This window comes from Urtica dioica, chromosome 7 (genome assembly GCF_054948205.1).
Source record: "Urtica dioica subsp. dioica isolate 48M chromosome 7, U.dioica_male_clone48M_v1_H2, whole genome shotgun sequence".
NCBI classification, from domain to species: Eukaryota; Viridiplantae; Streptophyta; class Magnoliopsida; order Rosales; family Urticaceae; genus Urtica; species Urtica dioica.
In genome coordinates, this window is record NC_142762.1 from 22,052,477 (window position 1) to 22,124,124 (window position 71,648).

The 71,648-nt window shown below is 38.5% G+C and overlaps 5 protein-coding genes across 7 annotated transcripts in view; 3 read left to right on the plus strand and 2 right to left on the minus strand.

Annotated features, from left to right (window-relative positions):
• Positions 1-8,693: 8,693 nt before the first annotated feature.
• LOC149390409 (cytochrome P450 714C2-like) lies at positions 8,694-11,408 on the plus strand. Its single transcript, XM_089621369.1, has 5 exons — positions 8,694-9,117; positions 9,470-9,696; positions 9,800-10,041; positions 10,110-10,485; positions 10,633-11,408. Exons 1-5 carry the CDS (start codon positions 8,799-8,801, stop codon positions 11,056-11,058), a joined length of 1,590 nt encoding a protein of 529 aa, XP_089477495.1. The 5' UTR covers positions 8,694-8,798; the 3' UTR covers positions 11,059-11,408.
• Positions 11,409-12,042: 634 nt separating this feature from the next.
• LOC149390410 (cytochrome P450 714C2-like) lies at positions 12,043-13,875 on the plus strand. Its single transcript, XM_089621087.1, has 5 exons — positions 12,043-12,319; positions 12,403-12,629; positions 12,697-12,938; positions 13,016-13,370; positions 13,450-13,875. The coding sequence occupies exons 1-5, from the start codon at positions 12,043-12,045 to the stop codon at positions 13,873-13,875; spliced, it is 1,527 nt and encodes a 508-aa protein (XP_089477213.1).
• A 210-nt stretch (positions 13,876-14,085) lies between these two features.
• LOC149390411 (Cox19 family protein (CHCH motif)) lies at positions 14,086-15,406 on the minus strand. 2 transcript variants are annotated; one of them, XM_089620637.1, is made up of 4 exons: positions 15,295-15,406; positions 14,556-14,691; positions 14,412-14,488; positions 14,086-14,326 (listed from the first exon to the last, which is right to left on the minus strand). In XM_089620637.1, the coding sequence occupies exons 2-4, from the start codon at positions 14,650-14,652 to the stop codon at positions 14,279-14,281; spliced, it is 222 nt and encodes a 73-aa protein (XP_089476763.1). In that variant the 5' UTR covers positions 14,653-14,691; positions 15,295-15,406; the 3' UTR covers positions 14,086-14,278. The 2 variants fall into 2 exon arrangements, with proteins under 2 accessions (XP_089476763.1, XP_089476764.1); XM_089620638.1 differs by having other exon boundaries at positions 15,230-15,406.
• Positions 15,407-55,708: 40,302 nt separating this feature from the next.
• On the plus strand, positions 55,709-60,866 carry LOC149390412 (RNA-binding (RRM/RBD/RNP motifs) family protein). Of its 2 annotated transcripts, none has more exons than XM_089619100.1 (11): positions 55,709-56,069; positions 56,884-57,446; positions 57,529-57,618; positions 57,735-57,974; positions 58,569-58,790; positions 58,904-59,201; positions 59,283-59,623; positions 59,710-59,914; positions 59,989-60,065; positions 60,154-60,246; positions 60,476-60,866. In XM_089619100.1, exons 1-10 carry the CDS (start codon positions 55,790-55,792, stop codon positions 60,244-60,246), a joined length of 2,409 nt encoding a protein of 802 aa, XP_089475226.1. In that variant the 5' UTR covers positions 55,709-55,789; the 3' UTR covers positions 60,476-60,866. The 2 variants fall into 2 exon arrangements, with proteins under 2 accessions (XP_089475226.1, XP_089475227.1); XM_089619101.1 differs by having other exon boundaries at positions 59,710-59,911.
• A 10,068-nt stretch (positions 60,867-70,934) lies between these two features.
• The window catches only part of LOC149390413 (uncharacterized), a 3,565-nt gene continuing 2,851 nt past the window's right edge, over positions 70,935-71,648 (minus strand). The window contains exon 9 of the mRNA XM_089618595.1: positions 70,935-71,302. The gene's annotated coding sequence lies outside the window, so the exon portion shown is untranslated. The remainder of the gene's footprint in view (positions 71,303-71,648) is intronic.

A 71,648-nucleotide genomic window follows, 5' to 3' on the forward strand; every position in this document is an offset into this window, starting at 1 on the left:
TTATGGGGAATTCAACAGAAAGAGAACGAATCCTTGAAGGATTTCATGATCCGTTACAAGGACGTGCTTTCAAAAATCTCTAATGTATGTCACGAATCTGCCATAACCTCTCTCTAAGGAACGGGTTAAGGCACGACTCGAAGCTGAAACTAGAGATGACTGTTAACCGTTCCCTCACGTTGAAAGATGCGATTCACAAAGCCGCAAATTATGCGAAAGCCGAAGAGGAATTCGCTTCCTACGAGAGGCAACGCGTAGCTGAGAAGAAACCGTCCTCTAACACTTGGATAAGACCTGTAAATGCTGGGGGAAACCCTCGCAGGGTCAACCCCCACGACGCTACACCTCATGCCAGAAAGCTACACACCCCTCCTAACTACGCCTTCAACGTCGATGAAGACATTAAGGAGGGAGGCCCCCTGGCAAAAAAATGGACGCGGGACCCCAATGCATATTGCAGTTTCCATAAAGCTAACGGCCACGACACGGTTAATTGTGAAACCATGCACAAGGCTCTAGCAGAAAAATACGCAAAAGGGGAACTAAAAGACGTTGATCTAGGACCCCTGCCAAAAAGAAGGTCTTCAACAACAACAACAGAGGAAGGGGCAACCCCTCCCCCAAGAGATCGAGACCTGTTGAGGAATGGGAACCAAGTTCCCCACCGACCGTCACAAAACATAGAGTTGACTTCATAATGGACGGCTCGAAGTTTTGTAATGGAACGGTCAACTCAATTAAAACACATCAACGTCAGTTAAACAACCAGACCACCAGAATCAGACCAGAACAAGACGTTCAAATCTCTTTCTCCAAAAAAGAAGCCATAGAGACAACCGATCCGCACGACGACACACTCATAATCACGATTGACGTGTCTAACTGTGAGGTCGCGAGAGTCCTAATCGATGGAGGCAGCTCTGTAGATCTTATCTTCAACGATACCCTGGCTAGGATGGGAGTCAGCGAAGACGAGATCGAAAAAGAACAAACCCAATTGACGGGTTTCAATGGGTCAACTACTCCATCTTTAGGAACGATCAGGTTGCCCTTAAAAACAAGTGGAATCAATAAAATAGTGGAATTCCAAGTTTTAGACTATCTCTCCCCCAACAATATTATCTTGGGAAGACCATGGATACATAGGATGAGGGATGTGCCTTCAACCTTTCACCAATGTATCTGCTTCCCTACGCCTGAGGGGATAAAAGAGATCCAAGGTAATCAGGCGACCTCCCGCAGTTTTTATCTCACTAGCCACAAGCATTGAGCTAAAGCGATTAAAGAAGAGAAATAGCAATTAATGAACGTGGAGTCGGCCGAGAGAGTTTCTACACTAGAAGAACCCGACTCCCTTGATGCGATGAGTACCGAGATAACAGTCCAAGTACAGCTCGATGGCTCCGATCCTTCCAAGTTTGTCGGAATTGGAACCAAGCTTAAAGGTGGTATTAGCTAGGTGAGAGCTGATTTGTTTCTTAAAAAGAAGCAAGTCCACCTTCGCCTGGTCGACCGAAGATATGCCAGGAATTAGCATCGATGTTACGTCTCACCAGCTTAACGTCGATCCTAGTTTTAAACCTATAAAACAAAAAAGACGAAAGCTCAGTCCCGACAGGGCACGAGTTGTCAACGACGAAGTCGAAAGACTGCTCATTGCAGATTCAATCCGCGAAGTAAAATACCCGGACTGGCTGGCAAACACTGTCGTCGTAAAGAAAAAGAATGGAAAATGACGGGTATGCGTTGATTTCACCGATCTGAATAAAGCATGCCCCAAGGACAGCTTCCCGTTGCCTCATATCGACCAGCTAGTCGAAGCAACCGCGGGACATAAGATCCTGTCGTTCATGGACACATTCTCAGGATACAACCAAATCCTGATGCATCCAGACGACCAAGAAAAGACAGCTTTCATCACCGACCGAGGCACGTATTGCTACAAGGTCATGCCCTTTGGACTAAAAAACGCTGGCGCCACCTACCAAAGGCTAGTCAACGAAATGTTCAAAGAGAAGATAGGGAAAACGATGGAAGTTTATATCGACGACATACTCGTAAAATCCCTAAGGGAAAACAACCACATAGGACATTTGGAGGAATGTTTCGAGGTATTGAAAAAATATCAAATGAAACTCAATCCCACCAAATGTTCATTCGGAGTCTCATCCGGTAAATTCCTTGGATATTTAGTTACCCAACGAGGAATTGAGGCTAACCCGGATCAATTACACGCCTTGTGAGAAATGCCTTCACCCTGTAATAGCCGTGAAGTTCAGAGGTTGACGGAACGCATCGCTGCCCTCAACCGTTTCATCTCTCAGTCTATCGGCTCCTTAAAGGAAACAAAAAGCTCGAATGAGATGACAAGTGCGAAGAGGCGTTCAAAAGATTGAAAGAGTATCTATCGACGCCCCCGATCTTGGAAAAACCCGTTGCGGGGGAGCCGCTCTACCTGTACGTCGCAGTATCCCAAGCGGCCGTTAGTGGAGTACTCGTCAGAGAAGAGCAAGGGGACCAACGACCGATCTTCTATACAAGCAAGTCGTTGGTCGACGCTGAAACTCGATATCCTATTATGAAAAAGTTGGCCTTGGCCGTCGTTTCCGCCGTACGAAAACTTCGGCCATACTTCCAATCTCACACCATAATAGTAATGACATCGCATCCGCTCAAAAGTTTCCTACACAGCCCCAATCAATTGGGAAGGTTAACTAAGTGGGCCGTTGAACTGAGCGAATACGATATTGAGTACCGAATGAAGACATCCGCGAAATCGCAAGTTTTGGCGGACTTCATCATCGAACTTCCAAGGGAAAGCCCCGCCATAGCCGAAATCGAAGGCACCTGGACACTTAAAGTGGATGGGGCATCGTCAAAGCAAGGGGTAGGAGTAGGAATACACCTGACCTCCCCTCACGGGTGAGACTATAGAACAATCATTCAGGCTCGACTTTGTCGCATCAAACAACGAAGCCGAGTACGAAGCACTAATCGCCGGACTTAGGTTGGCCGCTGTAGTCGGATCAAAGAAAATAGAAGCTTTCTGCGACTCTCAACTCGTAGCAAACCAATACTCCGGGGAATACGAGACTAGGGATGAGTGAATGGAAGCTTACCTAAAAATCGTAAAAGAACTAACTAAACACTTCGAAGAATTCTCCCTGACAAGGATCCCTCGAGGCGAGAATACTTCGACCGACGCATTGGTTGCCTTGGCATCTACCTCGGATCCGGACCTCAAAAGGGTCATACCAGTCGAAACAATCAAACAACCTTTTATTGCCACGACCGTCACCGCAGTCATAACAATAGAAGGGGGGATTGGAGAGATGAAATTTTGCATTACATCACGACTGATATGGTCCCATCCGATAAGATGGCAAAATGCAAACTCGTGCTGAGAAGCGAGAGATTTTGCATCATAGATGGAAGCCTGTTTAAAAGAAGCTTCGGAGGACCCTACCTTAAGTGCGTCGGGATGGAGGAGTTTAAACGAATCCTGGAAGACGTGCACGAAGGATAATGCGGAAATCACGCAGGTGGACGAGCGCTCGCCATCAAAATAAAGAGGCAAGGCTACTTTTGGCCAACCATGTTGGCAGATTGCGAGGCGCACTCACGCCACTGCAACCAATGCCAACGCCATGCCCCTAACATAAAAAGACCCGCGGAAGAGTTTTCCTCTATCTCGGTGCCATAATGGACATCGTGGGACCAATGTCGGTCGCCTCTGGCGGACTAAGATTTCTATTAATCTTAACATATTATTTTTCAAAATGGGTGGAAGCAGGCGCCTTCGTCCTAATAAAGGACGTCGATGTCACAACATTCATCTGGAAAAATATAATCTGTCGACATGGAACTCCCCACGAGATCATAACGGACAATGGGTCACAGTTCATATCAAAATAATTCAGAAACTTTTGCTTCCACAATAACATGGAATTGAGGATGTCAATACCACGATATCCTCAAGGGAATGGACACGCAGAAGCTACAAATAAGACCATAGTAGATTCCATAAGGAAAAGGCTCGATACGAAAAAAGGACAGTTGGCAGAAGTGCTGCCATGCGTGCTCTGGGCTTACCGAACTAGTCCGCGAAGGCCGACAGGGGAAACACCATTTTCCTTGGTCCATGGAGTCGAATCAGTCATCCCAATCGAGCACCAAGTGCAGACCCTTAGGGTAGTGCATGCGCCGGAGGATGAATTCAAAAATAACGAATCGCTATGCGATGCCTTGGACCTCGTAGAAGAAAAGCGAGACTTAGCCCTGATACGTCTATCCCACTATAGGCAATCCATTGCCAGATTCTATAATAAAGGTGTTAACGAAAGAAGATTTGATGAAGGAGATTTGGTACTCCGAAAGATCTTCCAAAACACCGCTAACGCCGGGAAACTAGGGGCTAACTGGGAAGGCCCATACAGGGTCACCAAGGTTGTGCGTCCCAGAGTCTATGAACTCGAAACTCTGGATGGTGTCCCGACTTTGAGATCATGGAACGTCTCGAACCTAAAGAAATACTATTGTTGAAAGCAATAAGAATCGAACTACGACCGACCTGATCCCCGTATAAGGGTACGTAGGCAGCCCTTAAAAAGGTGAAGTCTCCTTACAACGAAAACATGCATTTCTCCTAGGACTCCGGACTCCGGACCAAGCTCGCAATGTATTCCATCACGACTCAGGTGAGGTCCGAAACCTCCCCTCGACATTCCACGTAACACCCTATCGCGAGGTCGCCCCCTTAATAAAGTTGACCTCGCCCATTTCGTCCCAAGTGAAACATCTGTAGATCTCGGCCATCTAAAAGACTTGACTATGAAAGGGTGATTACTCAAGCCTGAGTGAAACATTTTAGACGTCAGTCGACCTAAAAGACTTAGCAAAAATCACAATGCTCCTGCTAAGAGAAACATTTTAGATTTTTACAATCTAAATGACTTAGTGAATTATAAAGATACGACAAGATCATCTGACCTCGCCCTAAATTTGTAAGGGAAACATTTTAGACACTGACAATCTAAAAGACTTAACTAAATTTAGGGGAATCTTAAAGTCAGTTCGGACCGCAATCAAGTGTCAGTTCAAAGTATTCTACAAGCACAGTTGGGCGATCTGAATGACTTGGCAATTTTGCGAACAATCACACATGTACGAGTTTTGGACAAAATAATATAAAAATAAATAGTAAGAATAAAACAAAGCATAATAAAGGTAGGGGTACCGAAGCCCCCTATAATTGTTCAAAATACTAAAAAAGTTTCGCCCAAAACAAGCGGGCCCAAAAACGAAACGACAGAATAAAAATAACTAAATAGTTGAAAAATCATAAATTTCTTGAAAAAGAAGGCGGGCTCGGACTCAGGACTAGCCGGGAGAATCTTGCTCAGTTCGCTCCAAGTTTGGAACCTCGCCTCCAGTACGCTCCGGGGTCGGAGTGAAGGGTTGATCCTCACTCCGACCCCGGAGCGTACTGGAGGATCAACCCTTCACGTCGAGATCAACGCCTTGCTCATGGGCCACGACCATCAAACCCAGAACCATCCGAACGAAGTTCGGACACATCTGAGGAATGGTCGGTCCCAAGACCTCGACATAATAAAAAAGAAGAGTGGGGATCGGGAACCGGAGTCCGTACTGGTCTAACCAAACTTCGTATATACAACATCGATCGTCAAGAATGGTCTTCACCGTCGCATATGGGGGAGGAAGAATAAGCCCAATCTCGGGTGAAATCTGATATTTTTGGCGGAAAAGGGCAAGATCGGAACTCTTGACAGACGATGGCAAGCATATATCGTCAACGTTCGAAGGGTTGGACCCCGATGGAGGTATTTCCGAAGATGACATCTTTGGTTTATGAGAAAGGTGTTTGAAGAAATTCAAAAGATTTGAAGATGTTAAAGGTTGCAGAGCGAACTGAAAGAAAGACCTTGAGTTCGTTTAACGAACTGAAGCGAAGTCAAAGAAAATATGGAGGTCTTTGGAGTTCGATAGTCGAACTGAGGGAACTTAAAGCCGAAGTCGTAAAAAGAGTTTAAAACTTTAGAGAGAAAAATAATCTTTTATGCGAAGAGAGAGAAAGTAAAAGTTACCTTTTTATGCCGAGTTCGCTGGAGGTTATAAGTAAGAAAGAAGTCTTTTCGAATTTCCCTTATTTATAAGGGCTTTTATATAAAACCGAATTCCGAGAAAAGAGTAATGATTACGAATAAAATAATATTGATTAAATTCTAACCGCTTTCCCGACCCTTCGACTGCGCCTTGCGTGGACGAACGACAGCGTGCCACGTGTCCGAAGTAATCGCTGAAATCCCTGATTTTCAGTAACCCTAAACGATTTCGCTCCAATATTTAAAAAAATTCAGAATATTTTCAAAATATTCGGGGGCTAACTGTGGGGGTTAAAAATCTACTTTCGAAAATATTATTTTATATTGGGCTTCAGTTCGGACCAAGCCCACTATCCTCTTAACAGGTTAGTCCGCACACCAGTCTTGGGCCCGGTTCGATTTCAACAGGTCGGCCCAAGTCTAGCTATATTCCAGATCGGCCCAAGCCCAATCACGTCTTCTTCCTGACCGGGAGAATCGGTCAGTCAAAGAGAAGCCGTGCCGCGAAGACCGGATCCAGGACGACTTTACCCCGACGATGCGAAACGAATCAAGAAACACGTGTCTTCAATAAAGAAGTCCTGCCTCGTCTATAAATAGAGGATCAGATGACGATTCGCCGAAAGAGTTTTTTAGTTTTTATTATCGGATTTATTAATTGAGTATTGCTGCTTTCAGTGCCGAGTTCGCCTGTGAGACTTCGTCACTTCGTTCTATTGTAATTCATTTTCATGATCAATAAAGCTTATTAATAATTTCCCTTTATTACAGCCTTTTGTCCTTAAATAGTTTCTTATACGACGTCTTCTGAAACCCCGACAAAATATATATCATATACTAGCACTTTAATATTTGTAATTGTTGATCGATCCAAAAATCGACATCAACAGTTTCCTTTCTAAAAATTCTTCGGTAAAGGATTCAGAAGTCTGTTCGGCTATATCAACATTTTCGGAAAATGAGACGTGTTGAGACTCGGTAGGATTAGGGTTTCGATCTCCTTTATCTACTGAAGAGTCCGAAAAATCCGAAGAACTAGAATCCAGACTAGAATCCCCTCTGGATAGTTGAATTTTTTCCCGAATATTAGACGAAACAACTTCCCCTCGGCTTAGTTCATTAATATCCAAAGCCAAGGAACCCATAAAGGAATCAGGAAGCAGATGACATGGTTTGTCCTACAGGATTTGAGAGGACGAGTTAACCCTTTAATTTTGATGCACTCGGAACTTTCCCCTAAAGCAATCGACTTTTCAAATAAACAATATACATATAGTAACTTACCGAATGATGAAATGCCGAATGCTTCCAGACAAAGAACGTCAACTGCTTCAGAGAGAAAATCCCAAAGATATTTCGTGCATTTTTAAGAAATTATGAAAAGTAAACCAAAGGTGATTTCAAATTTACTTATATATACATAACTATCAAGAAATACGAATCGACACAGAATTCGAATCGACGCAAATGAAGCGTCTTGAAGAAGCATCAGAAATCAACGATGAGAATCACTTGATGATTCAATAAATTAATTGATCCAACGATCAATTTCAAACCAACAATTCACCAAAGGAATTTTTGAAATGAGGTGATAAGAGCGCCAACATATTATGCGCATTTTTGAAATTCAAAACTTAGAAACTTTACAGTTTCCGCGTTCACTTCAAAATCGATACTTCCGAATAAATAAAGTTTCTCAATCATTCAAGAACGCTAAGAAACTGGGGGGCAGTGTTATAGTCGGAATTCTAATAACACCGAACAGACTAAATAAAATACCGATCAAAGGTATTTTAAACATGAGAAACGCAATGAAGCATAAGCTAAGCTTCAATGCCGATTAAGTCTAATAAAAGCTTCTCGGCACAATAACAGACGTCACAATAACGCTTACTTGGCCACATAAGCACAAAAGAAACCGCAAAATAACTAAATGGAAGTTATTTTGTAGTTACTAAATAACTGATATAGAACGTGGGTCTGATCAACCTACGAAGGATATATAAAAGGGGGGGAAGAGAAGACAAGGAGGAGGGACTTCGATAGAAAAACAATACTCTTATTGAAAAAACTTCTTGTATTGAGATTCGTCTAGTATAAGAAAAATCCGGTCTTTGTAATCAATTTGTTACAGGTTATACAATCATCGAGACAATTGTTGAATCTATTTTTAGACATCAACATATATGATATTTTTTTAGCTCTAGTTGCAACTGAGAGAGAGAGAGAGAGAGAGAGAGAGATCAAAGTCGAGCCATTTAATTTCCTAAAAAAAAATTCTAACACGACTTAGATGAATTAGACTTTATTGGAAAAACACTATAGCTATCAATTAGGGCGGGTAACACAAAAACTACCTAAATTCTATAAATTTAACTCTATATTTAGGGGTTTTGAGCCGATTAGGCTGTTCTAAGAAAAGGCCGGGCCAAACTAGACTCGATAAAGAGCCTGGTTTGGGCTTGGGTATAGGGCCTCAACAAACCGGCCAGGGCTTGCTCGGATTTCTTCTAGAAGGCCAATTCATAAACCGTAATTAAGAAAATTAATTACATTAGCTACATATATAAAGTTATAAACAACCGTTTACCAGTAGTGAAAGTCGAACCATTTTCAAGTGAGACTCGAAAGAAGTTAATTTCAACAGTCGTCGCGGTCAGCAACAAAGGAGAAATGGAAACGGAGTTAGGAAGAAGAGCAGCAAAGATCATACTATCCATTTTCGCCGGTGGGATTTTTATATTTTTTCTGCATGTGTACCACACTATAGTCTTAACACCCAAAAGACTGAGATCAAAGCTGGAGAAGCAAGGGATTCGAGGTCCTTATCCTTCTCTTCTACTTGGAAACGCCGCTGAAATCAAGAAGATTCAACTCGAGGCCCGCTCTAAAGCTGCAACCCCAAACGACAACCCCGACACCGTCGTTTCGATCGCTCACGATTGGCCTTCCACTGTGCTCTCTCATCTCATCAGATGGAAACAAGAATATGGTACTTCCGAGTCTATGTCTTTCGTGTTATGAATGTTTTGTCTGCTTTGTTTCTTGTTTTATTATTTATTTATTTAGTCATCGAGGAAGTGAGATATAGCGAGCCTTACCAGCCGTAGGACCACATTCTTTAATTCATGAGGTGAAAATGACATAACCAAATGAAGTTTTGTTATATAGTTCAGTGCCTTTTGAGTTTAGACTACGTTGAAAGGGTAGAAAAAGTTGAATTTGGTTCTGCATTAGAGTTTTTTTCTGGATTGGTTAAGGATGTCTAAAATCTGTTTGGTTCGGTTTTCAGATTCGTTACACTTGAGGGAAAACAAAAGTTGATATTGTGTTTATGTTTGCAGGACCGAATTTCGTATACGGGATGGGAAGCCTACAATTTTTGTGCATTACAGATGTAGAGTTGGTAAAGGAAGTTAGTATTTTCACATCCTTGAGTTTGGGCAGACCTTCGTATATGTCAAAGGAACATGGACCGCTTTTTGGTCAAGGCATTATTTCATCGAGTGGTCCGATCTGGGCACATCAAAAGAAGATCATCGCCCCTGAATTCTACCTTGATAAGGTCAAGGTAAAATCTCGAATAAAGTCTGAGTCTTGCTTTAGATTGTGACAAAAAAAAAAATCCATTTTCCAACCTTTTAGATATTTTACTGAAAATGATTTCTTTCAAGGGTATGGTAAACTTGATGGTGGAATCTACAACTTCCATTGTACGGTCTTGGGAGAGCAAAATCGAGAGCGCGGGAAGAGTTGCAGAGATCGAAGTGAGCGAGCAAATGAGAAGCTTGTCTGGGGATATAATCTCGAGAGCCTGTTTCGGAAGCAGCTATTCGCAAGGGGAACAGATATTCTTAAAGCTGAGAGCTCTTCAAAGCATGATGTCCAAGAGACCCATCGGGATTCCGGGCTCAAGGTACTACTACTTTTACAACCACCACCTCTAATATTCGTTAGTTATTCAACTCCTTAACGGTGCTTTAGGTTCGTCCCTTCCAAAACTAACATGGAGATACGGAAACTGGAGAAGAAGATCAACGAGATGATCTTGTCGGTGGTGAAGCAGCGAAGCAGCGAGGCTTCCGGGGAGAAAGACCTTCTTCAGATGATACTTGAGGGTGCGAGAGCGTGCGAGGGCGAGGAAAATGCGTCGCTGGGTCTGACTCAAGACAAGTTCATCGTCGATAATTGCAAGAGTATTTACTTCGCCGGCCACGAGACGACCGCCATCACCGCATCTTGGGTGTTGATGTTCATGGCCATGCATCCCGATTGGCAAGCTCGCGTTCGACAAGAAGTCCGTGGAATCTGCGGAGGCGATGGCGTCGCAGATGCTGATATGCTTCGGGGCATGAAAGTAGTATGTGAATTCTACTAATTATCTAATCCATAGAAATGATTACATTTTTATCTCATCTCTTTCTGCGATTTCAAAAGCATATATGAAATGTACATGCTTGATTACATGAACTAAAGTAATGGTTTCTTTCTTGTTTTTGGTGCGTAGCTGACCACGGTGATTCAAGAGACATTACGGCTTTACCCACCGGGAATGTTCTCCTCAAGGAAAGCGTTGGAGGACATTCGGCTCAAAAGCATCGTGGTTCCCAAAGGAATGCACGTCCAAATCCCGATCTCGATATTGCACCAAGACACCGCTCTGTGGGGCCCCGATGCTGCCGAGTTCAAGCCGGAGAGGTTCGAGAACGGAATCATCGGAGCTTGCAAGCTTCCTCAGGCATACATTCCCTTTGGAGTCGGTCCGCGCATTTGTCTGGGCCAAAACTTGGCCATGACGGAGCTCAAAGTGGTCTTGTCGCTCCTTCTCTCCAAGTTTTCTTTTTCTATCTCGCCCACTTACCGACACTCTGCGGCTTTCAAAATGGTTATTGAGCCTGAGTTCGGAGTCAATCTCCTTGTGGAAAGGATATGATGACCATGACTCAGCTCTACCTTCCAAAGATTCATCATCAAAAGGGATATGCATGAAATAGCTGGATCTATTTTGGTATCGAGATATATTCCATATGTGGTCGAATTAGTTTCAATGGATGGGTATTTCAAATAAGGAATAAAGAGAGACAGTTTTGCATTCCATATTATTCTCTCTACATATGCTATTATGATATACCAAGCCCATAGTTGATATTGCAACATGAAAACATAATATACACTATTACTCTTACTATGATATATTAGCACGCCCTTTGCCCCTGTAAATTTTCTAAGTAATTTGTAACAACAAAAAAAAAAAAAAAAAAAAAAAAAAAAAAAAAAAAAAAAAAAAAACTGAAGTGATTTATTGTGAAACAACGTTAGAAAATAATTTTGTTAGATTATAAAATTTTAAAAAAATGTTTGAGGCTATGTACAAGTACTTATGTACGAGAAGGAGAGAAAATAGTTAATTATCATTTATATCAATGTAATAAAATATTTTAATAGGAAATCTGGACGCGTGAATAACAGAATAAAATATTTATGTGTTTCCACATAAATTAATAAGAATATTTATATTTAAAAAGTTTATGTCCATCCGCATAAATTAATAAGATTATTTATATTAACAAAAAATTCAGGGGTTGCGATGAGCATAGTTGATATAGGGGCAACAAATTTCTGATTAGAATTGGGTACGGTTGATGGAAAAATGAGTAAAATATATACTCTGAAATCAGTATTATAATACCGCGTGACAGGCAAGATGAAAACAAAATGAAAATAATCCGAAATCAAAATGTCTTAAGTTGCATCAGATTGTGTTTATTTTATATATATATATATATATATATATATATATATATATATATAATGCACGTGTTTACGAAACCGGTCTGTGCTGATCCAGATCCAATTAAGACTGTGAAGACACATTTCCTATGAACAATCGTTGAAGTTAGCAAAAACAACGGCAAAGATGTTAGTATCTATATTTGCCGGTGTGTGTTCTATATTTTTAGTGTACATGTACAACATACTAGTTTTGACACCGAAAAGGCAAAGATCAAAGCTGAAGAAGCAAGGGATTCGAGGTCCTTCTCCTTGGTTTCTTCTAGGAAACATCACTGAGATGAAGAGGATTCAAACTGAGGTCCAGTCCAGAAGCGACAACTTCCACAGCGGCGTCGTTTCGATTGCTCACGATTGGCATTTAAGTCTCCTCTCTTATCTCATTCGATGGCGAAATGAATACGGTACTTGTTCTACGTTTCAACAAGTATGAGACTATTTTATCAAAATGAATACTCATTATTATTTTATGTCTGTGAATGTGCAGGACTGAATTTCGTATACGCCATGGGAAACACGCTGTTTTTGTGCATTACCGATGTGGAGGTTGTGAAGGAAGTTAGTATGTTGACATCCTTGAGTTTAGGCAGGCCTTTGTACGTGGCCAAGGACCACGGGCCACTTATGGGGACTGGCATTATTTCATCAAACGGCTCGATTTGGGCGCATCAAAAGAAGATCATCGCTCCCCAACTCTACCTCGACAAGGTCAAGGTAAAATTATGGCATTTGTGCAATTTAGTGGACTAAAAACGTAAACTAGCTGGGCTAGTTTGTGTAGGGTATGGTGAAATTGATGGTGGAATCCACGACCTCGATGCTAAGATCATGGGAGACCAAAATCCAAAGCGAGGGAGGAGTGGTGGAGATTGAAGTGAAGGAGCAACTGAGAAGCTTATCCGGAGATATAATCTCAAGAGCATGTTTCGGAAGCAGCTATTCACAAGGGGAACACATATTCACAAAGCTCAAAACTCTTCAAAACTTGGTGTCTAAGAGGACCATTGGCATTCCTGCCTCAAGGTTACTATCTCAACACTAATAGTGCATTCCTTATCTTTGTTTACACAGTTTCGACACTACATTTTTATTTTCCTTAGATTTTTCCCTACCAAGAACAACATCGATATATGGAAACTAGAAAAGGAAATCCACCAGATGATCGTGACGGTTATTAAGAAACGTATAGAGGCCGGTGATGAGAATGACCTCCTTCAGATGATACTCGACAACAGCGTAGACGACCCTTCTTTGGGTACCACTCGAGAAAAGTTCATTGTGGATAACTGCAAGAATATATACTTTGCCGGCCTCGAGACCACTGCGATAACATCAGCTTGGGTTTTGATGCTGTTGGCCGCGTATCCCAGCTGGCAAACTCGTGTTCGCAAAGAAGTTCAAGGAGTTTCCGGGGATGGCATTGCAGATCCCGATGCGCTTCGGAGCATGAAAATGGTATGTTAATACCAATGTCTTCATTGATAATTTTGACAAGTGCAAACGTTAACAGTCGTCTTTTTTTTTTGGAAAATAGCTGACGATGGTGATTCAAGAGACGTTGCGCCTTTACCCATCTGGACAGTTCATCACAAGGGAAGCGTTGGAAGATATTAAGCTCAAGAGCGTCCTAGTCCCTAAAGGAGTGCACATTCGAATCCCGGTCTCGATGTTGCACCAAGACACTGCTCTCTGGGGTCCCGATGCTCACGAGTTCAATCCGGAACGGTTCGAGAACGGGATTCTTGGCGCTTGCAAGCTTCCTCAGGCCTACGTTCCCTTCGGAATAGGGCAACGCATATGTGTCGGCCAGCATTTGGCCATGACAGAGCTGAAAGTGATTTTGTCGCTCCTTCTCTCCAAGTTTTCCTTTTCTCTCTCGCAAAACTATAGACACTCCCCGGCATCCAGGCTGGTTATTGAACCTGAATATGGAGTCAATCTTCTTATTGAAAGGCTATGAGCTTGCTGTCCCTTACAAACAAAATTGTTTCTTCTTCTGTAGTGATGAAAGATGTTACAAATTATGTTCACATGACAAATCTCTGCATTGTTTATTCTGCACTTGTATTCAGAGCGTGTTTAAATTGGTTTGGTCTGAACATCACGCTTCCTTTAATTTTCAATATATTTCTGCCAATAAAATTTGTGGCTACTACACAATATGCCAATGTTTGGGCTTAAGGTACTCATCTCATATTATTTTCATTCAACTAATAAAGAAAAAAAATCGACTTATACAACCACTTTTGTACTCTTTTAAAGGTACATTATTGATTTAATTATTTTTATCGCGAATGCAAGAGCGTACTAGAGTGAAGCAAATGAAAGGTTTCGTCTGATGTCCAAATTCTCAAAACTGAGTTTCACGAGAAGAGAGAGCGAGTCTTGTTGCGTTCTAGCCGAGCTTCTCTCTATCAAGAAATCAGAGCAAGCAATAAGTTCACAGTCACGCCAAAAATGATAACCAAAGCAAGAGCGAGCATGTTAGGATGTTACCTCTTTTTTCTTGCATTCTTTGTAAACATCAAAATGCTCTTGACACTTGCTCTTGTCTGAGCTATAATGTTCCAGACCTGCAACGTATCAAACAGCAATGAGATCTAAAGAGTAACATTTCAGTTTTAGACTGATATTCCATACACTTGAGTGAAGCGGTGTATTCAGGGTAGCAACGAGAGTCGGAGAATCTAGCGGAGCTTTGATACGGCGCTGTTGAATCTTTTGGCAACGAAGCCATGGCCAACGAATGGCTTGGTCAATTGCTACAATTATAGTGCTGAAACACATACCCCAAATTATTAGAAGGATTTGGTCAGTAATTAATTAGATATGTGCTTGCTATTTTTTTAATTTTTATTCTTAAACAATAACAAGAAATTTATAAGACTTCCTCAGACATTTTGAAAACATAATCCATGCCTTCATATAATCAAGAATGAACATGTATCTCGTTCCTCTCTACCACGGATTTTCCCTTTCCATTTCAAATAAATTATGTTTCCAAACTTATATTATTGCTGAGTGATTGGATAGTAATCTTGCGAACCAAACGCAGGTATGTGTATATATATCCCCAATTCCGAAGTACACATTAAGTTCAGATACGCACGCAAAACTGAAATTTTTGACTTTACTGAAACATCGACAATCATTCAGACAAAAAGCTGAAGACAATCGTTATTCATTTAAAGTTATGGGAAAAACAAAACGCTGCTTCGTACTCAAACAAGCAGAGGAAACAAGTAATTGCGTAAAAAGCCGCTGATTTTATTTGAGAAGATCACAGGTCAGGAGGAGGAAGATCATAGACACACCTCTATTGAATTCGAAGATCCAGATGCTAAAAAAATGAAAGAGGGAAAGAAGAAGAAAAACCCACCCAAGGCACAAAGATTAGAGCTTGCCGTGTGTTGGACCAAAAGACACACTTTGATCATTAGTCGTCGATTTTGTGGCACGATTCCGGTGCCCTAGTTTCGAGGACCATTTTTTTTTTTGGAAAATTATAGCAATAAATTTAGTATTTTTAGATTATAATATTTTTAAAATATGCAATTAAAAACTTTTCAAAATTAAAATTACTAAGAGATTTGCTAATAACTAGTCTATTGTAAGTTAAAATTATAGGCAATTTATTAACTTATTTAAAACAATAACAAACATTTAATTGGGTTTCAAAAAATATCTTTATCCTACAATAACAACTCTTTGATGAACAATTGCAAGAATGGCAATGAGTATTTGAACTTAAACCCCGTAATTCTCTCTTTGAACTCTCAAAAGAGCAAGATTTATCTCTCCGTCTATGAATTCCACATATATCTCCTCTAAAAGCGCCATTTACAAACTCTTGAGGTACCTTGACGTGAAGCCACCGCTATCGAGGCTACACATGTCGTGCGCAAACCTCAAGATGGACGCGAATCTGCGATCGAACTTCGAGAAAGAACCGTCTCCGATGCCGACGAAGTCATGAAAAATTTCCCTTCCTTGAATTACTTCCGGTTGAAAAACATTGTCCTCATGGCATGTCGATATCTGAGAAGGGAAAAGATTTCGGATAAATGTTGAAGATATATTCGGGATTTTGAATTTGAAGAGATCTTCATTGTTAGAGCTTCATAGGAGGAGGAATCGAGCGTCGAAGAAATTGTGGTCGTCGAGGAAATTGTGGTCGTCAATGATTCAAATGCGAGAATGGAGGACCGACCAGAGATGTCACCGTTGCCGACACTCCGATTGAAATTCTCCACTCTTGATTTGGACCAAGGGATGTATATTTTCTTTTCTTCAGATTTTCAACAACGCCGCCAACGAATATTCCACCATAACCACTGCGCCACATCAATGAAGCCCTAGCTTTCGTCGTCAAGCGCGCCAGATTTATGTACGACTTTATCACTCCGACAACGAGGTCTTTACGAATTCGTCTGCGAGCCTCGAGAAGCAATAGCCGAGCCAAACTCGTCAAAAACAAACTCTACAAGCGTTGCGTCAATTACCTTCCTAGAAAGCGAATCGAAAGACATAGTCGGGCCTCATGACGACGCTTTATTCGTAAGATTAGATGTGTGGAACTACGAGGTGGCAAGAATACTGATCGATAACAGAAGCTCTTTGGACGTCATTTTCAGAAGTACATTTGAAAAGAATGAACATCGACGAATCCGCTTTTGAGATGGAATCAACCGACCTGACGGGATTCAATGAAGCCTTAACACTCACGATGGGAACGATAGAGCTACCCATCCAAGCTTAGGGAATAAATAAGCTCATCTTCCTCGGTTGTGCCTGACCGTATAACATGATCCTGGGAAGACCGTGGATACACAACATGAAGTTCGTTCCCTTGACCTACCATCAATGTATCTGCTTCCCAACACCTGGCGGAGTTCAAGAAATAAAAGGCAGCCAAGAGTCCACGCAAATTCACTACATGAACAGCCAAAAAATGAAAGCCGACTAAGTAATTGCTGATCAATAACAATTAATGACCATCGGATCAACCAAAGGAAATGAAACACCGGAAAATGACGAAGCAGAACATCTCGACAAAAAGGACTCTCTCAAAGTTGTGATGGTGCATGTTCAGTTCGACGGAACTGACCCCGAAAAATGCGTCGGAATCGGTGCAGAGCTCAAAGGTAGCCTCCGACGGGAGCTAATAAGTTTCCTAAAAATAAACAAATCCACATTTTCCTAGACCACAGAGGACATGCCGGGTATCAGCATCGACATCGCATTGCACCATCTCAAAATCGACCCGAGTTTTAAGCCAGTAAAGCAAAAAAGGTGCAAGCTTGGCCCCGAACGAAGCTAAAGTCATCAACGATAAAGTCGAAAGGCTCCTTAGTGTTAGACCCATCCACGAGGTAAAATACCCTAACTGGCTTGTCAACACTGTCGTCGTCAAGAAGAAGAACGAGAAATGGAGAGTTTGTATTGATTTCACCGACCTTAACAAAGTCTGCCCTAAAGACAGCTTCTCCTTACCTCACATTGATCAGCTCGTCGAGGCAACAGCGGGACACAAAATGCTCTCATTTATGGATGTCCTCTCATGATATAACCAAATCCTGATGCATCCTAACGATCAAGAAAAGATCGCATTCATAATAGACCGAGGAACATACTGTTACAAGGTAATGCCTTTCGGGCTAAAGAATGCAGGAGTAACCTACCAGCGACTGGTAAACGAAATGTTCATGGAAAAAATAGGAAAAGCTATGGAGGTTTACATCGACAACATGTTAGTAAACTCTCTACACGAGACCGACCACATATGGCATTTGGAAGAATGTTTCACGATAATTAACAAGTATCAAATGAAACTCAATCCAGCTAAATGTTCGTTCGGCATGTCTTCTTAGAAATTCGTCGGGTATTTGGTGACCCAAAAAGGGATTGAAGCGAACCCGAACCAATTATATGCCCTACAAGAAATGCCATCCCCTAGGAACAGACGCGAGGTGCAAAGATTAACCGACAGAATAGTTGCATTTAATCGGTATCATCTCAAGATCGACAGATTCTACCAACTCCTTAAAGAAATCAGAATGGAGTGAAGAATGCGAAAATGCATTTAAAGAATTAAAAAATTACCTGGCTACTCCGCCAATACTTACAAAACCAGTCAAGGGAGAGCCACTTTTTCTCTACATCGTTGTTTCCCACGCGGCAGTAAGCGGAGTACTAGTGAGGGAAGACCTCGGAAATCAGCGACCTGTATTTTACGTAAGCAGATCGCTAGTCGACGCAACAGCACGCTACCCTGCTATGTAAAAGTTAGCATTGAGAGTGGTCATGATAGATTGCAAATTGAGACCCTACTTCTAATCTCATACCATAGTTGTAATGACTACACAACCACTCAGGTCATTCCTTCATAGTCCTAACCAGTCGGGAAGATTGACAAAATGGACCGTCGAACTTAGAGAGTACGACATCGAATATCGGACCAGGACCTGTGCTATATCTCAAGTCTTGGCCAATTTCCTAGTCGAAATCCCTAAATAAGACTTCGAATCACATCTTCGAATAGGATATGGTCTTTGAAAGTCGACAGAGCATCGTCAAAACAAGGCGACGGGGTAGGGATTCACCAAAACTTACCCCACATAAAGAAATAATCAAATAGTCTTTTAGACTCGACTTCGCCGTATCAAACAACGAAGTCAAGTGCGAAGCGCTCATTACCGGACTACAACTAGCGAGAACTGTCGACGCAAGACGAGTGCAAGCCTTTTGCGATTTGCAACTCGTAGCTAGCCAATTTTCAAGATAGTATGAAGCACGAGACAATCGAATGGAAGCTTATCATAAAGTCGTCAAGAGCTTAGCAAACCAGTTTAAACTCACCGGAATCCCTAGAGGAGAAAAACACCTCTGTCGACGCCATCGCCGCTCTAGCGTCCACTTCGCATCCCGACCTTAAAAGAATCATACCGGTGGAAACAATAGAACAACCTTCCATAGCCATCATTGTTAACGCAAAAATGACTATAGAAGGGGGGATTGGGGAGATAAAATCTTCAACTGCATAATTAGCAACACAACCCCGATCGATAAGCAATCAGGACGCAAACTCAAACTGAAAAATGCGAGATTCTGCGTCATGGATGACTTTTTTTCAAAAGATGTTTTTCGAGCCCATACCTCTGATGCGTCAAAAGAGCCGAGTCTCAACAAATCATCGTCGACGTGCAAGGATGGAAATGTGAAAGTCACGAGGGAGGATGATCTCTCGCCATAAAAATAAAAAGAGAATGGTATTTCTGGCCCATAATGCTCGCCGACTACGATAATCACTCGAGGCATTGCGACCAATACCAACGACACGCCCCTAAGATAGACAGCCCGCAAAAGAGTTGTTGTCAATCACGGCCCCGTATCCCTTTATGAATTGGTCCATGGATATCGTGGGTCCTATGCATGTCGCCCCAGGCGGACTGCACTTCCTTTTGATCTTGACCGACTATTTCTCAAAATGGGTCGAAGTAGGATCCTTTTTCCTGGTAAAAGACTCCGACGTGCAGTCTTTTATTTGGAAAAACATCAAATATCGCCACAGAACGTCGCGAGAAATCATAGCAGATAACGGGGCAACTCCATTTTGTTGTGAGTTACCAGGAGTCAATAGATATGACACAATCCTATGTTGGAATCGATCTAGGGTTTGAGAAAATAATTAACGCTTCGTTAAGCGGCGGAATTTTAAAAATTTTCTTTTACAAGTAAAACAGTTTTTACTAACCTAGACAAGAGCAAGTACATGTAATTAAAAACCAATATGAGTTATGAAGTTCACTAACCTTTCTTGAAGCTTGAACCTTGTAGAAGCTTTTGGAAAGTTGCAACGCTCGTCTCCCCTCGCAGCACGTCTCTCTTTCTTTCCTCGGCACCTCGAGCAACCACGAAAGTTTCTATCACTAAATCACTCGAAAAGAAGGAATCAGTGAGTGGGCACTTTTAAACACTACGACTTAAGAACGAGTCTCAAAGTCGCAGAGCTAAAGACTAGGTCGAGTGAGGACCTAGGTGCCAAGACAAGAAAAATCGAAAATAGAAACTAGAAAGAGAGAGAAGAGGGGCGGCCAACAATGTCTAGAGAGAGAGTCTCTCAATCTCTAACTTATGTTGAATGAATAGAATGAGAGGAATGAGGGTCCTATTTATAGGAGAATGGTTGGCCTTGGAAAGAAGTAGTTTCCTCTTATTTTCCAAGCCTTTATGAGGAAATCTTATTTCCTCTTTTTCCCTTGCTTTGCACGTCCAACATGTGCTTCAATAAGCCTTGGATTTGTTTCCTCATTTAGTTTGTCTCTCTCTTTCCCTTGTGTTGGCCGAACTTATGCTTTCCTTATAGAGGAAATTTGTTTCCTCTTTTTCTTTTGGCAAGTATCTTGATACATGCACAAAATAATTTCTCTTTCCCTTGGGTATTTGGGCGCCCATTTCACATCTAGAAGGAGCTTCTAGAAGCTTCTTCATTTGTTCATGACAACATGTGAAAGGCCCATTAAGAATTTTCAATAAAATTCTTATGAAATGAAATTAATTCACAAGGCCCAATTAATCATATTATGGCCGAGTGACATTAAGTCATCAAATGAACTTGTCAAAATTTATTGACATCCATTTCATCCTTATGTCTCAAAAGACAAAAATACCCTTTCGACAATTTTCGTTCTTGTTTTGACTTAGCTTCCAGTTTAACTATTCCTATCGATGTGATTCGTGACAGTGACCTCATGGACCCAAATGAACAAAGCTTGAGCTAAACACTTGGACTAAAAAGTTCACAAACCTTTTCCAAGTTTAGCTTAATGCCAACTGACTCCACTAAAGAGCTGACACTGAAAATCTCTCGGTTCAAATGAATTTATTTTCTACTCAAGAATTCGACCTAATTATGATGAGCGGATCCACTGAATATTATCTATGTTTACCCTTCATGAATGTCATCAGCTAGTCGGGATTTACTAAATTACCATTTTACCCTTCTAGCTGTTATTTCCTCAACTCCTTTGTTGCTTGTGAATAAGTTAGAAACAATGTATTGACGAGGAGCTAACAAGTCACATTGTTTCATCCAAAAGAGTCAGGACTCAATTTGGACACTGGCCAGTTCATTTATTCACACTCCAAGGAACAAAGCATGAGGTGACATACATTGTATTTCAGCAATCTTGTACATGAATTCCATATCTATGAGAACTTCACAAAGTTACTCATGACATACTCACAACTTAGTACTTCACCAATAGGCCCTGTTCGGAATCACATAGTGAGTCCGAACTCTGACTTTCTCAAATGAGAATACTAAGGTGTGAAATGGCATGTCTCATTTCAGGATTAAGGTAAGCATGATGCAATTCATACATAGTGACTTCGAGACATAAGAGGTTAAATGGTTTGTTCTTATATTGTCTCTAGAAGTGCACTGGTCAATTCAGTATCTTCGGAAGATACCTAGAAGAACTATAGAGTCTCCAACTCTCAATGCCTCATAACCAGACATCATATATTCTTCTAACAATCATACTGAGGTCAATAGTCCTTTGACCCTAAGATTGCGAATATATCGTTTTAAGCAAACTACGAAGAGTTTGTTCATGCAAATCTACATTTGTCTCTTCGTAAGTTGTTAAGTTTGTTTATGGACTAAAAGACTATGGTTTTATCATAAAGCTTCAGACAATGAAGATTGAATGAAAGTTTCAACTTTATTAATGAATGAATAGGCAATTACAAGCAAGAGTCTTCATGAGACTTTATTACATCAAATGTTCAAAATAAAGATTACAACTCTTCTTGTGGGCACCATTGACAACAAACTCCCACTTGACTCAAAGAAGATGTGTGTAGTCTTTCATGCCTAATCCCTCACGATGTTGGTTGAAGACCTTGTTCGCTAGGGCCTTGGTGAATGGATCTGCTAGGTTGTCCACCGTTGAGATCTTCTTCACTTCCACGTCTCCGCGCTGCACGATCTCTCGAATCAAATGGTATTTCCTCTCAATATGCTTAGAGCGCTTATGGCTTCTAGGTTCCTTTGAGTTAGCGACAGCCCCACTATTATCACAATAAAGGGTCATGGGCTCGTCGACGTTTGGAACAACTTCCAAATACTTAAGGAATTTTCTAAGCCATACAGCCTCTTTGGATGCTTCACAAGCAGCCACATATTCTGCTTCCATTGTGGAGTCAGCAATGCAAGATTGCTTAATACTTCTCCACACAACAGCTCCACCATTAAGGATGAACACAGATCCCGAAGTGGATTTCCTGGAATCCTTATCCGCTTGAAAATCGGAGTCGGTATATCCCGTCATAGTCAGGTCAGTACCTGAGTATGTGAGCATCAAGTTCCTAGTTCTTCGAAGATACTTAAGAACATGCTTAACAGCAATCCAGTGCTCGGGTCCAAGGTTGGATTGGAAACGACTAACTACGCCAACGGCGAAACAGATGTCAGGTCTAGTGCAAAGCATAGCATACATAAGGCTTCCTACGGCAGAGGCGTAAGGAATTTTCCTCATGTCTTCAATCTCTTGTGCAGTCTTGGGAGACTGGTCCTTAGAGAGTGAAACTCCATGCCTAAAGGGTGTTTTACCCCTCTTGCAGTCTTGCATCGAGAAGCGATCCATCACCTTATCAATATAAGATGCTTGAGAGAGCGACAGGGTCCGGTTTTTCCTATCTCGAAAGATTTGGATTCCCAGAATGTACGCGGCTTCTCCTAGATCCTTCATATCGAATTGCTTTGCTAGCCAGACCTTAACCTCAGATAACTTACCCACGTCATTACCAATGAGTAGTATATCATCGACATATAGTACCAGAAACACAACTTTGCCTTCATGTATTAACTTGTAAACACAAGGCTCATCTATTGACTGTTCAAAGCCGAAGCTCTTTACAGTTTCATCGAATCTAATATTCCATGACCTAGATGCTTGCTTTAGTCCATAAATGGATTTAAGCAACTCACAAACCTTGGTCTCTTGACCTTTATCCACGAAACCGTCTGGTTGAGCCATGTAAATGCGCTCGTCAAGATTGCCATTCAGAAAGGCTGTCTTGACATCCATTTGCCAGATCTCATAGTCGAGAGCTGCAGCTATGGATAGGAGTATGCGGATGGATTTAAGCATCGCGACTGGCGAGAAGGTTTCTTCATAGTCAATCCCTTCTTGTTGGGTATAACCCTTCGCCACAAGTCGTGCTTTGAACGTCTCGACGTTCCCATCAGGACCCCTTTTCTTCTTGTATATCCACTTACACCCTACGGGTTTAATCCCTTCAGGAAGGTCTACAAGTTTCCAGACTTTGTTGACATACATCGAGTGCATTTCAACTTTCATGGCGTCAAGCCAAAGGTTTGATTCAGAACAAGCCATCGCTTGGCTATAGGAAACAGGGTCATCCATGTCGGAGACGGCTACAAGAGAGTCTCCATAAGACATGTACCTGTCAGGCTGTTGAACAGCCCTCCCACTACGTCTAAGTACTACTTGACGAGATTCTGATGAGTTAGGTTGTATTTCAGTTGGGGTAAGAACAGTTCTTACAGATGAGGTAGAAGCTTCCCCACCCAACTTTTCTTCGAGCACAATTTTGCTTCTAGGTTTTGCATCTTTCACAAAGTCCTCCTCAAGGAAACGAGCATTCGTGCTAACGAAAGTCTTATCGTCCTCGGGACTATAGAAAGTAAAACCTTTGGTTTCCTTCGGATATCCTACAAACAGGCACAATTCTGACCTACTAGCCAACTTGCTAGTCTCTTGCCTCAACACGTGTGCAGGGCAACCCCAAATTCGGATGCGGCCAAGATTCACTTTACGGCCAGTCCATCTCTCATAAGGAGTACCAGGAACCGTTTTAGACGGAACTTGGTTCAGAATGTAGGCGGCTGTTTCGAGGGCATATCCCCAAAACGAAAGCGGGAGTGATGAGTAACTCATCATCGATCTAACCATCTCCATAAGAGTTCGGTTTCTTCTCTCTGACACTCCGTTTTGTTGAGGTGTGCCAGGTGCGGTAAGCTGAGAAGCGATACCTTCTTTTTTAAGAAAGTCATCGAACTCTCCAGACATATACTCACCACCTCGATCAGATCGAAGGGTTTTGATCACTTTGCCAGTTTGCTTTTACACTAAAGCCCTAAAGACCTTAAATACGTTAAAGGTCTCGGATTTGTGTTTAAGCAAATAGACAAACCCATATCTTGAGTAATCATCAGTGAAGGTAACGAAGTATTCGTATCCTCCACGTGCATGTTGGTTGAGCGGACCACATACATCAGAATGTATTAGTTCCAGCAACTCAGTGGCTCTTCGACCCTCATCGGAGAAAGGTCGCTTAGTCATTTTTCCTTCTATGCAGGATTCACAAGTAGGTAGTGAACCTATTGCAGAGGCTTGGAGTGGACCCTCCCTCACAAGTCTCTTAATCCTATCTAGACTGATATGACCAAGTTTTAAGTGCCAGAGATATGTTGATTTTGTTAGATCGGAGGATTCAGAAAGTTTGATCCTCTTTGCCTCCCTAATTAGATCGTTATCTATTTCGGTGTCTAAAAGAGAAGGTTGAGTGGGATAGATGTAGAAAAGAGCATTCTTCATACATGCATCAGTGACAAAAGAATTATCAGGAAACGAAATACGAATTCGATTCTGAATGAACTTTAAACAATAATTTTGCTCGAGAAGACGAGCAACGGATATTAAGTTCTTCCCAAAGGTAGGAACAAAATAAACATTATTCAAGTTTAAAGTGCGGTCTTCAAAAGACAGCGTGACAGATCCCACAGCCTTCGCAGACACCAGGCTCCCATCACTCCATTTGAAACAGAACTCGCCTTCCTCTAAGCTTTTGGTTTTCTTGAAACCATTCAAGGAACAACAAATATGGTTAGTAGCAGCGGAGTCAAGAATCCACGTTGATACATTATCAGCTACTAAGCACGCTTCGGTAACTAGTACAATACTATGTTCCTTTGCTTTGAGATTGGCAGGACAGTTCTTTTTATCGGCCTTGTAAGGTCTCTTCACAGTTCCAGAGGCGGAGGCTTTTTGCTCAGTAGCATGTGCCTCTCCTTGATTCCTCTTTCTCTTATTGAGACCTACAGCAGTGTGAAGCTCCTTCATAAGCTCGGTAACAGTGTACTTTAGCTTTGTAATGGAGTAGTTCAGCATGAAGGTATCAAGAGACTCGGGGAGAGTTTCTAAGATCATATCTATGATATTCTTCCCATTAATCTCAGATCCTAGGATTTCCATTTTATTTAGAAAACTAATGATCAGTATCATAAAGTCTCTAACAGGAGTCCTACCCTTCATATGACAGTTCATAAACTGTCGGACTGCTTGTTGCCTTGTTTGACGCCTTTGCCCTCCAAACATCTCAAGGAGATTGTAGAGCATGTCAGCGGCAGTCTCGAAGTCACGACGTTGCTCTTTCAGCATATTGTTCATAGATGCCAAGATATAGCACCTCACAATCTCATCGGATCGAAGCCAGGCCGCTAAGGCATCATTGTCCTCTTGAGTTGAATCATCATTCGTCAGAGGAGAACACGGGGTGGTGAGTACCCATTTGTGCTTGTTAACGGTAGGTATTATGTCGAGGTTACGTTTCGAATCAACGTAGTTTTCGTTTTCGAGTTTGATCGAGGAAAGAAAGATTGAGAGATGGTTGAGAGACATATTGCCTATAAGTTGAAACCAGTTTATGATTAGTCTTTGGTTTAGGATTTAAGTTTTATTAAGACTTTTGTAAAATCCAAAGGTGTTATAAACCAAACGATAATTTACTCCCTCAAGAGAAGGCCGCAAAAAATCTCCATTTATAAGTAAATGACACATCATTAATGCTAAGCCAAGATGTCAATACATCTATTTTGACTAGCCACCTTTTAAATTGGTTTGATCACTCACATCCTTTCGCAGAGCCTCAAGGGAGGATACTAGGGATTGAGCCTAAATGTGCAACCAACCACTTAGTCCAAAAGATCAGCTTTGAAAAACAATCCCCCAAGGGGAGGCCTTGCCATCATTGCATCACTCTCGGACGTAGCTCATTGAGCAATGATCGAAGCAATAACGCCTTGGAGTACTCACATTTAAGTGAGGGTCGCAAGAGCGGCTCTTAGTCCCACGTTATTGCATCTTTCATTAGTGTTGGGGATCGTGGGTTACAAACAACGAATATAACCCTCCCACTTAGTTTTTGGAGTTGGTTCATCGACTCTTATAAGTTCGGAAACAAATTTCCTAGTTAGAGAGCGACAGAGCGGACAACTAGAAGAGAATCCTAGATCGACATGTTCAGAGCAGTATTAGTGCATAAAGGCACAAGGTACATACTCGATCTTTTCCTATTTTCTATTTCGGGAAAGTGCGTGAGGGAAGTGTGAACTTCAACTCACTCGAACACTTGAAAGTTTGAGATTACACATCTTTTTATTTTTCGGCTTGTCTACAAGGAGACCTCCCACTCAAATTTTCAAGAGCATATAGATTTTGAACATATGTGATATAGATATAGTTTTGAAAACATTTTGAAAATTTATTTGATTTGGATGACAAAATATTTTCAAGTTTGAAAGTGAAAACGGTTTTTCAAAATTCAAACTAGTTTTGTAAAAATTCAATTTCAATTAAACTTTCAAAAATCAAAACATTTTAATCTTACACATCATGTTTATAATCATATGAAAAACATTTTTGCTCAAGAAAGTTTTCTCATTAGAGTTCTATAACTCATGGTAGTGGGGTTTGAAAATCCGGATTTCTAAAAAACTGGAGTTTCAGACAGCCGCGCACCTCGGAGTAAAATCGCCATATCTGGCGGCTCCGATGTCCTTTTCAGCCGAAACTGGTGGCATTGGACAGAGGACAGACAGAGCTTTAATTTTATTTAAGAATCATTAAATTTCGATTTCTGAGAAGAGAGTTATGCCACTTTTAATGCGGGTTTACTCCAGCTCAAAGAAAAAGAAATAAATTAAAACTTTGGTCCTACTTAGGTGCGAAAAAGAATCAAGTGTAACGGAACGTTTTAAGATGTTGTTTAAAGCTTTTATATGTGTTTTATTAGCAGGGTAATAACATAGAATAAAAGAAATAACAACATGCATAAAACGATTCAAGTAAAAATAAGAAACTAGCAAGATATCAAAACTAGTCACAAAATTTTACTCGAAATTTCTCAAACCTTTAAAACACGTTTTTCAATATAAAAAATTAAAAACTTTTAGAACTGATTCTAATGTGTTTTAAAAACATCCCAAACTCATAGAAAATCAACATGCTTTTTAATTTAAAGACAAGAGCAATAAATTAAAAAAAATCTAAGATTACAATTCTAACTTGTCACAAAATTAGTAAACTTTCGAAAACGATTTTCAAGCTCATAATTTTAAAAACATGTACATGCATCTCTTTGACCATAGCTCTGATACCATTTGTTGGAATCGATCTAGGGTTTGAGAAAATAATTAACGCTTCGTTAAGCGGCGGAATTTTAAAAATTTTCTTTTACAAGTAAAACAGTTTTTACTAACCTAGACAAGAGCAAGTACATGTAATTAAAAACCAATATGAGTTATGAAGTTCACTAACCTTTCTTGAAGCTTGAACCTTGTAGAAGCTTTTGGAAAGTTGCAACGCTCGTCTCCCCTCGCAGCACGTCTCTCTTTCTTTCCTCGGCACCTCGAGCAACCACGAAAGTTTCTATCACTAAATCACTCGAAAAGAAGGAATCAGTGAGTGGGCACTTTTAAACACTACGACTTAAGAACGAGTCTCAAAGTCGCAGAGCTAAAGACTAGGTCGAGTGAGGACCTAGGTGCCAAGACAAGAAAAATCGAAAATAGAAACTAGAAAGAGAAAGAAGAGGGGCGGCCAACAATGTCTAGAGAGAGAGTCTCTCAATCTCTAACTTATGTTGAATGAATAGAATGAGAGGAATGAGGGTCCTATTTATAGGAGAAGGGTTGGCCTTGGAAAGAAGTAGTTTCCTCTTATTTTCCAAGCCTTTATGAGGAAATCTTATTTCCTCTTTTTCACTTGCTTTGCACGTCCAACATGTGCTTCAATAAGCCTTGGATTTGTTTCCTCATTTAGTTTGTCTCTCTCTTTCCCTTGTGTTGGCCGAACTTATGCTTTCCTTATAGAGGAAATTTGTTTCCTCTTTTTCTTTTGGCAAGTATCTTGATACATTTATGCACAAAATAATTTCTCTTTCCCTTGGGTATTTGGGCGCCCATTTCACATCTAGAAGGAGCTTCTAGAAGCTTCTTCATTTGTTCATGACAACATGTGAAAGGCCCATTAAGAATTTTCAATAAAATTCTTATGAAATGAAATTAATTCACAAGGCCCAATTAATCATATTATGGCCGAGTGACATTAAGTCATCAAATGAACTTGTCAAAATTTATTGACATCCATTTCATCCTTATGTCTCAAAAGACAAAAATACCCTTTCGACAATTTTCGTTCTTGTTTTGACTTAGCTTCCAGTTTAACTATTCCTATCGATGTGATTCGTGACAGTGACCTCATGGACCCAAATGAACAAAGCTTGAGCTAAACACTTGGACTAAAAAGTTCACAAACCTTTTCCAAGTTTAGCTTAATGCCAACTGACTCCACTAAAGAGCTGACACTGAAAATCTCTCGGTTCAAATGAATTTATTTTCTACTCAAGAATTCGACCTAATTATGATGAGCGGATCCACTGAATATTATCTATGTTTACCCTTCATGAATGTCATCAGCTAGTCGGGATTTACTAAATTACAATTTTACCCTTCTAGCTGTTATTTCCTCAACTCCTTTGTTGCTTGTGAATAAGTTAGAAACAATGTATTGACGAGGAGCTAACAAGTCACATTGTTTCATCCAAAAGAGTCAGGACTCAATTTGGACACTGGCCAGTTCATTTATTCACACTCCAAGGAACAAAGCATGAGGTGACATACATTGCATTTCAGCAATCTTGTACATGAATTCCATATCTATGAGAACTTCACAAAGTTACTCATGACAGACTCACAACTTAGTACTTCACCAATAGGCCTTGTTCGGAATCACATAGTGAGTCCGAACTTTGACTTTCTCAAATGAGAATACTAAGGTGTGAAATGGCATGTCTCATTTCAGGATTAAGGTAAGCATGATGCAATTCATACATAGTGACTTCGAGACATAAGAGGTTAAATGGTTTGTTCTTATATTGTCTCTAGAAGTGCACTGGTCAATTCAGTATCTTCGGAAGATACCTAGAAGAATTATAGAGTCTCCAACTCTCAATGCCTCATAACCAGACATCATAGATTCTTCTAACAATCATACTGAGGTCAATAGTCATTTGACCCTAAGATTGCGAATATATCGTTTTAAGCAAACTACGAAGAGTTTGTTCATGCAAATCTACATTTGTCTCTTCGTAAGTTGTTAAGTTTGTTTATGGACTAAAAGACTATGGTTTTATCATAAAGCTTCAGACAAGGAAGATTGAATGAAAGTTTCAACTTTATTAATGAATGAATAGGCAATTACAAGCAAGAGTCTTCATGAGACTTTATTACATCAAATGTTCAAAATAAAGATTACAACTCTTCTTGTGGGCACCATTGACAACATCCTATGTTCCGACAAATAATTGGTAAACTCGGTATCTAAGAACTGGTCTCCCCGATCAAATCGAAATACTTAATAGCCTTACCTAATTGGTTTTCAACACATGCACGATATTCTTTAAACATGTTAAAAATTTTAGATTTTCGATGCATTAGTTAAATGTAACTATATCTAGAATAATCGTCATTGAATGTGATGAAATATTCATAACCGCTTATGGCAGCTTCACTAATAGGTCCGCAGACGTCAGAGTGAACTAGTTGTAGTGGTTTGGTGGCTCTTGATCCTTTTCCAGTAAAAGATCTCTTGGTCATTTTGCTTCAATACAGGATTCACAAACATGTAGAGTTCCCACTTGAAGGTGTTTCAACGGTCCAAGCCTTAATAACCTCTCCAACCTCTTTATATTTATATGACCAAGTCTTAAGTGCCATAAATAGGTTTGTTCATCACTAGATACTTTAATTATTTTTATTAGATATGGGTTTAGCTACTTTAAACATTTCAACATTAAATGAACAATTTAATTCATGGGTTAAAACATATAAACCATTGCATAAAAGAGCATAGTAAATTATTCTTCCATCATGTAAAATACTAATAGAATCATCATTCACAGACAAAGAATATTTTTGTTTAGATAATTCAGAAACTGAAATAAGGTTTCTACAAAACCCAAGGTTTCTATAGAACCCATGAATAAATTAAACTGAATCCAAAATCAAATATTTATTTCCAAAATTAAGATGCACAACTCCCACTGCACTGTGACAGACTCTCTGTACCCCACTCTAAGCACAAGCGCGTCGTCTTTCAGTTTTGTCCATGAATCAAACATATGTAAAGATAAACAAACATGATTAGTTGTCCCTGAATCAATTATCCAAGACGAGAATAAATCTCCAACATAAAATGCTTCTAATACATGTAAGTTAGTGAACGGTACATTACCTCCACATGTCTCTGGGTATATATTATCATCAGAAATCTCTATAACATACCCTTGCTCTCCTACTGCGGGGACTTTTTCCAATGGTTCTTCCTCTGGTGAGTTTTGATGAGATGATGTCCCCTATGTAGGGTAAACCCGATGGTAAGCATACCCAAGCAAACTATCATGCCAAGTGAATATTTCACTGAGTAGCCTTTGCCATCGTCTAATCTGGGCCTAGGCTTCGAAAATATATAGCAAAAGTGGCATACTACTCGGTGAGTGAATTCAGAATGACTTCAACCCGAGTGACCTCATCAAGCTTTGTGCCAAGAAATCCAGCTACACTCATGGAGTCAGCTAAATCTCTAATGTATAATATGACGCATTCTCCATACTTCATTCGACTATCCATTATTTTCTTTATCAAGTCATAGTTCGATGTCATGCTGGAATTAATAAAATTCAAGTACATAAATAACTATTGAAAAGAAAAAAAAACATTCATCATGCAAAGTTTAGGAAATAAAAACTTAATGCTCAAACAAGGTCAGGAAAAAATACTAATAGCTAAAAGACCCCAGTTTTTATATTCCTCGGTAATTCAACTAATAGTCACAATCTGTCTCACTAAAGGTGACATAGCAGATAGCACCTAGTGAAAATGAAATCCATTTCAGATTATTGGGAAATCATGATACATGTACTTTCATAATTATGCTTACAAACTACCGATTTTTATAAGAATCGTGTCCACATGCAATAATTAAATTGTCCATGCACGAGTCAAACATTTCAGCAAATGAAAGCTTAACCTGAACGTGCTAGAGAAGGTCTAGTCAGGAAGAGATCCACCTCTTCCGCCTATCTCCAGAGACATAACCTTGGTATTGGAAATAAAAAAACCTTTCCGTTAGGGAACGTCAGACATAACATTCACGAAGAAGAGCTGCTGACTTGAGGGGATATTTCATCTTCACGGTGTTGTCATCATTGTTGGAGGCCTTATAAATGACTCAATATCAAGTATTTTAATTATCCTAGCATTAAACATTAATCTAGGTGATATACTTAGGCTTACTAAATCATATTAAAAACCCAAGTGATTCTATTTGCAAGCATTTATAAGTAAGCATGGTTTGTTTTGATTTGATCGTGTCCTATTTGATTCTTTAAATAAAAATAAACAAGATGAGCCCAATACAATTGGCTCATGGATTCGTTTTGGGCCCATGTCTATGTTCCATTGAAAAATAAATCAATTTTATAATTATTTATTTTTCTATAATTTTTTAATGGGCCCACTGGGCTACCGGGCCGAAGCCCGACGAATTCACCAGCCTACCCGTGGGCAGGATTAGGCCTGCAAGGCTGGACTGCCGCTACCACAAGGGCAGCACGGCCCCACCACAGCCGACCATTTTAGGAATATTGCCCACTTGAAGATAATGAACATGAACGATTACTGAATTATATAAGAAGTTTAATTTATTTAGCATCATATGATTAGTAGGTTGAGTTCTGAAATCATAATCAATAACTCTTCCATAGCCTCCGTATCAAATTAAATCACGTGTTGGGCACCTGAGTTCAGGCGGTGAGCTAAAACATGGTCAATGACTGACACACGCCTGGAAAGATATATCTAAAGTCATATATGTGGAATACGAGTGTTGGTAAGTGTACGACCCGGACAGACTTTGGTTGTAGATGTGTCGTTTAAGTACCGTTACGATGCACTAGCCGGGGTCGCTTATGATGGTAACAGTGAGACTTTATCTAAATCCTGAATTAATCATGGACTTCTAGTTCATATCGCTGGGTTCCTTGACTCATTTCGTTAAAGGCTACTGAGACGCTGATTAAACTTATGTCTTGGGAATTCAAAATATGATCTGAGAAGATAGTGGTTGACAGGTACAGAATCCAGCCTTCCTGAAAGAAGGTTAATTTCAATCACCTAAGGGTTGATTCCAGAACCGATAGATTGCTAGCACTTTCAACGTAAGTAACGTTTGGAAGAATCTTTCGTTGGGAAGCAATGGTGCTTAGGGTATATATGTATCAAGAAATGTATAACAGAATAATTGACCTTTCTCAATACGGGTTGAACCTGGAGGATCTTGATCACGAACTGACTAGATCAGTGGAAACTTGTCAAGATGAGTAAATATATTTCTAGTATAAAGAATGGTTCAGTCTTGGCATACATGGTGGAGTATTTGACCAATATTAAACGAATCGATGGAAAAAGAGAAATGACTTTTTTTCTTTTTCATCGAATTTATTGAGTTTCTATTACTAGGTCCATAGTCCCTTATTCGGCTTCGATAAAGACGAATAAGAACTCTCTGGTAATAATGAATATTATTATAATCTCACATCTGTAAATTGTTTAGCAACATTCATTCGGAAAATAAAATCAAAATTCATTGGCCCATTACCAGTCAATATGGGCTCCTACATTGGGTATTAATTACCCAATATTCTCTCTTTAATTAGTTGCTAGATTTGTGGGAAAAAATCAGGTAACTAATTAAATAAGAGAGAGAATAATAATGGTAGAGATATTCTCTCTCTATTAAATAAGGAAATAAGATATTGTCATTTATTCACTCTCATAATTAATTTCCTAATATCTAGGAGAATAATAATGGTAGAGGTATTCTCTCTATTAAATAAAGAAATATGATATTGTCCTCATTATTCTCAAATATCTAGATTCCTAAATATATGAGAAAAAAATATCGTAGATTATGATCTGATGGATGGAGAAAAAGTAGGATTTGTAGTCAAGACCCAATGGTTCATGCTTAACTATAAAATAGGAAAGAATAAAGGAGAATAAAATATATCTAGGAGATTCCTAGAATATCTCATTTCTACCATTATAAATAGGGGTCTTAGAAAAAGCAAAAAAAAAAACACAAGTTAATAGCTAAAAATTTCGCCCGTCACGTCTAGAGGTGGACGAAATTTTATCTCTCTCCCACTCCCTTGGAATTTCGTGATTTCATTCCCATAAACACAGTACGATCTGAAATCATAAATTAGAGTCGTAGTGAGATTCAGAGTGTGGTCCACATCTTATTCGTCTTCGTCCGGAGATTATGTTTCGGAAGACTAAGGTGTCATCTAGGCGAAACGAAGGAGATCCAGAGATTTTCATAAATATCTAGGAGGTCTGATCGTAGAAGATTACTCTAGGAGGCTGAGACGAGACAAGAAAAAGACGAAGAGCTCGAGGAGATTTCGATTCAGAAAGCTTAAGGAGAAACCATAAGTTTTCTATAACTCGTCACTTTAAATTGGATGCTTGACATATATGCTCTCATGATCAAATTAATTAAACAAAACTAGATCTTGTTTTAATAACCATTAATTTGATTAGCTTATGATAGCGTAATTAATTATTTTTTCCGCACGGTTATTAATTTTGGGTGCATAATCACCAATAGACCAATAAACGGTCTTTTGATCACCTCTTGTAAAAAGCCCCCAACTATGGCGGGGCTGGTTCGGTCTTCGTTCATCGTTGTGTGTTCATCTCTCGTAGATCATCGTCATGAAGAACGGCGTTCGTCGGATTACAACAATAATAATATTTTTCGGAAAATAAATTACATAAAATCTATACCCTTTGAATTTTGGGTGTATAAGAATTCTAGATAGCGAGAATCAAACAATCTATGATTAACACCGAAAAACAATTCACATAATCATATATTGAATCGAATGAAAAACATAATCAAATATAGTTTCATTCAAACCATATTTAATTTAAAAAGCAAGATCAGATCATTCAATTAAGCAAATCGACTGGCTCTGATACCACTTGTTTGGAATTAAACATCCTTATAACCGTGCGGAAAATAAATAACTATGCTAACAGACTAATTATTTATACGATTATAAAAACAAGATCTAGATTTGCATATTTGAATAGAATAAACTTGAGAGCGATTCAACCAACTGATTAAAAGACGAGTTTTCAGATTACTTACATGTTTAACAATCTGCTACTGACTCCTTTAATCAAGTTCTTCAAGATCCCGTTCTGATCTCTAATAACTCGATCTTCAAGCTTTTAATCTTCGAGAACGACGACAGGACTCTCGTTGTTTGGATCTCTAGAGATGATACCGTAATCTTGCTAAACGTAATCTGAATGGAATAAGAAGAAAGAGTAGGCTCACTCCTTATCTCACTACCACTTGATTTAGAAATTCAGGTCCTATCGTGTTTATGGGATTGGAATCACGAAAGTCCAAGGGAGAGGGATAGCAAAAGAATTCGGCCACACTGATGTTGTGATGGACGAATTTTTCAGTTTTGCTTGTGTCTAGTTTGTGTTCTCCTTGACCCCTATATATAATGGTAGAATGGATATATTTTAGGAAGCCATTAGAATTTCCTTATTCTCCTATATTCTTTCCTATTTTTTAGTTAAGCATGAACCATTGAATGTTGACTACAAATCCTACTTTTTCTCTCATTCATTAGACCAGAATCTAGGATATTATATTTCCTTATTTTCTCATATTTAATGAATCTAGATATTTGATAATAATTAGGATAATATCTTATTTCTTTATTTAATGGAGAGAATATCTCTACCATTATTATTCTCTTAGATATTATGAATATATTCATGAGAGATAATAAATGGCAATATCTTATTTCTTTATTTAATTGAGAGAAAATATTTCAACCATTATTATTCTCTCTCTTATTTATTTAGTTACCTGATTTCTTTTCCATAAATCTAGTAACTAATTAAAGAGAGAATATTGGGTATGTAAACTCTAAAGTAGACATCCAACTAGTGGTATTGGGCCTAGGAATTTTCGAATGTTACAGTGTCCATAAGACCCGACTTAAATTCAATTAATTAAATACTTGTTCTAACAATAAGTAATTAATTTCACAATGAATATTTAATTTACAGATGTGAAATTCTAATAATAATCTTCATTATTACTAGAGGTTCTTATCCATCTTTATTAGAGTCGAATCGATGATTATGGACCTAGTAACAGAAGCTCATACAAATTCGATTAAAAAGACGAAACAATCATTTCTCTTTTTCAATCGATTCATCAATCTTGGGGATACTGCACAAAATAATCCAAGATTGCACTCTTCTTATTACTAGGATTATATTTTACTCATCGTAAGAGCGTCAACTGATATAGTCAATTTGTGATCAAAATCCTCCAGGTTCAACCCGCATCGAGAAAGGTCAATTATTATGTTATACATTTTTTATGCATATATTCTCTAAGCACCCCATCAAAAGATTCTTTCGTACGTACTTACTACAAAAGTGCATGCAATCTATCGGCTCTGAAATCAACCCTTGGATTAGTGAACATTGACCTTTTTCCAGGAAGGCTGGATTCCATATTCGTGAATCATATTCCGCTCAGATTATATGCCGAGCTCACAAGACATAAGTATTCCAGCATAATAGTAACCTTTAACGAATGAGTCAAAGAATTCGTAATATGACCTAGAAGTCCATGATCAGAGTCAAAGAATTCGTAATATGACCTAGAAATCCATGATCACTTCAGGATTTAGATTAAGTCTCACTGTGACTATCATAGCGACCCTGGTTAGTGTGTCGTAATGTTATTAAACGACACATCAACAACCAAAGTTTGTCCTAGTCGTACACTTACAGAAAGTGTAGAATGCTCCCACCACGTGATCAACTTTTACTTGTGTTCCAGGCATGAATCAATCATCGACCATTGTTTTAGTTCACCGCGCGAACTTAGATGCCCAACTTGTAATTTAGTTTAATATGGAGACTAAGGATGTGATGAATGTTTCATAAATCTTTAACATAAATAATGCTTTCGATTCATATAGATAAAATGTCATAACTTAATTTTATTGATAATTTCAGCAAAAATTACAAATAAGTCTTTCGTGGGCAAGAATTCTAACACGGCCTAACGGGGAAACCCCATTTTCCATAGTACATGGCGTCGAGTCTGTAATCCCAATCGAGCATAGCGTGCATACCCTAAAGACAATACGGACTCACAAAAATGAAAGCGAGAATGATAAGTTGCTCTGGGACTCCCTAGACTTCTTGGAAGAAAAACTAGAGCAAGCACTAATCAGACTGTCGTAATATAGACAGTTAATCGCTAGATTTTACAACAAAAATGTAAACTCAAGAAGGTTCGAAGTCGGCGACCTAGTCTTGTGAAAAGTCTTTCAGAACACTGCAGAGGCCAACGCATGAAATCTAGACGCGAACTGGGAAGGACTATACTAAGTCACCAAAATCATACACCCTAGAGTCTACGAACTCGAGACACATGGTGGACCACCCGTCTTGAGATCGTGGAACATAATTAACCTAAAAAATTACCATTGATAGAAATAGCAGAAAACCGAACTAATACTGGATTGATCCCTGCAAAAGGGTACATAGGCAGCCTAAACCCTTAGGTGCAACCCCTACCTAAACCAAAAACATTCACATGGAGTCGAAGTCGAATTCCAGACCACCTCGGGTTTCGAGGCTCGCATATTGCTGAATTAGAAGAGAGTGATCCTTGAACTAACACAATATAAAAAAATCCAACGGCGCATGAAGGGCTCCCATCACATCTCAAATTCGATCTTCCCCCTCTTTTTTCATGGGGCATAAGGGGAGGTGATATACGCCATGGGGTCATGCCAAAGTTGAAGTCGAAATCACTCAAGCAATGACCCCTATTCGGCAACCTAGGGACGACCTAATGCCGATATAAAGAAACAAATTTTTTTAAGTATCCGCTATAACTTTCACTCAAACATAAAAGACTTAGCATACTTAATCTCAAAACTTGATATACATTTTTCACATGGCTGAAAAATGTTAGCATTCCAAAAATGAATTGACCCGGATAATAAATCATTTCTTAGATCAGAAAAGAAATAAAATCACGAACAATCACACATTCATAAGCAAAAAAGAAAGATGCATAGATATACAAGACTACCGAGGTCCCCAAAAGAATAATAGCAATAATGCAAGGTTACCAATCTTCGCCAGTTGTCTCGAAATAGTAATAAATGCCCAAAACATACGGGCCCTAAAATAATTAAAAGATAATAGTCTGAACAACTAGTTAAATTGGCTTAAAAATAAAGTAAAAATAAAAAAGAGACTTGTTATCTTCTTCTTCGTTTCTGTTGGTCTTGTTTAGAAGTCCCGGCGACGTTTGACGGTAACGGCGGAGTTGGAGTGCTGGTTGTGACCTCCTCGTTCCCTTCAGGTATCGCGGAAAGAACATTAGCTGTATGATCAAGCATCGATCTATGCTCGTCGATCTGTAAAGCTGAATCATCCCGAACATCCTGATCTTCTTCTGGGGAACGATCGGAGTAAGGTGTGAACGGGACATCGTCGACCCCGGAAATGGAAACTGCTTTGTATTGCGATTGGTACTTCGCTATATCAGCATCAGTATCCTCCATCTCGGATCCCAGTTGGCCACCTGGCCGGGCATGATAAGCTCTTTGTTGTCACGACACTGCTCGAGCTTCCTTAGGATCACACTGGCCTCATCCTCTTTCTCCTTGCGAGCTTGATACTTGACTATCACCTCTCGATACTTGTAAGATGATGCCTTCTTGGCTGCAAGAACCGGCATGTCCCTCTCCATCTTAGTTGACCTTTTAGCACACACTCATCTTTCGCTGCCTTCAGTTCGTTATTCTAGTTGACCATGGCAGCAGAAATCTCGGCGTTGACCTTGTCTAATCTCTTCTTCTCTTTTTCCAACTAAGAAAAGTGTCTCATCTGGTTGTTGATCTTATCCAGGCGATCTTCTAAGTTGACCCAAAGACCTGATTATCAAGAGAGAGGTCGTAGACAGTCATTCTCAATTTCTTGATGATCCCATCCCGAGTCGCCAAGTCATTCTCAAGAACACTGAACTTCTCCTTCGTCACCTGGAGCTCGGCACTGAGAGACTCCGTCCTAGTCTACACTTCAACGAGCTTCTCTCTCTTCCTTTTGGAATCTCGGACGCGTGCCTCATATAGGTGCACACCCATATTCAACTCGATGGACAGCTAAAAACAAAAACAAAAAAAACACTTTATCAAGGAAAATATATTAACCATAGTAATATGTACCTCGGTAATGTACCCAGCTATGCGTTAGTACCAGGTAGGCTCTAGAAGTCCCAGAACCACCGAGATTGGGAGCTCGGGATCCTGAAGTTGACGAATCAGCCCCGCCGACGTAAAGAGATCTTCCATCAACATGTAGTCCTGATTATAGTGAAAGGCGATATTGCATGCTTTGCTATTCTTGGACGGGGCCGGAGTGGATTCAGGTTGGCTTTTACCTCGTGCTTGCAAAGTCGTGCCGCCTTTGCTGAAAATTGGCCTTCTTTCCCTTCCTCTTTCGAACACGTTTCGCTGCCTCGTCCTCTTCTTCTTCTTCCTTCTCCCCTCTCTTTTCTCCCCTTCCTCGGCCAACCCAGTTTCAGTCTTCTTCTTCTTCTTCTTCTTCTCTTTGCCTTTATTCTTCTTTCTTGCCTCCTGCCAGACGCGTCGGGTGCATGATCTCCGAGAATTCTCTCAGCTGGCGTCTTCCTTTTCCTAGACGCCTCCACAACCACAGCGTCACCCTTAGCGTGACTCACATCGGTCGCGGGGTCATCGGTTCCTTGAACCCTTTCCCCCGAGGTGGCTTCGTCACCTCCCGCCTCGACCACCCATCTCGCTTGGGAAACAATCTCGGAATCCAGTCGGATCAGGGAGATTAGGGCCTTGGCAGGAACGGGAGTCACCTCGACAGATACCTCCATTTCGGCCCTCGATCGAGGTCTTGGATGGTGCCACAGCCAAAATCGAGGTTGTTGCCTTGCTTTTCTTCCTGTCCTTGCGAGTGCTGATCTGGACGTTCATTTTGTCGTCGATCTCTGTACAAAAGCCATGGATAATTAGGTCAGCAAGTACACATACACACACATAACTATGAAGAAGGGCATACCTTCTTCATCTACCTCGATGTCCGGGAGATATGCAGCTGGCCAAAGTCTCGTCGCTATGAACCAAGCAGACCCGAAGTCAGACTAATCGACATGACATTTCCTGAGTTTGAAAAGCTTTTCCTCGAACTCTGCGTCGACCTTGGGAGCACAAACCCTCTCTAAAAAGAAGAAAATAAGTATCAATAAAATAGAGACAAAAATAATAATATAATAAATCTTCTTTGATCTCCATATGTACCAGGAAAACTAGCCCAGGTCGCTTGGAACGAGCCAACGCGAGCACCAAATGAATGCTAGTTAACTGAAAAATAAAAATATCTTCTTCCCCAATCAGAATCTTTCACATGGATATTGTTTAAGACCCTTTTGTTCAGAGACTTGGACATATAGAAACAACATGGTTCGTGCTTTGACCACACAAAGATGAAGTAAATATGTCATTGTGGGGTCAATCCCCACCTCGATCGAGAGGGTGATGAGCCCGACCACCATTATGACCAAGTTCGAGTACATATGGGGAATAGTGATCTCGAGGACTCCGAGATAATCTAAAAGAAAGAGATGGGATCAGAAATCTAAGGCCAAACTTTTCAAAATAAACATCATAAACACAACAGTAATTGTCGACGATTGTATCTGCCATCGCTCGCGGAGGTAAGAAGATGAATTTCAGGAGGGATCTGGAATTTCCTACGAAAAGTCACCACGTCATTTGAAGTGACCAGTGAAGGTTTTAGAAGATCGTCATTCCCATCTATGACCCTAGACGAATGTTCTGGGTTGGGCTCTAAGTCTGACATGATTTATGGGATTATTAAGACTAGCCAAACTTAAAACGAAAACGCACAATACTAGACGAAATAACAAGACCCCAAAAGAACTTGAACCGAACTCAAAGGATATTGGGGCGAAGTCGAAAAGTCTCTAAGTTTGCTAGAGAGAAAACGCAGAGCAGAGAAACAATGAAAAATGAACAAAGAGGGAAATTTAGAGAAACTTACCTAAATATGTTTCGCACGATGAATATAACGAATGAAATTTGAAATGACCTTTCGAATTTTGTTATATCAGGCGGTTAAAACCCACTTCCCGAAATATTTTCATCATTACAAAATCAAATAAAATCTTATCCCTCATATCACGAGGAAATTCTAACCGACATGCAAATATTCGACTTCGATTTCATTGCGTTGTAGCAAGGCGCCACGTGTAAAAGAACGCGTGAAATCAACATTTCAATATTTAAAAATATCAGTTTCCTGCCATAGAAATCCGGCGATCTAAACTTCTATTATTCCTTTAGTATATTTAATATTTAAAAATATTAAACATACTAGGGGCTGATTGTGGGGGCATAATTCGGCCAAAAAACACTCAGATATTGGCCTGCACAACCCAATATCAAAAGAAAAGTCATTTAAACAAATTGAATAATTAATTCCTGATATTCAATTATTTAATTCCCGACGGAACATCGAATAATGAGATTGTTTGGGCTCGGCCAAAATAAACCCAACGCTAATTTCTACAATAAGTCCTGACGAAGTCGAAGTCAGCATAAGGGAGGCAATCTCGCCTACAAACCAGGAAGGTTGACAACTTCCCCCGAGCCCATTCAAAAAAGGAAGTGACATGACAATAGACGAGACAATAAAGGACAAAGTCAACTACACATGTCTCCGAAGAACTCGCACCTCGCCCAAGTATAAATCTTTTGAATCCAAGAAGATTTAGGCACTTTTTTCCCCTGTATTTGAATATAGATTTTATATTGTGAGTTCGCTGATTGATTTCGGTGACCAGTCGAGCTCATTTCTTTATATTTCATTTCGAAAAATAAATAAACAACCTACTTTCTTTATTCGTTTATTCGATAAATATATTTTATTATTTTTCTTGTTTCTTATATGACGTTTTTCAATTCCGAGATCCACATTAATAAATCGAAACAAACACTTATAATTTTATGTCCTATTTTTTCGTGATTGTTGAGGCTCGGAAACGACATCAACAGTTATCATGAATATCGTTTGCATTCGTATGTAAAATCAATTGAGAAGGAATCAGAAAATTGTTAGATTACCTTGCTTAATCTAACAACGTTGTTCTTTTTGGTGTGAGCTGGGAAGACCCAAATGAACAACTATATATATGGAGTAAAATGGTCCTAACAGCTATGTAAAATCAATTGGATTTTGGGTTTTTTTTAGATTTAAGATTTTGGGATTCGGTGGAAGTATTGGTGGACGATTCCATCGGTGCTGTCGTCTTCGTCATTCTGAGTTTGTTCCCGGCTTGATGTCATCGTGCAAGAAGTACAACCTCGAAGTTCCCAAATTCATCGCCCGAGAGATCGGGGCGAGCTCTCGAAATGCCCAAACTTGAAATAGCTCACCGGCCGATCCGAGCCCGAGCTCAAGAAGCTAATCAAGTGGTTCAACGGCCTGGATGAGAGAGAGAGAGAGAGAGAGAAAGAGAGAGAGAGTTTTCTAAAAAAAGGGTGATGTAGCTAAATAATCAATTTAAAGTTATGAATTTGCAAAATAGCCAAAGTTTGTCTTAATATAGTGAAATAGCCAAAGTTTGCAGTAATCTTGTTTCAAAATTTTTTTGATCCCAAGATTTATTTTTTTGAAAGTGATAAATTGTTTATAATAATCGTCAAAATTTTAATCTTTGCTGTCAAAAAAATTTGAAAACGTAAATTTGGCTACTTTGCTGAAAAGTTAAAATTTTGGCTATTTTGTTAATCAATAAGTTTCAAATGGCTATTTTGTACATTTTTTCCTATAAAAATACTTTAAAAAGAGTAGAAGAAGAGACTTTTTTTTTCTTTTTTAATCAACAAATAATATATTTGTATTTATTTTATTTATTTATATTTCGATATTAAATCTGAACCATTTTAAATAGGTAGTAATAATAATACTAAAACTTAACATTATGTATTTACCCAATTAAACAAAATTGAATAATTAAGTTAAATTTTGAGAATTTTTGCTGGCATTGGGTCCGTTTGGCATAACTTTGTTTTAAAAAAAGTGCTTTTAGTTTCTGTTTTAAAAAAAAAAAACTATTTTTTTAAACTAACAGGTGTTTGGTAAACTGTTAATAAAACAGTTGTTGCTGGTAACAATAACTGATTTAGCGTTTGGTAAAATAAATATAGAGAAATTGTCTCATTTGCCACCAATTTCATAAAATTTTATCACTTTCCACCAAAACACTAATTTGGCCCAAAATGCCACCATCTATGTCAACAATGTTGACATCTATTTTTGCCCATCACTATTAGATGTCAACATTGTTGACATAGATTGTCAGCATTGTTGACATATGTGGTGGCATTTTGGACCAAATTAGTCTTTTGGTGGAAAGTGGGAAAATGTTATGAAATTGGTGGCAAATGAGGCAATTTCTCATAAATATATTATGGTCAAAAGACTAAAATAGACATGTTCTTAAAAATTAAATAATAATTATTAATATGCATATTTTATATGCATATATATGAATTATAATTACAAACTAGAAAAATATGCACGACAAACATTTATTTTATATTTAATATAAAGTTTTTTTAATTATTGACAAAAATGTAAACTACAAATTTATCTAAACTTGCAGCAATCTCATCTCTTAACTTGTCCATACTACTTGAAGAAGTCTGACAATCTTCATCTTGATCTTCAGTTGTGTCGTTTTCATCCCCCTCACCATCGCCCTCTGTCTCGCCGAATATTTCAAAATCCATCTATTGTGTTGCATGCATTCGAATATAGTTATGCAGTGCCATAGTTGCGATAACTCTTTTTACTTGATTTTTGAATGGATAACTCGGCATGACATTTGGGATTCTCCATCTTTTTTTTCCACACTCCAAAGCTCCGCTCGATGACGCTTCTCAAAGAAGAATGCGCGCGATTGAAGATTTCTTTGCTTGTAGTAGATTGAGTTCTTCTCGCACAAAAATGCTCCAGATGGTATATTTGGTCTTTATACGGACCAAGATATCCAGGCAAATTATGATAATCAGTGTCAACCGGATAATACTCGTCAACAAGATAATACTTTCATGTGACATATCAAGTTGAATATAATGATTTAGTTTAAACTGTATACAAGACAAAGCTAAAGGAAAATTAAAGTCATACCTTCTGAAGGTTTTGGAAAGTTAATCTCAGTATCACGAAGAGCGGCAGAGAATACCCTTGAATCATGCGCGTTACCTTCCCAACCAGCATACGCAAAAGTAAATTTCATATTGAAATCACAGACAGCCAGAAAATTTTGATTATTATAGTAAAACAAAATAAAAAAAAAACAACTAAAAAACAATGAATGTAGTTCTCATATAAGAACGCTTATTAAATACGATTTATTAAAATTCAAAAGCTCGAGTTGTTTGGAGCTCCTCCTAGAGTAGAGCCATAAACTAGATTATACTCGTAATTTAGCCAACATTTTTTAGTATGTGGATCTGGCATTGTTGCAAACATTTCTCTCTTCTAGCGACTCTGAAATAGTCCGGTCGCAAAAAGCCACGTTGAATGTCCTACATGAATATCTTCCAGTGACAAAACAACTTCCATTACTTCAGCGATACTAGTACCAAGCAAGTCTTTGCGTACTACATATATGGTGTCGCTTCGCTCTTCCGTTGCCTTCACAAGATGCTCGATTTGAGATGATAATTTAACCGCTCCACTAACTTTGCTCCTTCCACCAGCCTTTTTAAATTTTGGAAAAGTGTTGATGTCTACGGGATTTTTGTTGTTTTAGTCATATTATTTTGAGGATTTGGATGAGATATTGGATCTAGGACAAAAACAGTCATCCGGTGCGACAATTGTCGCACCAAATACTTCATATGTCGCACCTAAAAGTCCGTCGCTAATACCATTAGGTGCGACATGTCACACCTAATAGTCATACTTTTAGGTGCGACACTGTCAGGTGCGACATGTCGCACCTAATGCCCAAACTATTTTCCTGCCAAATTTATAAAAATTGGCGAGTAATTCATATCGGGTGCGAATTTGTCGCACCAAATACCCTTCCCGCCATAATATTCAGTGCGACATGTCGCACCGAATATGTTATTTTAATTAAAAAAAATTACAAAATTAGAAAATAGAAAATTAAATCAAAATTCATTTAGAATTAAATAAAAAATTTACAAAATTCTAAATTAGAAATAATATTCTGAAAATAGAATTCTTAACTAAAAATACAAATTCATTCTAAAAAATCGAAAAAATGAATTCTTAGTTTTTTTTCATATACAACTTATCGATAGTAGAATTCCCTCTACCGAATAAGTTTCCAGAACTTCGGGAACCTCTTTCGCGTCCCCGTCCTCCACTGCCTGACGCGCTGCCGCTCGTTCTGCCACTTCCGTAAGGACGGTCTCGCAGGAAATCCATAGAACCAGGCGTAGAACCCGGCGTGGAACCTAGCGTCTGCTGATCAGTGCCGCCTGGTTGCGGTGCAGGCGGAGGTTGGGGAGTCGTGGGAGGCTGGTTATGCATCTGGGTGAGGAAGGCGATTTGTTGCCGCATCTCCTGCAGCTCGGCCTGTTGGGCATCCATCTGAGCTCGCATCTCGACAACCAATGGATCGGTCTGAGATGACGAACTTGACGAGCCTCTATCGAGCGCTTGGGCAACACCCAGCGATGACCTTGGGATTAAAGGCCCTAAACCGACTTCTCAGTCTCTGCGTACTCCCAAAACATCGCGCATCGCGTACATCTCTGCATCTTCTTGGGAGATCACGGTGTTTCGCTCCTACGCTTGCCACAAAATATCTATCGTTTGGGCGGTGATTTGATCCTTAAAAAAAACCACAAAAACTTATCAGATAAGAATAATTTAAGTAATTAAATATAGTAAATAAAAAAATAACTTACAAATTGCGACTTCGCGAAGTACGTCGTCCACGATCCCTTAGCGTCATGGTGTTTTTCTGACCATATCGCCAAAGCCGAGCCCATACTCCCATCTTCCCTTCGCTGTAATTTTTCAACATTAAAATATGAATCACATATATATTGCATATTAATATTAAACGACTTACGTTCCTCGAGCGATGACCAAAAAAACTAAGCGACCCTTGTCTCGCCTTCGTCTTCTTCTTCTTCTTCAAATTTTCCCGGTTGCGGACAGACTTTGCCTGCAAGACATAAATTCGTTAAGTTCAATATTAAGAAATTCAAATAACCATCGGAAGTTAAACTCATACCTTATGCTCCGGCGAATCGAACGTCTCTATTGCCTTCAACCAGGCTTCCTGGTTATAGCCTTCGGGAGTTTCGTTTTTAGCGAGATATTTACTCTCGCAAAACGTCTTGAAGACGAGTTGCGACAACCTCGACTTCTGGCCACAGCGCATCCTCTTCACATCGCGAATGATAGCTATATCAATCTCGTTACGAATAGGATCTGCAGACACAAGCTCGCCAGTGTCGGGATGAGCGTAAACGAAGCGGTACTCGTTATGAATCGAGTTCATAAGAGCCGCCACACTCTGCGCAGGCACATGATTCCAGTCTGAGAGGTCGACTGGAATGGTACTTTTGATCAGGTTTCCTAATCGGTTTTGAAACGTCCCGATCAATGGATTTTGCTCCCTGACGTCTTGGTAGAATGCCTATTGTGTCTGATCGTAGCGAACTATGTTCGCTCCAGGGGTTCCAACACCAGCTCTCGCAGAAACGAGGTCTGTCGTTGGTTCCCGCTTCTTCCTCGGCATCTGCGGGTGATCATGCTCTCCTCCTGATGGGTCTTGACCTGAAGTAGACATCCTGCAAAAGACTGTCGATATTCATGCTCATGATAAGCTGGTATCTTCGCTGGCCGTGTCCAAAGTTAGCGGCTTCATCGCTTCGGCTAGTCATGACAAGTGCGTCAAGCTCTGGAAGTGATCCATGCTTTTTTATGCCTTTTTTTATTTTTTATTCGGATCATTTTGGGGTAAATGTGTAAAAAAAGGGTTAGTTTTTGGGGTAAATGCGACTCTCCACATTCTCAATGCTTCCAAAATAAGTGCATTTTCTTGCGTGATATTACTACAAATTACTTAGTGGTGTGCTATATTCCACCTTTTTATTATGAATATTAATCATTGTTTTGTTATCATATCAATATCTATGTGTGTTTCTATATTTATAGTACTTTAGCTCAAACTACCATCATCAATGATTATCAAACTGATCATTTGTAGTGATATATATATATATATATATATATGCTACGAATTCTACTCTCTATATAGTTTGTGAAGCAAGAAATGGCTTCAAATTCTATCAATATTAATTCTATGCGTCTAATTGTCACTAGGACTCGTGATTATTGTTTCATGCATCCATATATATTATCATTTTCATAATATTATAAAGCATTAATTAATCTCTCACTAACAAAAATAATTAATTCAGCCATGTTGACGCAATGTTGTTTTTTTTCTTTCATTTTTTTAACTCTCTTAAACAAATCCGATTTGCTTGCTAAATTCCATTACTTTCGTGAAGATTAGTTAACCCAAGGTTAACAATTATCCGAATCAATTATATTTACTCTAAAGTCAAATTATTGTATTTTTCCATGTTGATTCTAGTTAACCTGAAATTCATCCATAAAAACCAGCCTATAAATCAAAATTCCAATAAATATACAGAAACATGGAGAGAGCGACATGAAGATAGACTTACAGGAGGTGGCTTCGCGGCTGGGGGTCACGGGCGGCAGGGGAAGATCGGGACTGAGACGAGTGGGTCACGGGCGGCGGGGACGGATCTGCAGGTCCGAGACAGGTCGGAGAATGACAATGAGATTGGAAGAGAGAGAGAGAGAGAGAGAGAGAGAGAGAGAGAGAGAGAGAGAGAGAGAGGTGAGGAAGAGGACGAGTGGGATTGAGACTCGGGCAAGGAAGAAGGAGGCTCGGGTATTTAGAATACCCTAAACTATCGGGTGCGACATTGTCGCACCTAATAGAAATATTCGGTGCGACATGTCGCACCGAATATGAAACAAAAAATTCGGGGGGAATTTTCTGACGGTTTTCAATTTTAAAACCATTAGGTACGACATCTGTCGCACTTGAACGTATTAGGTGCGACATATGTCGCACCTAATACTTTTCGGTGCGACAATTTTATATCCGGTACGACAATGTCGCACCGAATACCACTAAATATTAGCAAAATTTTTAGTCGTCTGGAGGACTATCTGGTGCGATATGTCGCACCTAATATGTGCTTAGGTGCAACATTTAGGTGCGACATGTCGCACCTAATACCTATCCGCACCAGAAATGTGAATTTGTAGTAGTGTGGATCCTCCGATTCATCACTTCTTTCTTCTGAGATGTCAGCACTAGGAAATGTCTCACTACCAGCGTAATGATGATGGTTAGTTGTAGATGAAAATGCATACACTCCAGTTGCAACTATATCCTTGAACATCGTATCTAATTTATCTTCGAAGTCGGGAGAAATGCCTTCTCTGCGAAACTTTCCGAATTTTTATTCTCCTACAAAAAAAATGTTATCTTAGTTGTTATTTACATTTTAAGTTTGTAAATTTATTTGTGTTTTGATATAAACCTTTATTTTACTACTCCACCACTCTTCACTTGCGTCAACGGTATTATTGTTACCATTCCATCTAAGGCCTGTTTATTTTCCGATCAATTGCTTCCAGAGTTTCCATTCACTTTTCAATAACTCAAGCTTATTTTTCAACTGAGCTTTATCGTATATTCTTTGAGTTTTCTGGGAAATATTTTTCACCATATTCTCCCATCCTATTTTGGTGAAGCTTGTTCCCGGTCGATGTCCAGCTTCAATCTCCGCAATACAAACGTCGCATAAGATATCAGCCGCATCATTATCCCATATTACTTTTGTTCGAGATCGTGTATCTTGATTTTCAGACATCTACAAATATATTTAATTCAAATAAATTTGTACAACAACAATAAAATATTATTTAAAAAATGAATTATTTGTACTATAACATATACAAATAGTTAATATTTAACTTTCAAAGAGTGTTTCATGTTTTGTAATATTTTTAAAATAAACTAGTGACTCTAATTGTTAAAATAACTCAAGCTTTATTTTTTGTATTGATGAATTTTTTTAATGTATTTTAGGCGACGCTATTCCAAAGCCTATTTTAATGTATTTTGAATGTTTTTTGTATTGTTAAAATAATTCACGCTTATTTAATTGTTTAAGTTTTATAAACTCTCGTTCCCATTATGCTTGGTGAGTGAGTATTCTATTTCTCTTACATACAGCAACAACACTGAATAAACATTTTGAGAGAGAGAGAGAGAGAGAGAGAGAGAGAGAGAGATAGCGCGAGACATTGAACGCCGGGGGAACGAAGGCAGACGTCAGAGCTCGCGATCGAGGTAAGCTCTAGTTTTTTAATTCAAAAGTTCTGTCTTGAATCCTTTTCATTTGATGTTACTGTTCAGTCCGAATTTAGGGTTTTGGTTTGGGGGTTTTGAGCTAATTTTATTCTGGGTTTCTCTTTAAGTTAGTCTACGTTTCTCTTCATTTCATTCTACTCTCTCTTTAACTTCGGTGTGAGTCTATTCTCCTTCTCTTGCCGACAGTTTTTAACCAAGAGTGATATATTATCACATTATATGTATAAATGAATTATTTTGACAACTTATCTTGCTCGATACCATACATCTAGATAATTTATTAAAATGTTGAAATCTACACCGTTTGAATATAGGGTTTTAAGATGATTTTTTTGTTATTTCTATTCTCTATTTGTTATTGATGCCCTTGATGTTCTCTATTTTTCAGGTTGCTAATTTTGTTATATGGTTGTTTGTTTCAGAAAGCAACAAAGTGGTCCAAAAGAAAAAGAGGTTGTTGCAGAGCTGACCAAGTTTGCTTCAACCAAAAGAATAACGCCAGAAGATTTTTCAGAAATTTACATGACCTTGAACAAGGTAAGATTTTGTTGTAGTGTTTAAGTTTAGATTACAAGCTGAATTGAATCGTGTTTGTGTAGGGTTTTCGAATAAGCTCAACATAATTAATTACTAATTTAGATATTTATATAAAATGTTAACTTGATAACGTAGATAAATGTAGTACATAAGTAAATATCTGTGAATATAATTATGATACCGAAGATAACTTTACATAAGTAATTACTGATTGTATATTGGAAACTAATTTACCTTTATGGTGGAATCACTCATCAAAAGTTCCTCTGCATCAAGTTCAAACTCTCAATCTCCGAAATCTGTTAGTCATAAAAAACTTGAGATCAACCAAAGTACAGACTAATTTGACCTCTCACCTTCATAATACACAGTTAAGACACCTCAGTCATTACACTACACGTAATATGAAAAAAATATGACTGTCAAAAAGTTCCAGAGGATGATTATAGTTTACCAATCATAGTTGTTTATTACTTGATTCTCTGTCTTTGCAGTTTCTTCCCCAAGTGACATATGCAGAGGATGAAAATGAGAGAGACTGGCTTCAACTGCATTGTTCCAGAGGTTTGTCTATTTAGATGTAACTGTATGTATATTCTGAAGGTCTGGTTCGATATATTTATATACTCGGTAATGTTTTATTCATTTGAATATCTGTTGAGAAATTTAAGGAGATATATTTGGTGTTTAAGTTTTCTTCTGTGACTCGGTTTCTATAGCTTAATTACGGTTTGTTAGAGAGTTTTTAGGATTAATTTTGGGATTTCACAAATACATGAGGATATTATAGTAATTGTATTCAAGAATCCGAAAACAATTTTTCCAAAAGCTAGGAATAGATTTTGGATTTCACGTACGATTTCAGAAATCGATTTTCAAGTTTTTTTTACAAACAGTTTTACCAAACGCATAAAAACAGTTTACCTTTCTCTAACAACAAAAACAGGCTTAAATAATGGACCCGTTTGGAACAGATTATTTAACCCTTTTTGTTGTTAGAAAAAACTAAACCGTTTTTATCTGTTTGGTAAAACAGTTTTCATATAAAACACCACCAGCGATTTTTGAATTTGGTCGTGCGTTTGAAAAGCTAGGAATCCTATCTTTTCTAAAAATCGTTTATGTAACATAATAGAAAATTACGTTAATATCCTCGTACATTAGTGAAATCCCATTATTTTCTCCTAAAAACTCTCTAACAAACCGGACAAGTTCTCTACTGCGCTATAGAAACTGTGTCAAACAAAGAAAATTTAAACACCAGTATATTTCCTAAAATTGCTTAACTGATATCTCAACTAAATTCAGCATTTAAACTCATATTCACCCTCTTAATCGAATTCAAACCTGGGAGGAGTGGCTGTCCGTAATCTCTGAAGAACCTGAAAAGAACAAAAACCAGGTTAGTCTTTTGTAAATAAAAGTTTCAATTGCACGCTTCTGCTTTTTCTTTGCATCTGAAAGATTAGGAAATAAATTCACATTGTGAACTGCACAGGAGAAAAAAAAAACACCAGCACAGGCCAAACAAGAATAGTGAATCGTCTTTCTTCTTTCTCAAACAAGAACTCGAACGAGATTTCATAACAAAAATAGAATTGAATGAGCACGAATCACCCTAATCTAAAAAAATACGTTCTTTCTCAAACCAAACCCATATAATAAGAAAACCAGAATAATTTTTTTTACTCAGAATAGAGGAAACATAGAGGTTTTAAAAAAACGCACCAATAAACTCATTCAGTCACTGGTTTTAGAGAAAGAGAAACATACCTGAAGAAATTCAGGCCGCAACTAGCAACCTCTCTCCCGGACGAACTTCTTTGGAAAATCTTCAAAACCAATCGAAGAAATCCAATCAAGACTAGCCGAAATCGCCGACTTCGAAGCAAAAAACATAAATCATCGAAGCCTGAATTTGCCACAACGCCGATGGCTTCACAGCCGCACAACTCGTCACCTCCGAAAAGAATATTTCTCAGACTTATATTCAGCTCAAGAAATAAAAAAATATCATAGACATCAGCTGAAAAACCTGGATTCAACTCAAGAACCAAAACCCCCAAAACAGAAACTCTAACTTCAGAGTGAAGAATAACTTCATGAAGCTTACCTCGATCACGAGCTCTGACCTCCGCCTTCGTTTCCCCGGCGTTCTGTGTCTCTTGCTCTCTCTCTCTCTCTCTCTCTCTCTCTCTCTCTTTCTCTATCTCTCTCTCTCTAAAAAAGCTTCGCAGTGTAGTCTGTTGTTGGCAAGAGAAACACGAAAGACTCACTTAAGTGATCGAATGAACGTTATTATTTTGAACTCAAAATGTAAAGACTCACACGAAAAACAGGAAAGGCAATGAATTTTCACTTTTGATAAAATAACCCAAATGATTTATTTATTACAACATGATTAATTTATTACAATATGATTTATTTATTACAACATCATTTATTTATTAATAATTTGGTTCATTGAGTTTAAGTGAATTTTAAAATCTTTATACTGACAACCAAACTGGTTTGAGAATCTTTTGACGGGTTGTTTCAAATAAAATATTAGAATCGAATTTTTTTTTTTTTGAAAAAACATGCGAAAACATTACAGTTTTAATTTTTTTTAGTTATTTTAACAATTAGAGTCAATAGTTTATTTAAAAAAATTACAAATAATGAAACTCTATTTGGAAGTTAAATATTTACTATTTTTATATGATATATAGTACAAATAATTCATTTTTTTTAAATAGTATTGACTTTGCTGTAGTAAAAATTTATTCGAATTAAATATTTATTTGTAGATGACTGAAAATCAAGATATACGATCTCGAACAAAAGAAATATGAGATAATGATGCGATTGATATCTTATGCGACGTGTATGTATTACGGAGATTGAAGCTGGACATCGACCGGGAACAAGCTTCACCAAAATAGGAGGGGAGAATATGGTGAAAAATATTTCCCAGAAAACACAAAGAGTATACGATAAAGCTCAGTTGAAAAATAAGCTTGAGTTACTGAAAGGTGAATGGAAACTCTGGAAGCAATTGATCGGAAACGAAACTAGCCTTGGATGAAATGGTAACAACAATACCGTTGACGCAAGTGAAGAGTGGTGGAGTAGTAAAATAAAGGTTTGTATCGTAAAACAAAACATTTACAAACTTAAAATTTAAATTACAACTAAGATACCACTTTTTTTTTGTAGGAGAATAAAAAATTTGGAAAATTTCGCAAAGAAGGCATTTCTCCCGACTTCGAAGATAAACTTGATACGATGTTCAAGGATATAGTTGCAACTGGAGTATATGCATTTTCAACTACAACTAACCCTCGTCATTACGATGGTAATGAGACATTTCCTAGTGCTGACATCTTAGAAGAAAAAAGTGATGAATCGGAGGATCCAATCTCTCAGCCGAATCCGCAAAAGAATGTGAACAACAACAATAATCCACTAGACGTCAATAATTTTCCAAAGTTTAAAAAGGCCGGTGGAAGGAGAAAAGTTAGTGGAGCGAAGCGACACCATATACGTAATACGCAAAGATTTGCCTGGTACTAGTATCGCTGAAGTAATGGAAGTTGTTTTGTCACTGCCTAGTATTTTAGTTGGACATCCAAACGTGGCTTTTTGCGACCGGACTATTTCAGAGTCGCGAGAAGAGAGAGATGTTTGCAACGATGAAAGATCCACATACTCAAAGTTGTTGGCTCACTTACGAGTATAATCTAGTTTATGGCTCTAATCTAGGAGGAGCTCCAAATGTTTCGTGCGTTTGAATTTTTAATCAATTGTATTAAATAAGCGTTCTTATATGAGAACTACATTCATTGTTTATTTACTATAATAATCAAACAATACGAGAACGTTAGTCTCGTTTATATTCCTTGGTTACTTATTTCTTTTTACACATTAAGCTACTTTTACTTTTTTTTTTAGTATAAATGATGTTTTCATCGAATGTTATTTAGTCTTATGGTATCACATATTCGTTTTCAGGAACAAATGTATATCACATCAGATGATGAGTTCGACATTATTGCCAAAAAGGAACATAATGAACACAGTGTTCTTATACGGAAAATTGCTCATTTGATGCAAATTTATTATGATACATACATACATAAAGTTCCTTGTATGGATTAAAAAAAAATGGGGCATATTTTTCTTCAAGAGATGTTGAGGGGAAACAAAATTCGGTGCCAACAAATGTTCAGAATGGAAAAAAGAGATTTTCATAAGTTTGTGCAATAACTTGGAAACAAGTTACGGATTCAAAGGTTCAAGATATATGACTGCATTGGAGATTTTAGGAATGACTCTACTGATTCTAGGACATGGTCTAGGAAACCGATTAGTGCAAGAGATGTTTCAACATTCTGGTGAGACGATAAGTCGATATTTTTTAGAAATGTTGGATATATTATGTCTAATGAGAGTCGATATCATAAAATCTGCTAATCCAGAATTTAAGAGTACTCCTAAAGAAATAGCAAACGATTCAAGATATATGCCACATTTTAAGGTGTTATGATAATACTTTTGTGATTTATTTTAATCAATATTGTATTATAAAATTTGTATAAACTAACTAATATTTTTTTTAGGATTGCATTGGTGCTATAGATGGTGTTCACGTTCCAGCTTCTTTACCTCAAATAGATCAAGTACCATTTATCGGTAGAAAGAAGATTCCCACTCAAAATGTACTGGTTGTATATGATTTCAATATGAAATTCACTTTTGTGTATGCCGGTTGGGAAGGTAGTGCGCATGATTCAAGGGTATTCTCTGCCGCTCTTCGTGATACCGAGATTAACTTTCCAAAACCTTCAGAAGGTATGACTATAATTTTTTTTCTATTGCGTTGTCTTGCATACAGTTTAAACTAAATCATTTTCTTCCACTTGATCTGTCACAGGAAAGTATTATCTGGTAGACGCTGATTATCCTAGTTTGGCTGGATATCTTGGTCCGTATAAAGGTCAAACATACCATCTAGAGCATTTTCGTGCGAGGCGAGCTCAACCTACTACAAGCAAATAAATCTTCAATCGCGCGCATTCTTCTCTGAGAAGCGTCATCGAGCGGAGCTTTGGAGTGTGGAATAAAAGATGGAGAATCCTGAATGTCATGCCGAGTTATCCATTCAAAAATCAAGTAAAAATAGTTATCGCAACTATGACATTGCATAACTATATTCGAATGCATGCAAGACAAGAGATGAATTTTGAAATATTCAACGAGACAGAGGGCGATGACGAGGGGGATGAAAACGACACAACTGAAGATCAAGATGAAGATTGTCAGGCTTTTTCGAGTAGTATGGACAAGTTAAGAGATGAGATTGCTGCAAGTTTAGTAGAAACGATAATTTTGTAGTTTACATTTTTGTGAATAATAAAAAACTTTATATTAAAAATAAAATAAATTTTTGTCGTCCATATTTTTCTAGTTTGTAATTATAATTCATATATATGCATATAAATAAGCATATTAATAATTATTATTTAATTTTGAAAAACATGTTTATTTTAATCTTTTGACCATAATATATTTATTTTCCAAACTTTAAATCAGCTTTTGTTATCAGTAATAACTGTTTTATAAATAGTTTATCAAACAACTGTCAGTTAAAAAAAAACAGAAACTAAGGGGTTGTTTGGTAGTTAACTCAAAAAGTTTTTGTTTTCTATTTTCTAATTTTTGTAGTTGTACTGAAAAATTATTTTGCAGTTGTTTTTAAAAAACTGTTTGGTACAGTTTTCATTTTTGTTTTTGAGAAAGTGAAAAAACTGAAAAAAGTGTTTGATATAGTTTTCATTTTTGTTTTTGAAAGAATGAAAAGAGAAGATGAAGAGAAGGAGGAGAGAAGAGAAGAGAAGAAAAAAATTTCCAAAAACACATTTTTATTTGTTTTCAGTTTTCTTTACTTTTTACAAAACAACTTCAAAATTTTTTAAAACTTTTATCCGAAAACACCTTACCAAACACATTTTCCAATTTTGTTTCATATTTTTACTTCTTGAAAACTCAAAAACATTCTTGAAAACTCAAAAACAGTTTTTGAGTTGATAACCAAACATACCCTAAAAAAGTAATTTTTAAAAAAATAAAGCCGTGCCAAACGACCCTACCAAACTCGCCCATTAACTCCTTCAGTTCCACAAACCGACCTTTTTCTTTAAAATTAAATAATTTAAAAAAGGGGAAGACTTGACCTAAATCGACCCCAAAATTTTCGCTTCAGCAACACAGACAAAAAAAAAAAAAAATTGAACTAGGGTTTCGCTTTCGTACGCATCAACAATGCCGCCGAGAACGCTAAAGAGAGGGGCTACGCAGAAGAGAGCAGGCAGGGCCTCGAAGGGGTCGCAGAAAGCGCAGTTACAGCCTCCACCGGACGACGCTCCGGCTGACGAAGCTCCGGTGCCGGTTGAGGAAATCAAAGCGGAGGTCGAGGCTGACCCGGTCGTCGAGAAATCTCCGCCGCCGGTAGTCGAACTATCGCCGCCCTTGGTTATGGAAACCGCTGCCGTCGTGGCCCCCGTGAAATCTGAATCACAATCGGACGACAACGCTTTCGCAAGTAAGTTGTTGTTGTTGTTGTTGTTTTTTTTTTTTTTTTTTCTTGTCTATGGTTTCGTTGTTGATCTGAATAAGCTTCTAGTCATTTAAAATTCGATCTTGTGCTGTTTATGAACTTATTTTTTTGGGGATTTTTCGTTATTAATTTCAAGTCTCTGCCCTTTTTTTTTTTTGGTTTTATGCACAGAATAATCAAGGAGGGAGTTTATTTCTTTTTTTACCTATCAGGAACGATTACTGGTTCTTTTTTTGTTAAAGAAGAAAACGAATAGGGAGGCCTTGACGTAGATTCTGTTCCTTGCAACTAGAATCATTTAATTTAAGTATTACACTGTATGTTCAAGTCTGAAAGAAAACTAATTGGGATCGAGTGGGTTGTTTTTAGGTTTTGTCTTTAGGGTTGACTTTCTATCCATGGAGATGATAAGGGCTTCTTACCCCAATTGGCTTTGGTGGGTCGACTGCGTTGTTTTTTCTTCTTTCTGAGTGGAAGGTTTTCGCACTAAAGCTTCACATATTAAGCAACAACCTTATTGTTAGCAAACTTGTCGATTCTAGCCCCTTCTGACAAGTTTTGGAGATGTAATCTCTGTTTGCTTTCATCTAATTGCATGGATATGATTCCTTCTTAACTTGGAGATGTAATCTCTGTTTGCTTTCATCTAATTGCATGGATATGATTCCTTCTTAACTTGAGATTAGCCGTGATGAATCTTTCGTGGAACAAAGGATGACGAGACTCGCTTAGTCTCTTAATTTCAAAGTCCCTTCCTTGTGATTAACTGGATTGCTTGCCAACTACTATCTAATGACAGAAGAAGATAAAATCAAGGAGTCTGTGGATGAATATGAGAAGGACGAAAGGTTGGAACTGGAAGATAATGATCCAGAATACGAAACAGAGGAATATGCTGGCGTTGATTATGACGAGAAGGAAATCGATCAAGAAGAGGATGTCCAAGAGGTGGGAGATGAAGAGGAAGAGGACGAGCACGAAGAAGAAGAGAATCTAGATGAAGAAGATGAAGGTGAAGAAGAGGAACTAGAAGATGCACATGAAGAACTCGAGGTTGAAGGGTACGAGGAGCGTGCTGGCGAAGGGAAGAAGAATGTGGAAAGAGTCGATGCGGATGAGGCCGAGCACCAGGAAGTCGTGAAGGAGAGGCGTAAGCGCAAGGAGTTTGAAATCTTTGTTGGTGGCCTGGATAAGGATGCAACTGAAGGGGATCTAAGAAAAGCTTTCACTGGAATCGGCGAAGTTACCGAGGTCAGACTGATGATGAACCCACAAACCAAGAAGAACAAGGGTTTTGCATTCTTGCGTTTTGCAACAGTAGAACAGGCGAAACGTGCTGTCTCAGAGCTTAAACATCCGCTGGTAAATTTTGATCTCATAATCTGTATGTTAAGCTTACGTTCTCTCATATACGAATTTCACACTCTGAATGGCCGAATTTCAGATAAATGGGAAAAAATGTGGTGTTACTCCCAGTCAAGATAGCGACACTCTGTTTTTGGGTAACATTTGCAAGACATGGACCAAGGAAGCTGTAAGTATATTGTTTTTTATGTTCATGATATACTAATTAAAGGAAGTTACAATTGAGTGCTGACCAAAGATTAGCTTACTTGTTAACTGAGCATTCTCGTTCAACTGTGGTTTCAGTTGAAAGAGAAGCTGAAACATTATGGAGTTGAGAATGTTGAGGATTTGACATTAGTAGAGGATGGCAACAACGAGGGCATGAATCGAGGGTTTGCTTTTCTTGAATTTTCATCCCGCTCAGAGGCCATGGAGGCCTTTAAGCGTCTGCAAAAGAGAGATGTTGTATTCGGAGTGGATAGACCTGCCAAGGTTTCGTTTGCAGATTCCTTCATCGATCCCGGTGATGAAATTATGGCACAGGTATCCGACAGATTTGATACTTGATAACTACAATTATTTGTTCAGTAGTAGAGCCCATGGTAGAGCCTATATGGTCACGGTCTTGATAGAGTAGGCATGTATCTTATTACTGTGATATGGATCTAATTGTCTTACTCTTTTCATTATTTGAGGATTTGACATCTAACTAAAGAGATATATTGTTAGCTTCGTTTTTTATTTATTTAATTTCTAAAATGTTATCAAGTACTTATGATATTTTAATTAATATATGCCTTTTATTTTGAAAGGTAAACAAATGGCATATGTAGCAAAGTAGGCCGAGTTTATGGAATTCAGCTCTGTGCCATTTTCGTAGTGTCAATATTATACGTGTTAACCATTTTGAAGCACTTCCATTTTCAATGATATATTTAAACTCGTGGGCTGAGGTTTGATTCCTCATGGGGTACCGACACCATTATATACTCGAGTTCCCCCATTCAAAATTGTTGGGTTACGAATAAAAGAAACCAGTATACATACACACATGAACACATATATGTATATATATATATATATATATAGATATTTTTCAACTCTTGATTATTTCTCATCTCAACTATGAATTTACAGGTTAAAACTGTATTTGTGGATGGCCTCCCTGCAACGTGGGATGAGGATCGTGTGCGTGGGCTGCTTAAGAAGCATGGTGAGATTGTGAAGATAGAACTTGCTCGGAATATGCCATCTGCCAAGCGTAAAGATTTTGGTTTTGTCACTTTTGGCACACATGATGCTGCACTGATATGTGCAAAGAGCATTAACAATTCGGAATTGGGGGATGGAGACACCAAGGTATATTTATGGCTGTTTGTATATTGAGTATGCTTAGACATAAAAATTTTATAGTCTGCCAACATACATTCATGCTTATATAAAACGTGATGATACTCTGTTTCTGTGTTCAGGCTAAAGTAAGGGCTAGGTTGTCAAGGCCACTTCAAAAAGGCAAAGGAAAGCATGTTCGCCGTGGGGATTTTAGGTCTTCGCGTGTTTCTGGGCGAGCTGTTAGAAGTTCTTGGGGTGACCCATCACCGCGCAAGGCTTCTGGGCATGGCGTGAGAGGTTCTGGGAGCCGTGCTCCTCCACCAAGCATGAAGAGGCCTGCAGGAGTAAGAGATCGAAGACCCGTGATGTCTGTACAACCACGGACCAGGCATTTGCCGCCTCCATCCAGACCATATGATAAGAGACCACCACCACCTGGTATGACTGTGCTTATTCTTTTCCCGTGCATGTAATTTTGGCTTGCATTTGAATTTTATTCTTATTTTTTTTATTTTACAGTGTCTTCATACCCAAAGAGAAGTAGCTCAAAGAGGGAATATAGTCGCCGTGAAGAAATTCTTCCACCAAGAAGCAGAGCTGCTGCTGTAGATTACAGCTCCAGGATTGTTGTGGAGCGACGTGCCTCATATAGAGACGAGTACACGTCACGTGGCCCTGGGTTTTCTGATCCACCTAGAAGTACATCTCGTTCATCGAGTAGGAGAGCTTATGCAGATGATACGTACGGTCAAAGGTTTGAGAGGCTTCCACCTCCTCCCCCTCCCCCTCCCAGTTATCGTGACGTGCGTGCTCGGGATTATGATATTGTCCCCGGGTCGAAACGTCCATATTCTTCTATGGTAAATTTTTTTCATTCAATATCAACCAAAATTTATGGACTTTCAGTATTCCCTCTGTGGCCGTAACCAAAACACTCTTGGTTTAGGACGATGTTCCTCCGCGTTACGCTGATTCTAGTGTCAGACAGTCGAGGCTGCGCCTGGACTATGAGTATGCAAGTAGTGCCTCTCAATATGGAGATGCTTATGGGGATCGACTTGGGCGTTCCAATGTAGGATATACCAGCAGCAGAACAGGTCAAGATTCACACGGGATGTATAGTAGTCGTCAGGGCATGGGTTACGGAGGTGGTAGGTTTAATGTATAGTAGTCGTCGTCATGAACTTGGGTGGTGATCAATTTTCTTACGGTTCTAATGATACAGGTGGAATGTACTCGTCAAGCTATGGTGGTGGTGGTGGTGGTGGTGGTGGTGGTGAATACGTACCTCGTGGTTCCGATGTATGATTTGTTTACAAAAGTCTCTTGGAGAAACATTTTTCTCACCACTGCTTATTATATCTCTTGTTGTGGCACTGGTATGTTATAGGTTGGTGGTAGCTCGTATTCGTCCTTGTACTCTGGTCGTGGTGGTGGCGGAAGTAGTTATATGGGTAGCGGTGGATCTGGTTCGTACTACTAGGTAACGAGGCATTTTCTCTCTGCTTCTTTTTGTTTTCTGTTTTTTCTTGTGTTCATCCTATCCTCTCTTATCATAAATGCCGTATCAATGAAAAATTATTGGTGGAGTCACTACTCTCTGCTTGGGATCTCGGCTACTGAAGGCAGGGCTTCTCTTTATTTTCTTAAGTGGTGTGTAGCCACTAAAAAAGGAGCACTATGGTCACAAGTGATTTTGGTTATTGGAACAGATGCGATAAAAAAGGCGGCTGTAGGATTGGACTGTTTTTTCTATGGAGAGAGAACTTGTCCAAGTTTTTTTCGCATCTTAAGGTGTTCCAAGGACTTTACAGGCGTTAAGAGGGTTCATAGGCTTCAATCCAGCTTTTTGATTGTTGAAGACGTGGCATTGCGCAGCATATGTTGCAGCTTTCAAGGACGCGTTAGAATCAAGAAGCGACAGTGTGATATTTATATCTTTCATATTCTCTGTCTCTCTCTCTCTCCCTCTTCTGTCTTCTTTAAGAAATTTATTGGACAAAATGGAGGTGTCTTGCATCATCTGTTCCTATGGGCAGAAGAGTACATTAAGAGATTGGGGATTTATTTTATTTGCGATTAAGGTATTTGGTATATTTGCTACGGATTCGTGGATAATTTCTGGCATTAAGTTCCTCCCATCACAGCCTTAACATGGAACAGAAACGAAAAAGGCTTTAAACAGAAATTGAAGGTGGTTAAGGAACCTTTCAGCTTCTCTACAATGAGTCAAGTAACAAGGTGGTACGGTTATAAATTGATGAATTGGACTTTTCTTTCATTGGCTTGTAAACATGGAATAGTTTGATGCAGCTTGGCAAAAAGGATTTTGCAGTTAAATATGCATATGATGTTTATTGCAATATCTCGACTGATTTTTTAACCACTTCTGTAACGGGTCTAATTTCTCCGATGGTTGAGAATTTTGCAACAAATTTGCGCATGTGATAATCGGAGGTTCTATAAGAGTGTATTTAGTTTCTGGATTGACACTAGTTAGAACGGTCTCTCTATCATGCTCATTTGTTGATAGGAAGAAAATATAGGGTTGCGATAAGCAGTGGCAAAAAAGAGCAATAGTTTGCCTTTGAAGAATTTGGAGCAGCAGTAATCTCAGTGTCTTCATCTCTGAGGTAAGAATATTGTGCTCTTTCTTGAAATTGGTGGGATTGCTAGGGCTTACCATTTTTGGTTCTGCGCGGGAACTTCAATGCCTCAGTAGGTTTTCTAACGGATAGGACGTTGCTGTGAAAATCTCTCTGGGAGATATGCCCTCTAGGTAGTACTAGAGTTTAAATAAAGCAAGAAAACCCCTCACGAGCTCCACAGAGTCCTACTTGTTTCTAGTTTTCATGTTTTTATTTATTTTTTATTTATTTTTATGTTTTTTTGTTGTTGCCCATCGAGCACACGATATCTGATGTTATTAGATTAATTCAACGAGATGATGTGGAAGTTACTATATATTGGCTTGTTAGTTGTGGTTACGAGTATTGTGGCACACGATATCTGATATTGTTAGATTAATTTAACAAGATTTGTGAAAGTTCGTATATTTTGGCCTGTTAGCAGTGGTTATGAGTAGAGATGAACTCTGCATGAATGTCGTAATCTTTGTACTTTTTTAGTTGTGTTGGTGCACAGTTGGAATCTAAATTCACAAACCCAGGGATGCAAACTTGACAGCAGCAATTAGCTGATAAATCAATGTGTAAAATATTTCATTTAGAATTTAAAATTGATCAAGAAAGAGAGCCCATCTAAACACTGAATATTCTGAGCTCTACGATGTTCATACTTGATCAAAGATAAACCATAATGCATAAAAAATGCTTTTCGTGTGAGTTGTATATACGTTTTTGAAATTAATGTAGTCACAAATTTTCATTATATTTATTGTACTGAATAGAGAAAAAAAAGTAAAGTGTCAGTACTTAATAGTGGTCTTTTGAAAATCCAGAAAATTGGATTTGAGTTTTACAACGTATACAATATCTTCCTAACCAATACAATCAAATCACACATACCCAAACCAAATTGAATAAAATAAATAGATAAAAAAAGACAACAAAACATATAAATAAGTACTAAATTTGTAGATACTATATGATTGGCATAAATCTCATATGTGTTTAAAAAACACCGAAGATATATATAAGTAATACGTACATAGATATATATATATATATATATATATAGATATAGATATATATATGTATAGATATAGATATATATATATATGTATAGATATATATATATATCTATGTATAGATATATATATCTATGTATATATATATATATATATATATATATATATCTATGTATTGATTTTACTTTTAAATATGTTATGTGGGATTAAAATTAACAAATCGTGGATATTATATTCAATTATGTATCGAAGATTATAAAATATAGTTGACATAAATTTCAAGTTTAAAAATTAGAAAAATACATGTAAGCGTGTGTATATATATATATATATATATATATATATATATATATATATATATATATATATAATATTTTGCAACATTATTTCCGTTCAGTTTTCCATCGGCACGTCGGTTTTCCATCGAAAACGGCATTTGAAAACGGTATTTCACTTGCCCTTTTTCACATTTTTTCTGTTCGATTTTCCATCGACATGACGTTTTTTTGTAAATCAGGAGCCTCGAAACGGCAACGAAAAACGACATTTTTTTCTTTGGTTTACACGCCTACGTTTTTTTTTTTTGAGCCCCATAGTAACATTAGGCTCATAAGTAAGACTTGTCTTTTGCCTTTTACTTATCTTTTAATATATATATATATATATATGGATAGCAGGCAGGAGACGTCCGACATGCTTGCTTCACCTGATCTACACATATGCAAGTATAAATATATAAACTGTAAAGTACAATATTAACCAAGAGCTGCTGATAATATTGACATGAGCTTTAACAATATAGAAATACAACACCTCATTTTCACTCGGTTTTCTTAACAAATATGCTTGCTGCCACCTCATACTCGATGAACAAAAAAGTTTTGTCATGAACGAATCAGATTAAAAGAGCAAAAAAGCTAAAAAAAAAAACCTTAGGCAATAAGTTTTAACGGAATGATTAAAAGTTGATACTTCATACAAGCCATTTGTTATCAATAAATCTCAACTTTCCTCTCTCACATTTTCTTTTCCAAATGAAGCATAAAGAGACTGTAAAACAAGAGAAAATGTATCTTCCCTTCGCCAATAAATTCTTCTTTCAAATTCTTAATTGAAATCCATTTTTCTTTTTAGATACCAAACTTTGAATACTATCATCTTTAGATTATTATTTTCAAAGAAAAAATTATATAAATTATTATTTAATTAAACCATGTAGCATTTGGAAATTTAAAAACCTCTGTCCAAATAATTCAAAATATATTTAGGGTCACTTCTTTAAATTTATACTTCTGACATCAGAAGCCAATTTGTTATTTTAATTTATACTATGTTTATTTGATCGAAAAAAACACTCGGTTTATATTGCATAGACATTGTTATGTCGTTATTTTTCACAAGTAAAAAATGACACTCCTAATAAAAAAATGACAAGCAAGCGACTCTGAAGGCTGAGCCGCAAAACTGCTCTGGAGGCTGAGTCACAAATGGTTCTGAAGGCTGATCCGCAAAACGGCTCTGGAGGCTGAGCCACAAATGGCTCTGAAGGCAGAGCCTCTAACGGCGCTGAGCCCCAAACGTTCCCACAAGCGACTCTGAAGGTTGAGTCGCAAAACGGCTCTAGAGGCTAAGCAACAAATGGCTCTGACGGTAGCGCCTGTAACGGCTATGAGCCCGAAACGTTCCCACAAGCGACTCTGAAGGCTCAGCCATAAAACGGCTCTGGAGGCAAAGCCTCTAACGGCCACAAGCCCCTAATGTTCCCATAGTGTGAAACCACCATTTGAGAAAAGTCAAAGTTCAACATTTCTTATAAATACCATCCATGATATAGAAGAAGGGAGGAAAACCGATTCTAAGGGAAGAAAAATACTACAACTTCTCTCTCTCTCTCTCTCTCTCTCCCTCTAAAAATTTCCTCAACATATACCTGCAAAATAATGCTAGAGTTACTCTACATCTCTCACTTTTGATTCAGTAAAACATAAAAGAGGAATGATCTACTTCCTTTCTCTCTAGAATTGAAGAAGAATTATTCTCTCTTTCTCTCTCATACTTCTTTTCACAAACAAAGGTTGAAATTATGCCACATTATATTCCCTCTAAAAAGGTGTCCAAGAACTTGAGAAATCCAATTATCATGTTCTTAGTAAGAGGAAGATTTAATTATATATCACCCTTTGTGTCTTCTATTTCAGCTAAGGAAAAGAAAGATCACGAAAATTCACACCACCCACGTCGAGTTTCCGAAGGTCTCCACCACAGTCGTAACGCCACGAGATATCTCCACCCGTTACGATCCATTCGGAGCCATAGGAGATTCGATGCCTGCAACCCAAGATCGATACACGTCGCAAGCTGGCATCCCGACACGTGTGTCGTGAATGTTGATAAAAAAAATGCATTAACATTTTGACGCTAGAAGGAGGGGTTCCCGAGAACAACCACGGGCTCTCCACCGACAACTTTCTTTTCTCTCCGCGAGGAAAGCTTCAACAACAAAATAAGAATCCCACACGAAGATGAACTCTTGGACGCCGAACCACCGCAAATTCCTTGGCCGACGAGCCACCGCGAAGTCCTTGGCCAGCGAGCCATGTCGAGCTCTTGGTCGACGAGCCATCGCGATGCCCTTGGGCAGAAATCCGCGACAAGCCCTTGTCCGGTGAGCCCCACGAAGCCCCGCACTACGATGAAACCAAGTCGAAGAGACTCCACCGATGAAAGTTGCCTCTGGTCATGTCCTCAATGAACAAGATGGAGTCCCCATCGAACCTCTCGACGAGGCGATGAAGCCGGAGCCACGAGACGGAGTCCCTGATGGAATTTTCGGGAAGGTGACGAGGCTCGAGCCACGAGACAAAGTCTTCGACAGACATCTCGGTGAGGCGTCGAGGCCCAAACCACGAGACGGAGTCTCCGACGGACCTCTCGGCGAGGCTTCAAAAATCCTGACCCCCATGGTTTAGGGTCGCTCGGTCATCGAGATCGAGTCGCTAACGGCCCCCGTGGCTCCAAAAATCCTGACTCCCGTGGGTTAAGATCGCTCGGTCCCCGTGATCGAGTCGCTTAAAGCCTCTGTGGCTCCACAAATCACGACCCCCGTGGTTTAGGGTCGCTCGATCCCTGTGATCGAGTCGCTTAAGGCCCCCGTGGCTCCGAAAATCCCGACCCCCGTGGTTTAGGGTCACTCGGTCCTCGAGATCGAGTCACTTAAGGCTCCCGTGGCTCCGAAAATTCCGACCTCCGTGGTTCTGGGTCGCCCGATCCCAACTTCAGATGGCTTGGTTGAAATCATCACCAAGTGGTGTAACACCCCGTACCCAAAGCACCGCGGAACGATCCAATGATAGGCGAAGCCCTGATCCAAGAGGTTAGAGCGCGCTTAGCCTAAAATCGAGATTGTACCCGGGCGCAAGCGGTTAAGGCTGTTGCACTACTTGGAGTAAATTTCACCTAAACTTGAAGAAGATCAAATCCCAGTGATCCAGAAAAGCAAGCCAAAAAGCATAAAGTCAATGTTGTCAATGGTGCCCACAAGAAGAGTTGTAATCTTTATATTCTACATTTGATGTAATAAAGTCTCATGAAGACTCTTGCTTGTAATTGCTTATTCATTAATAAAGTTGAAACGTTCATTCATTCTTTCTTTGTTTGTTTGAAGCTTTATGATAAAACCTTAGTCTTTTAGTCCATAAACAAACTTAACAACTTACGAAGAGACAAATGTAGATTTGCATGAACAAACTCTTCGTAGTTTGCTTAAAACGATATATTCGCAATCTAAGGGTCAAAGGACTATTGACCTCAGTATGATTGTTAGAAGAATCTATGCTGTCTAGTTATGAGGCATTGAGAGTTGGAGACTCTATAGTTCTTCTAGGTATCTTCCGAAGGTACTAAATTGACCAGTGCACTTCTAGAGACAAGATAAGAACAAACCATTTAACCTCTTATGTCTCGAAGTCACTATGTATGAATTGGATCATGCTTACCTTAATCCTGAAATGAGACATGTCATTTCACAGCTTACGTATTCTCATTTGAGAAAGTCAGAGTTCGGACTCACTATGTGATTCCGAACAGGGCCTATTGGTGAAGTACTAAGTTGTGAGAATGTCATGAGTAACTTTGTGAAGTTCTCATAGATATGGAATTCATGTACAAGATTGCTGAAATGCAATGTATGTCACCTCATGCTTTGTTCCTTGGAGTGTGAATAAATGAACTGGCCAGTGTCCAAATTGAGTCCTGACTCTTTTGGATGAAACAATGTGACTTGTTAGCTCCTCGTCAATACATTGTTTCTAACTTATTCACAAGCGACAAAGGAGTTGAGGAAATAACAGCTAGAAGGGTAAAATGGTAATTTAGTAAATCCCGACTAGCTGATGACATTCATGAAGGGTAAACATAGATAATATTCAGTGGATCCGCTCATCATAATTAGGTTGAATTCTTGAGTAGAAAATAAATTCATTTGAACCGAGAGATTTTCAGTGTCAACTCTTTAGTGGAGTCAGTTGGCATTAAGCTAAACTTGGAAAAGGTTTGTGAACTTTTGAGTCCAAGTGTTTAGCTCAAGCTTTGTTCATTTGGGTCCATGAGGTCACTGTCACGAATCACATCGATTAGGAATAGTTAAACTGGAAGCTAAGTCAAAACAAGAACGAAAATTGTCAAAAGGGTAATTTTGTCTTTTGAGACATAGGATGAAATGAATGTCAATAAATTTTTTTGACATGGTCATTTGATGACAAGTAACACTCGGCCATAATAAGATTAATTGGGCCTTGTGGATTAATTTCATTTCATAAGAATTTTATTGAAAATTCTTAATGGGCCTTTTTCATGTTGTCATGAACAAATGGAAAAGCTTCTAGAAGCCCATTCTAGAAGGACATAGGCGCCCAACATACCCAACCAAGAGAGAATATTTTGTGCATAAATGTATCAAGATACTTGCCAAAAGAAAAAGAGGAAACAAATTTCCTCTATGAGGAAACAAAGAGAATCGGCCAAGGCAACCAAGACGGAAACAAAAGAGGAAACTAATCCCTTGGGGATTGACTTGATGTAGGCGCCCATGTTGGAGATTTGGGCAATAAGGGATTGCTCATAAAGGCTTGGAAAATAAGAGGAAACTACTTTTTTCCAAGGCCAACCCTTCTCCTATAAATAGGCACCTCATTCCTCTCATTTCACTCATTCCACACAAGTTAGAGATTGAGAGACTCTCTCTCTAGACATTGTGGCCGATCCTCTCTCTCCCTCTCTCTTCATTTTCGATTTTCTTGTTTTGGCACCTAGGTCCTCATTTGACCTAGTGTTTAGCTCTGCGACTTCAAGACTCGTTCTTAAGTCGTAGTGTTTAAAAGTGCCCACTCACTAATTCCTTTATTTCGAGTGATTTAGTGATAGAAACTTTCGTGGTTGCTCGAGGTGCCGAGGAAAGAAAGAGAGGCGTGCTGCGAGGGGAGACGAGCGTTGCAAACTTTCCAAAAGCTTCTTCAAAGTTCAAGCTTCAAGAAAGGTTAGTAAACTTCTATACTCATAATAGTTTTTAATTACATGTACTTGCTCTTTGTCTAGGTTAGTAAAAACCGTTTTTACTTGAAAAGAAAATTTTTAAAATTCCGCCGCTTTGCGAAGCGTTAAACTTTTTCTTAAACCCTAGATCGATTCCAACAGTCAGACCCCTCGCGGTTCGGATGAGCATACACAAAGGCCATCTACAAAAAAAAAAGCAAAGAAAAGACTCTCCAAGACTTTAAAGTTTTTCGCACGACAAGTCACACGTGAAACTGGGGGGTTGATGTTATGTCGTTATTTTTCACAAGTAAAAAATGACACTCTTAATAAAAAAACGACAAGTAAGCGATTCTGAAGGCTGAGCCACAAAACTGCTCTGGAGGCTAAGTCACAAATGGCTCTGAAGGCTGATCCGCAAAACGGCTCTGGAGATTGAGCCACAAATGGCTCTGAAGGTAGAGCCTCTAACGGCTCTGAGCCCCAAACGTTCCCACAAGCGACTCTGAAGGCTGAGCCACAAAACGGCTCTGGAGGTTGAGCCACAAATGGCTCTGAAGGCAGAGACTCTAATGGCTCTGAGCCCCAAACATTCCCACAAGTGACTCTGAAGGCTGAGCCGCAAAACGGCTCTGGAGGCTAAACCACAAATGGCTCTGACGGTAGTGCCTCTAACGGCTATGAGCCCGAAACGTTCCCACAAACGACTCTGAAGACTGAGCCGCAAAACGGCTCTGGAGGCAAAGCCTCTAACGACACTGAGCCCCTAATGTTCCCAAAGTGTGAAACCACCATTTGAGAAAAGTCAAAGTTCAACTCTTCTTATAAATACCATCCATCATATAAAGAAGGGAGGAAAACCGATTCTAAGGGAAGAAAAATACTACAACTTCTCTCTCTCTCTCTCTCTCTCTCTCTCTCTCTCTCTCTCTCTCTCTTTCTTTGTACCTCTAAAAATTCCCTCAACATATACCTGCAAAATAATGCTAGAGTTACTCTACATCTCACTTTTGATTCAGTAAAACATAAAAGATGAATGATCTACTTCATTTCTCTCTAGAACTGAAGAAGAATTATTCTCTCTTTCTTTCTCATACTTCTTTTCACAAACAAAGGCTGAAATTATGCCACATTATATTCTCTCTAAAAAGGTGTCCAAGAACTTGAGAAATCCAATTCTCGTTCTTCACTTAGTAAGAGGAACATTTCATTATATATCACCCTTTGTGTCTTCTATTTCAGCTAAGGAAAAGAAAGATCACGAAAATTCACACCACCCACGTCGAGTTACCGAAGGTCTCCACCACAGTCGTAACGCCACGAGATATCTCCACCTGTTACGATCCATTCAGAGCCATAGGAGATTCGATGCCTACAACCCAAGATCGATACACGTCGCAAGCTCGCACCCCGACACGTGTGTCGTGAATGTTGATAAAAAAATGCATTAACAAACATTGCATATTTCAAATACGTAAGTATTTTAATACTTATCTTAGACTAATTATTGATATTGGATCAGACTCTTTGAATCATGCTTCTTTTGACTTAGTTAGGCTCTTGGGTTGAAGCAACGTCTTTTGAATTTCATATCATGATAACAGTTATGAATGAAATTAAATAAATTTCCATTCGAAATAACCATTTTTATTTATCTTATATGCTTAATTTCTTATATTAACTTAATTTCTGCATAACAAATTCCATTATTTCACTTCGTTCATTGTTTTGAAATTCTCGGATGTCCTTTATATATAAGTTGATGTTGTTATAGTATGAGTTTGAATAATATGAACATAGAATCATGCGTGTTTGTTATAGTATGCGAAAAAAATGTGAAAAAAAAGACAACTGATATGTCGTTTTCCATGGAAAATCGATATGCGATAGAAAAATCGATCGGAAATAATTTCTCAAAATAAATTCATAGAAAAATACTTGTATATGTAGTCCAAATTTAAAACACTATAAATCATACATATCAACCACATATATTTCACACTTAAAGTCACACCACAAAATATGTAAAACAAGGAAATAATAAGTATTCAATTTTTAAACATGTAAAACATATGTATTTAAGATTTAATAATATCTATATATGTATTATGTATTTATATGTATTGACATTTATTTCTTTTGGATTTTTTTTATATAAACTTAATATACGAAAATTGTCAGCCGTTTTTTTTTTTTTTTTTTTTTTTTTTTTTTTTTTTTTTTTTTTTTTGCAGAACGACGCATTGTTTCTTCGGGTTCCAAACGGCATCCGACGGTGAAACGACAAAACACGTCTTCGTCGACCATCAGTGCTCTGGCAGCGACTTCACCGGAGTTTAGAACCTTGGTTAGAACCACTTTACTCTCCCTGTAGCTTTATTTTCTTAAGTTGGCCTTGTGCGTAATGATGTGTGAAGATTAAAAAATCTATGAATATCTGTGACAAATCACTTATTTTTTTTTTATTATCATTTTTCACATAAACTGTTAAAACTAACGCTTGCGTGGCACATAGGCAACTCACCTAGTATGTATATATATATATATATATATATATATATATATATATATATATATATATATACTAGGATGTAGAACGTGCTTCGCACGTGGTGACTACAGATATTAATTGATAAATTTATTTTAAAATAGTGGTATGACCTCTTAATACATCTTGTTAAAGAGTTTTACCAATATTCGTCAATGTAAAATTCAATTGAAAAATAATATGAAATTGTAATATCCATGATCGTGGGAGTAAAATATTCCATAATAGAACTATAAAAGAAAAAAAAAATCAAATTAAGTAAGAGTAATAGATTTTGATTCTTCGTCTCTAGAATTTTCGATCTTGATAAACCTCCCTCCTCTTCCGCAAAGCCATACACAATGAGCTCGACGGTCCAATATGGTGCAGGAGCTAATTGTTTCTTAGCGCAATCTAAAAGCATCATTGTAATGTAGAAGAAGCATTAGTACCATGATCTTCGAAATATTTATGAACTTTCGGTTATTTTGCACCATTGCTTTACATAAGAAGAGGAAATGATTACTATTCACACAGACTTATTTTACTATTACAGCATCTTTATATAGAATATATCAAGTTGTACATTTGTTATTAAAATAACCTAGTTTCGAGTAATATGCTTTAGATTGGAATGATGTACATTTGTTATTAAAATAACCTAGTTTCTAGTAATATGCTTCTGGGGCAAGCAACAAAGGACATCCAAGAAACTGTGAATTCAATTGATAAAAAAAAAATGTGAATTCAAAATAAAATTGAGAGAGAGAGAGAGATAGACTTGATGTCAGTTGGTATCGAGCACAGTCGCACCAGAGCCCAGCAAAGGCAGCGCTGCATAAGGAATAAGATAAAATACATGAGGTTGAGTAAAAGAAATTGTGTAATTAAAGTAAACTTTATTTTGAAAGAATAAAGCTAACTTCAAACTGTAAAATATGCAAGTGAGCGCATCTTAACAAAAACAAAATAAGATTTAATCCCAATGAACCTGATTTTTTATTATGGAATTTTAGTCTTTGTACAAGAAAGTAACACACCTATAAAACTCAACCATGACAATATTTGCCAATGTAAGATTCTGCAAAATAAGAAATACCGTTGTGGTTTACCAATAAAATTTTAGGAAAAAAATTAGACCTTTAGCTCAACGAACCAACAGATTCAATTCAGCCCAAAC

What these genes read in the sequence shown, in the direction of transcription:
- LOC149390410 (XM_089621087.1), top strand. Translation starts at nt 12,043, where the DNA reads ATGTTAGTATCTATATTTGCCGGTGTGTGTTCTATATTTTTAGTGTAC. An exon ending in TCGATGGCGAAATGAATACG is followed by an intron (nt 12,320 to 12,402) that starts GTACTTGTTCTA and finishes GTGAATGTGCAG; the next exon opens with GACTGAATTTCGTATACGCC. An exon ending in CGCTTCGGAGCATGAAAATG is followed by an intron (nt 13,371 to 13,449) that starts GTATGTTAATAC and finishes TTTGGAAAATAG; the next exon opens with CTGACGATGGTGATTCAAGA.
- LOC149390411 (XM_089620637.1), bottom strand. Translation starts at nt 14,652, where the DNA reads ATGGCTTCGTTGCCAAAAGATTCAACAGCGCCGTATCAAAGCTCCGCT. An exon ending in ATACACCGCTTCACTCAAGT is followed by an intron (nt 14,489 to 14,555) that starts GTATGGAATATC and finishes GATACGTTGCAG; the next exon opens with GTCTGGAACATTATAGCTCA. An exon ending in AAGAATGCAAGAAAAAAGAG is followed by an intron (nt 14,327 to 14,411) that starts GTAACATCCTAA and finishes ATTTCTTGATAG; the next exon opens with AGAGAAGCTCGGCTAGAACG.
- LOC149390412 (XM_089619100.1), top strand. Translation starts at nt 55,790, where the DNA reads ATGCCGCCGAGAACGCTAAAGAGAGGGGCTACGCAGAAGAGAGCAGGC. An exon ending in GTGATGAAATTATGGCACAG is followed by an intron (nt 57,975 to 58,568) that starts GTATCCGACAGA and finishes ATGAATTTACAG; the next exon opens with GTTAAAACTGTATTTGTGGA. An exon ending in GGGCATGGGTTACGGAGGTG is followed by an intron (nt 59,915 to 59,988) that starts GTAGGTTTAATG and finishes CTAATGATACAG; the next exon opens with GTGGAATGTACTCGTCAAGC.
- LOC149390409 (XM_089621369.1), top strand. Translation starts at nt 8,799, where the DNA reads ATGGAAACGGAGTTAGGAAGAAGAGCAGCAAAGATCATACTATCCATT. An exon ending in CAGATGGAAACAAGAATATG is followed by an intron (nt 9,118 to 9,469) that starts GTACTTCCGAGT and finishes TTATGTTTGCAG; the next exon opens with GACCGAATTTCGTATACGGG. An exon ending in TCTACCTTGATAAGGTCAAG is followed by an intron (nt 9,697 to 9,799) that starts GTAAAATCTCGA and finishes ATTTCTTTCAAG; the next exon opens with GGTATGGTAAACTTGATGGT.